Below are 72,089 nucleotides of genomic sequence, written 5' to 3' on the forward strand. Positions count from 1 at the left end.
CAGACTTCCATCTATTCATACCTGAAATCCAGTCTGATGCCAACACAGATTCTTCTGTTATGCAGAAAGCTAGCAGTCCGTACATGTAGTGGGCAACATATCCTCTAAACACGGGGTTAATGCCAGACACCATATAGAAAAGGTCAGTACACACCTTAACCAAAAAAAAATAAAATAAAACCAAGCACCTAGGAGTTCTAGCGAGCTTGGATACATGTGATACGGGGAGATCGGTATGGAGGTATACGGGTACGGTATCCTGCAGCATATCGCTCCACCGTTGCTGTAACTGAGCCTTTAGCTGGTGTTAAATCATGGGCTGTGGAAGTTGGTGTCCCAGATGGTCCTATATATATTCTATTGGTGATTAATCTGGTGACCGGGCAGCCCCAGAAGTGTGACAATGTTGTGGGGGCTGCTGGGACCCCCTTGTGTGTGCGGCCGAGCATTATCCTGCTGGAGGAACACATGTGGCTGCAGGATGTCCTGAACATATCGCTGGGCTGTCATTGTCCCTCGTAGCACTAGTAGGGGGAGACTGACTACCGTATGCAATGGCCCCCCCAGACCATTCCTAGGTCTCCAGCCATCACTGCAAACGGCAGGTATCAAAAGGAAGTACATGTTAGGAGGCGCCACGAGACCAACTGTCCTTTAGACAAATGGCCTGCAAATGGTTCCGACAGACAGGGGTGTAACGATGCCAGCACCTCTCACTGGCTGGCGCACAACGAAAGTTGGAGCTGCCTATTGGACAATCAGATGCTCCTCTCTACTGGTGGGCTGTAGGAGCTATCTTGAGCCCGGTCACCTTGTGTGCCCTCACACATCCACTGGTCCCAACACCCCCTAACAGTCTGGTCAGACGGTCCTCTCTACTGGTGGTCTGTAGGGGGCGTCCTGAGCCCGGTCACCTTGTGTGCCCTCACACATCCACTGGTCCCAACACCCCTTAACAGTCTGGTCAGATGCTCCTCTCTACTGGTGGTCTGTAGGGGGCGTCCTGAGCCCGGTCACCTTGTGTGCCCCCATCCACTGGTCCCAACACCCCTTAACAGTCTGCTCAGACAGTCCTCTCTACTGGTGGTCTGTAGGGGGTCCTGAGCCCGGTCACCTTGTGTGCCCCCATCCACTGGTCCCAACACCCCTTAACAGTCTGCTCAGACAGTCCTCTCTACTGGTGGTCTGTAGGGGGTCCTGAGCCCGGTCACCTTGTGTGCCCCCATCCACTGGTCCCAACACCCCTTAACAGTCTGCTCAGACAGTCCTCTCTACTGGTGGTCTGTAGGGGGTCCTGAGCCCGGTCACCTTGTGTGCCCCCATCCACTGGTCCCAACACCCCCTAACAGTCTGGTCAGACACTCCTCTACTGGTGGTCTGTAGGGGGCGTCCTGAGCCCGATCGCCTTGTGTGTCCTCACACATCCACTGGTCCCAACACCCCTTAACAGTCTGCTCAGACAGTCCTCTCTACTGGTGGTCTGTAGGGGGTCCTGAGCCCGGTCACCTTGTGTGCCCCCATCCACTGGTCCCAACACCCCCTAACAGTCTGGTCAGACACTCCTCTACTGGTGGTCTGTAGGGGGCATCCTGAGCCCGGTCACCTTGTGTGCCCTCACACATCCACTGGTCCCAACACCCCCCTAACAGTCTTGACAGAACGGCTGGTGGGGGACAATTCATTGATACGACCCTCCAGCTTCTCACATCCCAATGCCCTCTCTGGGAACGGGGTGAAATCTCTTCTCTGCATCATAGAGGCGCCTAGTAGCCAACAAGCAGAAGAGGAGGTCACTACACAAGGAGCCTTTTATAGGACAAGGGGGGAACCACTTATAGGGCCTCCGGTGATGGTCTTATCCATCTAATCACCACAACTCTCATCATTTACAGATCTGCCTCCGATGGAACCGCAGGACAGTATGGTAGCAAAACTTCTACAAAATACTACAGTATACAGGGGGTTTTAAAAGTCTGAAAACTCCCACATAAAATGAAAGTTTTTACAGACCACAATCCAGTCCGGCATACGCGCTGCAGGATGGAAAAAGGGAAACGTGTGGGACCATATCACCAATATGATTGCCATTTGGAAAACCGCCATCTAATCACAACTCTCAATTACAGATCAACCTGAGGACGGGGTCTGCAGCAAAATGACAACTTGCTCTCCAGGCTGGATTTTTAATATTTTTTTTTTACTAATTGTAGTAGTAAGTAGAGTATCATCTGCAATTAAAGGGACATTTGCCATTACCTAAAATATTACCTAAAATTGCTCCAAGCCACATTGTAAATATTTAACAGGCTCTATGACTGCTGAAGCCAATCACCACAGCAGCGGACCTTCAATAGTCAGCAGTTAGCTGCAGCAGGCGGTACAATGGAACCATTTTAACAGGAAAACCCCTTTAAAAGGCATCGTAAGATATGAAAGCAGCATGACCTTTTGTTTCCCCAGCACCGCTCTTACCCACGGCTCACGTCTAGCACTGCAGCTTAGCGCCGCACCCCTGAATGCTGTAACACTAGATATGGCCCATAGGCAAGAGTAGCACAACTTCTGGTAAATAGCAGCCATGTCATCCCCAATCCCACACAGACCCTCATTAAATATTGGAGAGAAATAAGAAGAGGAGGAGGGAGGGGGGGGAGGGGTGTAAAGTAAGTCACCCCACCCAGGTTTACCCCACCGGACAGGCCTCCTTGTGAGCGGGGGTGACCAGTAATCAGTTTATTTACCACATACGTTGTATCTTGTGCAATCTGCTGTAAAGAGAAGGAAAAAAACCAAACACATTGTCAAGTAATTGTACAGCGTTTTACAGTCAGTCGTCCAGTGCTCACATCAGATTATATATAGTCGCTGGCATACCATCACAGAAATAGGTCATATAGAAGATACAGATATGTTACAGCGGAGGTAGGTGGCCCTCGGCTGCCCCTCAGCCACTATGGAATTACCAGGTGCAAAACATAATGCTGTCAGCCCAAATCCATCCTGCACTGGAGAACAACAAGTCCACGCATGTTAGGTAGGCAGATCTACAAGACATGGAGACTAGTCAACCTCCGGCTAGGGTCGATGGACACGTAAGGCATGGAGAAACATGCTGTGGCTTGAGGCTAGGACTAGATGACAACGTGTAGCCCACAACAGAGGGTGTAGCTCTAGGAGGGCGCAGAGTCAGTACCGGCTGCTGCGGGACGTGAGGAATAAAAAAAAAAAAAAAATCACTAGGATTTCGTTTTTTGTGACCAGGGATGGCAGCGACACACACCTTGACCCCATTGACCTCAATGCGAGATCACAGGGCTGCACAGCAATCTTTAGTCATACAGTCAAGGACAAGAGTCAGCCCGCAGCTCTGGCTAATGCAGATCTCATACAAACAGAACAGCCTTGGCCGTGCAAACTTAGAAGATGCAGAGACAAAAGAGGATTTATTGTCTAAAATGACATTTCTAAAGTTCTTGTTCCTGAAGTGTCCAGTTCGGAGGAGGGGCATCTAAAGATTAGTCAAGCGCCGATCAGCTGGGATCTGGGAGAGTATGAAAAAAGATAATCAGATAGGACAAAGTCACGGTGAATGTTAAAGGGGTTTCCTGAACTTAAGGCCATTTTACACAGGCATGAACATTGGTTTGCCCCCACCGGCCTGTGTGAATATGCTTACATTCAGCCCACCGCACACTCAGCAGCAGGCAATACACGGTTAGTGACTACAATCTGTACAAGGATGTACAATCACATTAGCGATAGTCCTTCCCCATACCTGCGGTTCTCCCTGTGCTGCAGGCTTTTCCCCTTACCTGAGCAGCCATTCCCTGCCGGACCTGACATCTGGGTCTCATTGCATCAGATTGTATCATACAGTGCTGTATACCCGGTGCACAGAGACGCACAGTGCGCCTCAGCTGCGGCGGGGAACAAATGCACTGCGAGGAGGAGCCGCTGTCCTTACCGTGGGTGGGACACTGGGGACCAAGAAAACCAGCACCGGGCACAGGAGGACCAATATGTTTAAATCAGTGATGCATAAGACTCTTAATAAACCATTACATGGAGCAGCTGTGCCTGTGCTAGAGAACGGTGCAGGCACAACTGGAGCTCCCTGTTCTGCTATGCAGTTGGGTGAAGACTAGAGATGAGCGAGCATACTCGTTAAGGTAAAGTTACTTGAGCAAGTAGTGCCTTTTTCAAGTACCTGCCCGCTTGTTTCTAAAGTTTCGGCTGCCGGCGGGGAGGAACGGAAGGGAGATCTCTTCCCCCCCTGCTCACCGCGACAACTCCCCTCTCACCCCCGCCGGCAGCCGAATCTTTAGAGACGAGAGGGCAGGTACTCGAATAAGGCACTACTCGCTCGAGTAGTTTGCCTTAGCAAGTATGCTCACTCATCTCTAGTGAAGACTGATTTCTCAGCACCTTTTGCACCTACCTGCATAGCAGAAGAGGGGTTTTGTACAAAAAAAAAAAGTACAGAAGAGGCCGATAAAACATGCTGCAAAAATGCTTGGAATACATTATTCTGTACAATAAAAAGTTTTCCCTGCACAACAGATCCCCCCCAGTGATACTGCAACTCCCATGAGCAGTGGGCGGCCAGGAGCACCATTGTACAGCGAGAGACAGTGAAAAGGCTGCAGAGCCATCATTTTAGGAAACGTGGTGGTCCAAGAGGTCAGACTTTCCACCTACCTAGCGATATGCCATCTTTTTAAAAAATAATCGGAATACCCCTTTAAGACATCGGTGCTGCCCTGAAGACTCTTCAGAAAAGCACTTTAAAATAGACATTTCTTGATTTAAACACAAAATAAAGTTCAGCTGCCCACAATAAAGAGAAAAAGTTTGCCGTAAACAGAGAAAAACGACGCGTGGAACAGGACAAAGCAAATTAAGTTCTGAGCCGTCACATAAAACTGTGTATCTCATTTCCCAAAGGGCTGTGTGTGAGGAGCGACTAAGGCCGTGACTGTGATAATCTAGCCATTCACATTGATACCAGGCATTCCTTTTTGACGTTGTACATAAAACACTGTGTTCCTTAAAGCTTTATTACCATCCGAACCTTTCATAAACGCCCGCTAACAAACTTTCTGTAGTAAGATGGATCAAAAAACATCTTTAGACTTGACGAATGGCAACCCTCGAGTTCCATAAATGAGCAGCAACTTGGCAAGAGAAGAAAATCCCCATGAAGGCATTTGGGTAATTAAGCCCCCTTTTTCTCCAGAAGAATTTTGTGCAGCTCGTCAGCGTCCTCTGTGGTTTTTACTCGGATTAACATGGTGACTGGAACGGTTGGGTTCTTCTCATCGGTGGGAGGGTTAGGAACGCAGACGATCACTACGTTGTTCTTTCCTGTCCTTGAGCATGGCATGGAAGGTTGGACCAAAATGTTCAGCAAGATGTTACCTGAAATCATAAAAAAAAAAAGGACATTCACTTAGACAGAATTCAAGACAAAACAGGAGCATTCATTCCCACTGTGACTCCAGAAGTAAATCTAGATGCACCACACAGCCTGTAATGCGGCTCCACAGGAGTCCAGGCTTATAATGTATCTGTCCCTCTGGTGGTGGTGGGACACATTACAAGTATACATGTGTGCTGCAGCCTTAAACAGAATCGCTCACCACATTTGAGCCGCCATAAGTGGGCGATGTGACAACACATGCAAGTACCACTCTTTTCCCAGTTTTCCAGCAGTGTTTGCGGTTACTTGCCACCAGTCTGAGGTTTGATCACCTGCATATGACTGGTTCAGGCTCTCCCCCTTTGTAGGATCCCCGACATCCCCAGCTGGCGGCACTGTGTGCATCACATCCTGGACAAAGTGAATGCGTATGACATCTGTAATGTCACACCTAGCCCAGCATGAGGCGCATGCAGCGACAAGTGGACTGTCTCCAGCAATGAGCTGTCCGTCGTGGAAGAGTTGGGTTTTGACGCAAGGCATGAGAAAGTGTGCACAAGCCAAAGGGCAGAAGAACCCCCACCCCACACCACCATGCACTGCCAGGGCAGCTGGATGGAGAGGAGCAGAGATGCCCTAGCTGGCTTCACTTCCATTGAAATCAACAGGAGATGAAGTGGCTATTACACTTCCACATTTGTCCCCGCTGTCATTGATCTCAATGGGAGTAAAGCCAGTTAGGGCACTTCTGCTCCCATCCTCTATGACGCACAGCTGGCCAGGTGATCAGGATGTTCCCAGCGATTAAGTACTGATGACTTGTCTGAAGTATAGGTCATCAATACCTTTTGCCCAAAAAAAACCTTTTAAAAAAAAGAGGTTAAACACATTCTGCAAAAATGTCAAACGCCAAACAGTAATGTAATGGCAAAAGAAACCACTAAATTGCCGCAGGGCTTACAGTCACGAAGAAGACCCTCCAATGCATTAGGGACTGATGGAAACAAGCCCAGCATAGTATAGTTTCTAGAGACCGTGACAGGATCCTCTACCGCACAGGTGCAGCTCAAAGAATAGGTGTGGGCGTCCTCTGTGTGCGCCGAAAGCTTTCAGCGGCTGCGCTATGGATGCCCCGGCTTGTTTACATTGGTACTCAGGGGTATCTCCATGAGGAATGAGGCGATGAAGCGATTTAGCAGTGTCTCCCCCTATTTCATAGCAGTGTACGGCGTTCCACAGAAGCGTGCAGCCCCCGTACCGGGATGTCAGGACGACGCTCAGACTCATTTGTTTTTAGTGCCTTTTAAGAAGCATTTCCAGGCTGTGGACACCCTCGGCGCCTCCCTTTACACAACACCATTTACAATTTGTTCTGATTCCAGATTTTGGCTTGCCTCCTGCAGCTTCTTCACTGCACTTTATATACACATTACATGCTGTACGGCCTTCGGTGCGCTGCGATAGCAGCCTGGTTTCTCTTCCTCACTCCCTTATCTTATGATCCAATTGCCAAAGATCAAAACCAATTTTCTAAGTAAGATAAGGCAAGAAATACAAATATTCACAGCCCAACGCCGGAACCAAGTCTACACGTGAGCGCAGCACCAGGACGCGCCGCTGTATTATCCTGCACAGAATAAGCTACATGAAAGCAGTCAGCAATAAATTGGGGATGGCGTTTGGGAGGATTGAGTACGAGCCGCTGAGCCCAAATGCAAAAAGCCGTGTGTTCCGGCGGCACTGAGTCGCTAACCAGCAAAAATGTTCCATTTTCAACCTGACTAAAGTCATCTATTATTCCCCTCACAGTGACAAGTGTCAGGAGGAACGCAGCAGAGCTAATACCAGACAAGATGAATACATTTCACAAGCCGCTCTGTCTTTAGATGCCGAACCTCCTCTGGGGAAGGAAGTCAGTGACTACATTAACAATCAGAGCACACGTCTCATACTGGTAGAGGCACACGTGATGGGACACCGTATTCTTAGAGACACCGTGCAGAATGTAAATATAATTAGGGTAATGAAACCCTGACAAAATACAACAAAGGTATATCTCATCACTTGCTGATATACGGGGGTCCAAACACTGGGATTTATACTGATTGCTACAATGACGGGTGCAGCTTCTTCCAACATAGTAGGTTAGGCTGGGGGGGGGGGGGGGGGGGGGGGAGCACACCCCATGTCCATCCACTTCAGCCCCTTTCCTCCCCCCAATGTTGAACCAGAGGAATACAATTTTCCCCATTTAAGAAAAAAAAAAAAAAAAAACATTTTCCTTTGAGGTTTCATTTGCAAGCTCATCCCTCTAAATGGGTGCTTGTTGGCAGCCACAATCTGGAGAGTTTGGTGGGAGTTTAGGCTCACAGTGGGAGATAGACATTGTGTCCAGCGGGGCTGTTTATTTTAAATATTCATCCAGGGATTACTCTGGCTGCCATCATGGAGTCAGGAAGGATTTTTTTCCTCCATGGGAGCCAATTGGCTCGCTGGGCGTTTTTTTTTTTGGCCTTCCTCTGGACCAACAAGGGGAGGTTAAAACAGGCTGAACTGGATGGACATAGTATGTTAGGCTGAATGAAGACAATGTTACTTACATGAGGTGATCTAAAAGCATAAAAAGCCTTGACGGCAGCACAAGAAATCCATTCATGCAATTATGAACATCCCTTTCTGACCATTGCTTTCAATGCCGTTCATCATGGCTACCTCCCGTGAGTTGGTTCATACAGTTCAGAGTTGTGAATATTTGGTCTGTCTTTGTAGCAGTGAGCAAAGACCAGGGAGATATAGCTAAAATGAAGGGCATTAAGAGTTTTCCCAGGGCTCCAATATTGATGACCTATCCTTAGCATAGATTATAAATATTCAATTGGTGTCTGCAGCAGAGGACCCCGCCAGTAAGCTGTGGCCCCTTCACTCAACACCAGCCACTGCAACATACATTTCATAGTGGTCATGCCTGGTAAAGAAAGCTCAACTCCATTCACTGCTCTCAGGTCTTCGTGACGAATGAACAGGACTTTACGGGCCCAAGATGATGATGCAGCAGGGCCCCGCGCAGAGGATAGATATGGATGGCTCATCATCCTGAGGATGGCTCAGCAATATTTTAGCCCCAGAAAACCCCTTTAATATACAACACTAATATGCGATTATGGATAGTCTTTCTACACTGATATATAGTCACAAGTATACGTTTTCTGCTGCTTAGATACTGAAGGCAGAGGTGTATTATAACCACCTTTGCTCTTAAAGTTAGGGCTTCAAAAATATTAAGATTTAATGTCAAATCCTATAATTGCTGCGCGCCCTACCCTGTAAATAAGGATCATAAAGCTGCTATACTGTATGTCCTGTCATACTATGAAGGTGTCTATTGTGCTAAGGATTTGCCACTTACCAAGGTTAGTATCCGCACGGATCAGCAGCTGAGTCTTTTGATCTCCTAAGTTCTTTAAATGCAGGGTGCCGACTCCTTTCTCCTTAAACTCATTATCTTTTTTGTAGAATAGTTTGCACCTGGAAAGGAAAAATGCAAAATCAAGCAAGTTCTACCTCCAGTCCAAGTACAACTTCTCATCACCGCACCCCCCACCCGATTCTCTATCACACTCCTGACTTGGAGAGTTTCCACAGCGGTTTTCACTCTGCTGTTAGATTCCATCTGGGAGTTACATCCCGCATGCTGAAAACAGCACTAATGACAGAAACCCCAAATGGAACCCTTGTAAAAAGGAAACCAAAAGTTGTGTCAGTTTCATTAGAGACATTGAACGTTTCTGTTCGGAAATTCTGTAACAGTGCTGCTTTTGTAACCCACCAGGCGGAATACCACAGCATAGTGAAAAATTATGTGGGAACGAGCCCTTGTATATATAGACTTTACTCACTTTCCTGTAGTGCAGACTCCTGAATTCAGAAAAAAAAACCCACACACGTAGACCCACCCCTCCGGCAGCCCCTTATCACTGTGTGGGAGAGATTGCTCAAATATTTCCAGGAAGAAACAGCAAGACTGCTTGAATAGGGAGAGATGTGCCGAGAGGTTCGCCTGAGAAGCCCCACCCCCTCTTCTGTGTGCATGGGACTTGGGCTCCTGTGTAGTGTGGGGCTACAGCGGTGCATAAGGACAGGAGGGTGCCATAATACACTGCTGTCCCAGTAGTCAGTCCTGTGCTTGTACACAGGAACTTTCATCGCTTAGTGAATAGAGGCAGAGTAGGCTGCAGATCATTCCAGTCACAGCAAACAGCCATCCATAGATGAACAACTGCCCGTTTACACAGGACAATCGGCGTTTGATTGTTATGCCTGCACAATCCAAAAGATGAATGCATTATCGTTGCCTGTTTAAATTGTGCAGGCATTTACACGGAGTTTTCAGGAATTGCCGTGCATGCATTTGCATCATCTTTCTTAAAAAAAAACAAAAACAAATGAAAAAGTCTGCCACGTTCTGGTATTCTTCTAGACTCAGTTGACAGCTGCGTTTTATTGTTTCGTTCAGCTTCATCATAGGAGTCAAACAATGAAAGTAACTGAAGAGACTGACACAAAATTGCCTATAGTTTTAACTAGAGAAAGCTGTAAATTTGCAAAACCCCAGTAAAGGGAAACCGATAGAAGCAGCAAGAAAAAACATGGGTGACAGACTGAAAACGTCTGACTTGTCAGAGCAACCAGGTGCTCAGGCCCCTGCCAACTGCTGGAATGAAGGGGCAGAGTGCTATCCTCCTCCGGCTGTCTTTGCTGCCTGTCAGCTTCTCTCAGCTGAAGACTGATACAAACTTCTATAAGTCAGTCTTCAGCGGCCAAAATGAGCCAGACAACGAAGGCAGTCTAAGGGACACAGCGCTCCTGTAAGCGCTGCAGCCCCTTCATTTCAGCAGTCAACTCCAGGACACCAACTGATCAAAAGTGAGTAACTGCACTTTTCAAAAAAAGTCTATGTTCACAAGTCAGAGGACTTAGGTGTAGATTCGGTTTCTGAGCCTTCAAATGTTTAAAATAAAATAAGTAAAAACTCCACAGAAACACGTAAGCACATTATTTCTGGTCCCTCTGGATAACAATGGGGTCAATCCTTGTGTGGCTCTGCAGCTCATCTGTGGTAGACAGTCAGCCTCCTCTTGGAAAATCCCTTTAAATACAGGTTTTACGACGAGCGAACTTAGGTTAATGGAACTACATTCGATAATTCAAGAAGAATGCTGTGAATGGCTTAAGACAGCTGTAAAATGCCAAACATTTGGCCAGCCACCTACATTTAGAAGAGGACATTCTCCAAACATTCATCAATTATGGAATAGGGTTCTTTACTGTAAGAGCAGTGAGACTATGGAACACTGCCTGAGGACGTGGTGATTGGGAATTCACCATATTCAAAAGAGAACTAAACACCTTTAAATGCAATGACACAGATTATGGCAGATATGTAAATTCAGTAATTTATAGCCGCGATTGCCAGATGTCCGGCACAAGATGAGGAATACTGACACCATCTGCCTTTCACTGGATCATGGTTACGAGAAAAAAAATTAGGTTGAACAAGATGGACTTATTGGACGGATGATATTGCGCATTAGCGAGAGGTAAGTGAGACCTTGCTTGGTTAAATATTAAAAGGAGAGTTGGGCTATACTTTAGTGACTAGATCCTCAACATACTAGAGAATCATGCACTTCATTGTTACCAAAGGACCGGAAGCCATGCCACATTTCATGCAGTGTACCGGTATGACAATGACATTTTGTATTCTGACACTGCTTACACTAAGTGGCCAGTTTTAAGAGCACTGACAGGGGTGCAGGTTTTGTACGTTTTAACTTACTGAAAGCTGATGGCAATTACATTTAATACTAACTTTTTGGAAAAGAAGGCATCGTCTTCTTTTACTTCTTGAATAACTACTTTTGGCGGCTCTTCCACCTCATCAGTATCTCCTCCTGAAATTTAAGGAAAAATAAATTATATAAGAACACACACATTGCTGAGAAATGGTGTCTGAGGTCTATAGGACACCATCAAGGGGTGGAGGAGAATCGCAGCAGTCAGATGTCTATCCCCGTTTTCTCTGGATAAGAAATCAGTTAAAGGGGTTGTCCCGCGGCAGCAAGTGGGTCTATACACTTCTGTATGGCCATATTAATGCGCTTTGTAATATACATCGTGCATTAAATATTGGCCATACAGAAGTTATTCACTTACCCCTCAGGTGCTGGCGTCCCCATCTCCATGGCGCCGACCAAAGCTGCCTTCTCCCTGGATTAGACGCGCTTGCGCTGTCTGTCCTCTTCTGTCCGGCTCCGGCGTGCTCGCGCCGCAGAGGTCTTCTGCGCACGCGCAGAAGACCTGTGCAGCGCGAGCACGCCGGAGCGGCCCCTTCAGCGCAAGCGCGTCTGATCCAGGGAGAAGGCAGCTTTGGTCGGCGCCATGGAGACGGGGACGCCAGCACCTGAGGGGTAAGTGTATAACTTCTGTATGGCCAATATTTAATGCACGATGTATATTACAAAGTGCATTAATATGGCCATACAGAAGTGCTTAACCCCACTTGCTATCGCGGGACAACCCCTTTAAAGGAGTTGTCTCAATTATGAAAGCCCCTCCTCCTTGCCGGGTCCCCTGCAGTGTACTACCCTCTTCACTTGTCCTCCACCACTGGCCCTGGTCTCCCTGCTAACATCTTTAGAGACTGCAGTCTGCCAAAAATACTGCAGCCAATGACAGCGCTCATCACTGAACACTCATTTGCAGCTGCAGGTTTATGGAAAATCGCAGGCAGCTTGTAAATAAAGCACAGTGGAGACCTGCGCCAGCAGCATGGGGCGTGCGGGAAGATGAGTATCAGCTGCTGCTATCTTGTACACTGCGGGGGACCTGGTGAGATGGTCTCCCATAAATTTGATAACTACTTTAATTTGGAGGGAAAACCCCTTTAAGAGGAATATATTTCTAACCATAATGTAGACAGCTGGCTAAAGCCATAGATCATGAAAACTGGAGTTGGGTCAGACAGCCCACATAAATGAGGTGCCAAAACCTGGCTTATTTGTACATTTACTTTCATACTGATGGCCTATCGTAAAGACAAGCTATCAATATTAGACTGGTGGGGTTTCTGCTCCGACACCCCCATCAATTGAAGGGTATGCATGATAACCAATTACCTGCTGCTCAACTCACATCGAAAAACAAGCTACTTTAACATGCTAAGCTGCGAGGTTAAACGTCAGTTACATCTAGCCAAAATCACCTGAGTCTTCGCTCTTGTTGGAGGACGTAGATTGAACAGAAAACGAAGGCGTTCCGATGCTGCTTTTACTTGAATCTTTACCAAATAGACCAGCAGCCCCCGCTGAGAAGGAGAATCCGGCTGCTGTCCCAGAGCCGAATGAACCAGAACTACTAGTCTCTGTCTTTTGACCGAATGAGAACAAGGAAGCCGGCTGAGACTTGTTTTCTGGAAAGGACTTAGCCGGCTGTTCAGATTTACTCTCTTTGCAAGTAAAAGTAAAAGAGGTTTTGGTCTCCAGGTTCGCGGAGACAAATGATGGAATGGTTGGAGTGCCCTTGGAGTTGTCACTCTCGGATCCGCTGTCTGTACTCGATCCATATTTCTGCTCAATGGAGGCTAAATGTATTTCATAGTCTTTAAAGATCGGCGTTAGATCACACAATGGATTGGCATTCACGTGTTTCACAATCCAGTCACGGACAGAGCGGTTCAGGGACGTTAACTGTTTGTTGTAGTCACTTAAGCCAACAGATTTATTTGGAGCAGAACTAGAGGTAGGTGACGGTTTCTCTCCGTTGGTCTTTGCAGTGTTAGAAGCTCCTCCAGTGTCTGAAGACGTTGGACCGTTTGTAAAGAGAGATCCTTGTGAAGAAAAGAAGTGTTACTTGTGAAATACAGAGCAGGTTGTGCATATAAAAAAAAAACTGAGAAAATTTAAAGGGGTCTATAACTTGCTTTTAAGCAAAGTGTCTAATCTTGGGCTTACAGGCATGCTCCGTGGCTGTTAACCCTTCAACAGCCGATGCGCCTTTTGCCGGACTATCAGCGGTCTATGTATGGAGAGATCACTGGGCGACCTCCCTTCATATATCGCGGCTGCCAGCAGACACCTGGCAGAAACAGCTGCAATGAGCCGTGCAGCTCATCGGGGCTGTTAACTCTCTCAATTCTGATAGCGGCACGTAAATACCCCAAATGATGTTCGGGGGTCCTGTACGGCCCACTGCAATGACAAAAGCAGGGAGCCGTACAGGTTACATGGCAGATAGGGGCCTTCTGAAAGGCAGAATACCTATCAAGCCATCCCCTGGGGACTTACAAAAACAAAAAGAAAAGAAAAGAAAAAAATGATAAAGTTTTATCAATTATTAAACAAAATTATAAAAAGTGTTTTTAAAAAAATGTTTTGCCATATTTGTAAAGAATCTAAATAAAACAAAAGTACATTTGGTATTGCTGCGTCCGTAAAAGTCTGATCTATCAAAGTAACGCATTATTTACCCCGCACAATGTACGTAGTCAGAATAAAAAAAAAATCAATAAAGAATGCCAGAAGTGCACTTTTATGGTCACTGTCTCCAAGAAAAAAAATGCATCAAAAAGCGATCAAGAAGTCGTATGTGTTCCAAAATGGTACCAATACAAACTACAGGACGTCACGCAAAAAAAAAGGTCGACGTAAAGGGGAAAAAAAAAAGCTGTTGTGCGCAGAAGATGACGGCAGTAAATTTAAATAGTTAAATATCTGAAAAAAAATACAAGTAGTACAGCAAGAAAAAAAACAAACAAAAACATAAGTTCGGTATCGTAGTTATCGTACTGACCCATAGAATACGATTATGTCATTTTTGTTGGTTTGTGCGCCGTAGAAACAAGACGCCAAAAGATTTTTCAATTTCTCTCCACTTAGAATTTAAGAGTTTTTCCGTGCATTATATGGTACATTGAATACTACCACTGAAAAATACAACTCGTCCTGCAAAAAATCCCCGACACAGCGATGTCGATGGATAAAGGAGTTATGATTTTTTTAAAAGGGGAGAGGGGAAAAAAAAAGCTCCGTCACTAAGGGGTTAATTCTTAAGGTTATGTTTACTTGTAGTTGAAAGGCTGCAGAATTTCTGAGGCAAACTCCGCAGCATGTGCGCATCCAAACAGTCAAAATCGGCTGAGCATCCACAAAGGTTTTCAGAGGATACCTCGCTCCCTCTCACCTGTGAAGTCTTTGAACTTGATGCCTCCTTCAGACACAAGGCGGCCTCTAGTGAACCAATCACCAGAGCAGCAACGCTACGCTCACTAGAGGCCGCCCGGTGGAGATTTTGAAGTCCGCTGCACAGCTTATATTGCACACATGGCGCAGCTTTTTACTTTATTTTGGTTGCGGAATTCGCAGCTGTGGAAATTACACAAAATTTCCGCTACGTGTAAACACACCCTTAGGCCTAATGTCCACGGGGAAAATCAGGTCCGCTACGGATTCTCCATGGACAATCCGCAGTGGGTCCCTCCTGCCCCGCGGACATGAGGGCTGAAAATAAGAATAAACTTACCTGCAGTGGACCGTGCGTGTCTTCTCTTCGCGGCCGGATCTTCTTTCTTCGGCCCGGCGGATGTGTTCGGCACGCCGGCTGCGTGCATGCGCCGGGCACATCCGCCGGGCCGAAGAAAGATCCTGCCGCGAAGGAAGGAAGGAAGATCTGCGTCGCCCAGAGCAGGCGAGTTTAATTCAGGCGCGGGTCTCCTGCGGATCCGGCCGACTTCCATAGAAGCCTGCAGGAGACGTCCCCGCGGGAGACCCGCACCTAAATGGACCATGTCCATTTTTTTTCATGCTCCAGGATTTTTTTAAATTCACTTTTATTGACCATCCGCAGGTATTTATCTACCCGCGGGTGGTCAATGCATCCCTATGGGGTGCGGATCCGCGTGGGTGATCCGCTGCGGATTTAAAATCTGCTTTTCCCTGTAGACATGAGGCCTTAAAGGAAGCCCCTTCTAACATACTTAGGAGAACTGGGCTTATTTGTGTCACAATCTATTGACATCTCTACTAACCAAAATGGAAAGGGGTTACAGTCACTCTGGAGGACCCGGCCAGTCGTTACAGAACACGAGTACAGATTATATAGAGAACGTATTGATTCCTATGCAGACCGGCTAACTTCACTCCTGACCTTCAGATTTTTGCCAAGGGTAACATTAGGAAGACCTACTAACAAGAAGGGGTTTATGGAATATTGGCCACTTCTAAGGGGTTCACTATCCTCACAGAGAAGCCTCTATAAGGGTGCGTTCACACACCAAAACCAACTGTCCAAAAATCTGCATAGCAAACCTGAATTTTGATGTGAATTGCTGCAGATAGCTTCCACATGGAAAAAACCCGGCAGGTGGAGGTACCCGAATACGCCACACATACAGAAACAAATCCCTTGTAAAAGGTGTCCAAACACCAAAAACTATCAGATCTTCGTCTGACAGTTTCCTCTGGACCTGCATAGAGATGAAGGTTTGGCTCAGCTGAGCTCACATGTTTTGGGTGGCACAGCTCAACTAGCAGTTTATCTCTTAGAGAACAAAAGATGGGGCATTGTAATGTCCCTGATCCTCCTTCCGCAGACATTCGTTGGGGGAAGTCAAGCTGCCCCCATACAGATTGGCCAGCCCCGCCACGACCAGCAGGCTTGGATGAATAAACTAATGTGTATTAGGCCGCCTGCACACGGGCGGAAATCCCACGGCGGTATTTCCCGTGGGATATCCGCCGCTCAAAGCCTGCATAGGAGTGCATTACAATACGCACTCCTATGCAGAAGGCCTCGGTTTGGCCGCACGAAATCTCGCGCGGCAAACAAACCGCGGCATGTCCTATTTTTGTGCGGGGCTCGCAGAGCCTCGCACAGAAACGTCACTCACCCGGCCGCCGGCTCCAGTCTGTGCATGCGCCGGCTGCCCGGCAGCCGGCACATGAAAGAGCCGGGGCCGCCGGGCGCGGGTGAGTACGCGCTCGTCTCTGCAGGCGCTCGGGTCGGGTCTCGCCGCCGGATCTGACCCGCTCGCCTGCAGGCGGCCTAAGAGTTGAGTTTTCTGATTTTAACACTGCAATTAATGACTCATCTTCAAACCAGGAATTTATGGGAGTAAGCATAAACTTGTAGGAAACACCCAGCATTGCTCAGACCAATCCTTCCTTTAAAAAGATATATACCAACAATGTTGGGTAATCAAGGCTAGACTAGTTTGCATATTTCTTCACCGGTTGGGATACATCACAGAAGCAAGGGGATTTTTCAAGTATTTAAAGGGACTCTCAAGTTGAAAAAAAAAATAATTCTCTTTATACATTTCTAGGTACTAACTCTGTAAAACAAAGAAAAATTAAAGTTATTCACTCAGCTGTTAAAAAGGACACGTTATGGTGCTATTCTGGAGGTGACAGGGAGAGCTGGGGTGGGGGGTGCATCTTATGTCCTCCCGTAAAGTCTGAAATTTTGAATTTTCCGTGCACCTATAGACTTCTACAGGAGTGTGTGCCTTTATTTTATTGTGCTGTTCGTTGGTGACAATATCCCCATAACACCGTTACTCATACAATGCTTTAAGAAGAGAATCTGTCATGACCTTTGAGCCCTATAAACAACATTATGGGCGCAAAAGGTCAGGGAACAGGAAGTCCAGGGTGTTTTAGAATTACCAGGCACCCAGTTCCTTCACTGTGCGCGCCAGCATCAGGACTCTTCAGTCTGCTGTGTGTGCTCTTCCATAAAGATGAATGTGAGAGTGTGCGCCCTGGGCAGACTGAAAAGGAACTTCTGGCTTACACTGCGCCTAGTATTAAACAGCGTTGCCCAGACTCCCCGTCCCAACCTTTGAGCCCCATAACATAGTCATGGCAGGTTCTCTTTAAACCACTAGTATGGTACCCCTCCCCTCTGTGACTGAATGAGAATGCCCCACTTTCTACAAATTAACAGGTACACAATTATGCAGCTTTCTACACTTATTAAGATTACCAAGTAGAGCTGCAACAAATGCAAAACTCACCAAAAGTCTGTTTGCTTTCCTCCGCAGGCTTTGAGGTGAAGGATGTTGTGCGGCTTCCGTTGGTCAGACCTTGAAATGGTTTAGCAGCAGATTCGCTTCCAAAACCACCAAAACTTGCTCCAGATGTTGGAAATAAACCTTTAAATCCTTTAAAAGCTCCACTACCTTCAGACTAAGTGGGAAGAGATACAAAAACACACGATTAGCCAACAGGATTCCAGATTACAAGTTACATAAAAACTGCAGTTCTTACCTCACTTCCTAGATTTCTCCTCTTTGCCTTCTTAATTTCTCTGTTCTTCAAAACATCTTGACTGGCAACAGAAAACGTTCCTGCCTGCGAGATCATTAGACGGACGGTAAATAAGACCGCCATACACTAAAATGGCTAAATATGGTCATAAATGTAATTATGGTGTTTTTATACAGCTTCTGACAAAAGACAAAGTCTGCATTGTATTGTGCAAGAAACAACCGTATAAAAAAGAGGGATATGACAGCAGGTAGACTACATTTACAACCTTGATAAAGCTATTCAGTTGCAGAAGTTCCACACTGGATAGATACTGGACAAAGCGCTTTGAAAAAGTTGTCCAAAATTATACCTTATCCACAGGATAACTAGCTAATCAGTAGGGCGCCGACCGCTGGAATCCCCGCCAATCATATGTATTTCAATGTGACTGTCAGAAAGCAAAGTGGAAGCAGTGACATTGAAGGTAATAGAGCAGTGGTGCACATACGTGACCATTACTTCATTCATGCGGCGACCTTTGGGATCCAGTTATCGGTAGGCATCCCAGTGGTCAGACCATTCCCACATACCCCTCCCATTAGCTAGTCCTATCCCCCATACTGTTGATAGAGGTTAACTTACATTGATGGGACACAACCTTCAAAGGGGTTGTCTAAAGAGACATTGGTGGCAAATAACTTGTACAGGCTGGATCGAAGCACTGTGCCCCAACCGATTACAGTAACAATGAGCCAGTCTCCTGATGATCTTGCTCAGCGTTCTGTGGAGACTTTATGGCCACCTATCTGGCATCCCTAAGAGGGGGTGCCAGTAAATTGTATCAGCGTTTTACACAATTGGAGCTCTGCAATTCATACCTTGTTACCAGTGTCCAAACAGACAATTCCGTTAATGCAAATCTGTCCCATCTGAGCAAAGCTTAATATAGGGGTAGAGGAGACAACTCCGCTTCGAAATCATGGTCTAGGGGTTTGTTGTGACAGATGTCAGGGTACCACTGCAGCGTCACGTTTCCGGACTCCTGGCATCACTGCACTCAGGATGTGAGCCGCTGCCAGGAGTATGCTGCAGTTTCACCGCAGGGCTGTAGCAATGAATTGTGGCAACAGAGGGGCAAGTATAGCTGTTTATTATTTTACCCCATACAGCCCCATTGAAGCAGGGCTGTCTGGTAACCAAACAATCCCTTTAATATATTCTAATGCATCATTTTAAGGGTTTGGGTTCGGACTCCCTTTCGCATTCAAATGCCAGTTGACAGCTTATTCTGACAAGGCAGAATGTAAACTGTAGAATTGCGTCCATACGGTTGACAAGTGATCCGGCGGATGGTTTCAATGACCACAAGGTACAGATTTTCAACCGGCATACAATGCTAAATGGAAGGATCACACAGTGCTGTAGATTCCAAACTTGCCTTCACATAAATTTATAGATCATACTCAATGTCCTGGAAGAAGCCAATTAGCTACTTAAGAGTTAATGCAGGCAGAGCGGGATACCATCGCGATAGGTCAGAACAAAGCAGCTGTTTTGATTATGCAAACAGCTGCATTGTTCTCAGAGCTTTCAGCTGTGTCCCACTGAGAACTGCCAGCTGACCCAGGGATTTACCGATTGGCTTCTTCCAGGACATGGAGTATAATTTATAAAATTTATGCAAAAGCAAGTTTGGAGTCTACTGCACTGTGTGCGAGCCTTCCATTAAGCATTATAAGTCCTGTGGAGATAGCAAATGATCCAGCCAATAGTTTCAGACAACTGTACGCATTTTCTGCAGATTATGGACTAGGAAGAATCCTTGGATCGGCCTCGTCAGAGCGGTGAAGGATATTGTAATGTGCTGCTAAGAGTTTGCCTCTGTTCTGCTAATCACCTGCTGTGTGGGATTTAAAGATGCTCATTTATTCTGGATCACAGAATCTAACCTGTGCTTTACTCTAAGGGCTCATTCACATGGCGTACGCAGATTGTGGTCCGTGTGAATGAGTGTAATACAGAGCAGATTTACACGTGTGGGAATGAGCTCTAAAACATACAAGACAAACGTAATTGGCCCCAAGATAACACCCTGTACTATGTAATATATAACGAAAAGCCAAAGTGGCCCTAGGGCAGCATGTACTCTTGGGTGGGGTCACTAAAATATAACTATTTAATAAAAACATTCAAAAAGAAAAAAAAAAGTTAATACAGAGCTCATGCCACATCAAAAAAAAAAAAAAATAGCTATATATCCACACTGAGCTGACTATTCTAATGATTCGCTTATTTAGATTGAGCACAAGACCCAACTAAAGGCCCATTTACACTGGATGAGTGTCAGGCAAACGGTGCCCGACACTCGTCCCTGCATCCCCGCGCTCCCATGCTCCTGCACAGGGGCTAACAGCTGGCTCGCAGTGCAGGAGATTTCTCTCCTCTCGCTCCCCCGCCCCTCTCCATTGAGATACACCGCAGCCATTCGCTATTGAACGGCGGCTGTTTAAACTGCGCATTAAGCTTCATCGCTCATCTCTTATGCAGCATTAAAGATGAGCAATGAAGCTCATTGTTAAGTTTAAACAGCCGCCGTTCAATAGCGAATGGCCGCTGTGTATCTCAATGGAGAGGGGCGGGGGAGCGAGAGGAGAGAAATCTCCTGCACTGGCCCGCCCCCCTGCTGGCCGGTCCGTGTGCGAGCCAGCTGTGCTAGCTCCCGTGCAGGAGCGCGGGGATACAGGGGCGAGTGTCGGGCATAGTTTGCCCATCACTCATCCAGTGTAAATGGGCTTTAAGATAGAAAAATCTGCTGCAGAAGGAGAAACCAAAAGGGAGTCTTAAGTCCAATGCCCACAGGCAGATTCTAATTTTAAAATCTGTGTATATCCTGAACGGGAAATCCGCAGCTCTAGCCGCCCGTAGGTATGCATTAGCATCCGCAGGGCAAGTTAAAGCATTCATCCGGCAAGTTACGGGACTTGTACGCTAGCAGTCTGTTAAAAAAAATGAACAAAAAATGGCATCATCAGGAGATCTGGGGCGATAGACTAAAACATGGCATATATAACCTGATGCAGAAAAACTGTTTGGTCATCATCTGCACAAGAGTCTGCAAATAAACCGCATGCTTACATCCTCTGTCTCTTCCTCTTGATCCCAGTTCCGGTCCGTCAGCTCCTTGTCTGCTACTCTCTTTGCCATTTTGCCTGCACTGAAAAGACAGACAAAAGTTAAACATGAAAGTCTGGAAATCAAACAAATCATAGCCAGCGATACATAAATTCACCAATGCAGAACAACAACTCCCAGCATGCCCCGACAGCTGCAGATTGTCTAGTTATGCTGCTGCAGGGCATCTTTCTGGTGGCTCTAAGATTACAGGCATGATATCCGATGAGACGACAGCTTTATAACCCAATGCTCTATCCTCATGTGGAGCGGCTCGGGTCAGTCAGGAGTTCCTTCACATCATCTGAGGTTTGATACTTTTATATTGTAAGGGTTCGTTTACACCAAACGACTTATCGATTGAACGAGCAAACAATGTCAGAGCTCTTACAGCCCATTTATACAGGCAGACACAGCGTTGGCGTGTTCAAGTTGCTCAGTAGTTCAGATATACTGTAAGTGAATGAGAACCATTGGTTTATAAACCGAATGATTAGTGAATGATCCAATGAGGATTTTTATGCCTTTATAAAGGGCTGCGTTTACAATGAACGTTCCGTGTAAAAGAGCCTTAATGCAGTTTTTGGAATATGGGAACGACAGGTGGCCTTTTATTGTGTGGTAGATTACAGGCCGCGCTCCGGCCACGTCCACCTAGGAGAGCAGCGCACATCTGTCAGTGTAGTCTGCGGCTTCCAATTTCACTTACTATGGCAGGAAGCGGATCTAGGAACGACCCGGTGGAGAGATGATGAAAGCCGTGCTGGCCGGGTTCACACCAGCTGGTTTTGCAGAGATGGGACGTGTGGCCTGATAACAGGCAGCACATGCTCTCATTTGTACATGGTCCACCATCAGACACGGGGATTCTGGTCATTACTGTGCAGAGCAGACAAATCACTGCCACCAGCCTTCCAGGACATTAACCCCAAACAGTTCTACAGGGTCCGTTCAGATGGTGGGATCGTGGATTTCTGCCCCAGCTGGACACATGTACACCCACAGATCCGTGTGCGGATTTAACCCCTTTTAGTGGGCAAATCAGTATACGGAAAAATCCAGGCTGCGTAGATTACAACACTGGTTGTCACTGAAAGTGATGGGGAGATCTGCCGTGGGGACACACTCCGAGTCGTCCGGGGACACACTCCGAGTCGTCCGGGGACACACTCCGAGTCGTCCGGGGACACACTCCGAGTCGTCCGGGGACACACTCCGAGTCGTCCGGGGACACACTCCGAGTCGTCCGGGGACACACTCCGAGTCGTCCGGGGACACACTCCGAGTCGTCCGGGGACACACTCCGAGTCGTCCGGGGACACACTCCGAGTCGTCCGGGGACACACTCCGAGTCGTCCGGGGACACACTCCGAGTCGTCCGGGGACACACTCCGAGTCGTCCGGGGACACACTCCTGGTAGGAACTGAGGCAGAACAAAAATCGTACCCTTCGACTTTAGCTCAGATGAACACCTAGACAATCCGGAGCAGCTGCACATCAGAAGTACAACCCGGCTGGGGGGCCCATACATCAGGACAGGAGAGAATAAAGGGCTCAGATCGGAGAGGGGATCCGTGTCTGCAGAACCCCCCCGGTATACAGCACATGCATCTTATAGCGGATAAAGACACTGGAGATTTCAACAGAAACATGTACAACACACTGCAAGAGTTCAAGCAACACGTGATTGGGTAACACAAACTGCAACGGGGTCCCTTTAAAAAAGGCCGAGGCTTAAAAATAGATAAAAAAAACTTAAAGTTGCACAAAATAAGAGAAAAAGGGCCCCAATAGTTCCTCACAGCACAGAAGAAACTGGTAGGCAGTCAGGTGACATTTCAGGTAATTACAGGTTGCTGAAACCAGTGATTGGCTAAGCGGTCACATGTGACCGCCCACCAGCTTTGGTTCTGGACAGACGCACATGTAGGCTGTGTCCCCACGGGCGGGACGGAATATCACAAGCACTAAGGTTCATCACAGAAAAATTGTGGCAATAAACCCAATGATCGGTTCATCAGGCCGCATCACAAGTGATTTTCCGCTCGTGTCCATTGGGCGGCGCTCTCCATAGTTATCCTATTTACCGCCGTAGATCACACTGACAAGTCGCCTGCAGGCAGCCAGCCTTATTCTGCATGGCTGAGAGTCTCACTAAAGTTGTGTGAATATTGACCCTTCTTTTGAATGGAGTCCTATAGATGAGCGACGTGCGGGAGAGAAACAAATAGGACAAGCAGCGATTATCTGTGTGTCTGATGCCTCGCCCATGGTCCTCAATGGGACGGTAAGTCACTCGTTGTGCGATGGGAGGTTTACCACTGAAACAATGGGAATACCTGAAAGCTGCACCGGGGATCGCTGCTTCACAGGAGTGCTGGGAGGCGCTAATGTTGGTGAGCACCATCCTGCACTCACCGTAGGTAGCCCGCCCAATGTGGGGTTTGTTACATCCCAGAATATCCCTTTGAAGCGATTACTGTATAAAACATTGCAGATTTTTTACAAAACTGGTGGATTTCCTGCAATTTAGCAATAATCACGTAAATACATGTAAAAGCAATATGTGATTTCATTAGTGTTACTAATTAGCAAGTGCGAATCCTCCAGAGTAACCTGCCGGGGTTAACTGAGGACTGGATTGCAAAACTCTACTAGATAATAGCTGCTGTAGTAATAGCAGTATATCATCTGTGGGCTGCAGTAATGCCAGGAGCCTGGCAGGCAGCCGGCGAGGACATGGAGAGCTCTCCGAATGGCTCCCTAAAGGGGTAGTTCCCCCAGGGGTACTCGGGGTACACCCCCCCATAGGGGATACGACTGCTGGGACCACTGACCCCACACATGCACCACGGCTCCGCTCACTTCTATCAGCCTCAGATAGCCAAGTGCTTGTACTCCATTCATTTCAATAGGACTTCTGGAGAGATTGCAGGATGTTCGTGACCACCTGTAAGATGCTGAAAACCTCGGCTTATACTCGAGTATATACGGTACATCCTGAAAAACAAATCGTGGCATGTGCCCTCTTTTCACTTTCCTCGGAATGCCTCGCCCAGTGATTTCAATGCCTCGTATGGTTCTTGCGTGCCGTGCGATACAAGGTTTTCCATTGAAATTGACGGGAAACCCTTCCGATCTGTCGGGCGTAAAACTAGGCGAGAGGACCGAAACTTCACCGACGCAAAGCATCTGTACCTGAAAAGAGCCTCCCACCTGCGGGTAAATACCACGTTGGCGAACGCACCCGCCCGACTGTACGTGGCCTTCTAAAAAGAAATGTGCTGCTTCTCTGGTGCCACGGGGAGTTTTAGGAGCATCCAGCCTTCCTGCTTCCCAAGGGCTCCTTCACACAGACTTGTGCAGCTTCATGGATTTACTGCTTATTTGGTCTTTGTGTGCGGACTGCATTATTACTACAACAGCGGTTTGAAGTCGGCAGGCCTGTTCACTGTATTAGGCTGACTGTCCATAGCGCGATCCGCGACGATACGCACGACACTATGGAAATATCAGCATACCGAGATGAGCCCTTCATTAAGACTCATTGTAGAACATGGGTATCATCTTGGGGGCACACGGCTTTTTTGTAGCTTCTTTATGGCAGCCGTGTGAATAAACGATGTTTACCCGGTGAAGGTTTACAGACGAGGCGCCAAATGGGTCTTGTCTGTTCTACGGAATAGAAAGAGGCGGGTTTAGAGCTTTTAGAAGAATGTCTGAATGTCTTCCTTCCATTTGTTTGGCTCCTCGGTGACTCTGCACTATGTCTGCATTGCATCATCCTATTCCAGCGACCGGCACCAGACTTGTGGCCCTCTTAGGGCGGATTCAGAGGAATAACCAATGATTTTCCCATCAGCGAGGTTTGCCCTCATGCGATGTGGCGCACCCTCTATTGTTCTGTGAGGTGTCATTTTTGTATCTCCCTATAAAACCTTTTCATCGCCCCGTAATGCACAAACTTTTGATGGGTATTTAACATCAGAAAGTCCCATCGAGCCGCTCTGAAACCAAATGAAGCGCTCAAAAGTCGCAAGCGGCAGCAATGATTGTGCAAGAAAAAGCAGCGCCGACGCTCAAAAATCGTGGGAGAGGCGATTTAGCCACAATTTTCTCTCGCACTGAAGCGAGCCTAAGGCCTCATGTCCACGGGCAAAATAAGAATTAAAATCTGCAGTGGATTTTAACTCTTCTCCCACCCGCGGATCCGCACCCCATAGGGATGCATTGACCACCCCAGGTAGATAAATACCCACAGATGGTCAATAAAAGGGAATTAAAAAAATCTGGAGCATGAAAAATCTGGACCATGCTCCATTTTCGTGCGGGTCTCCCGCGGGGACGGCTCCCGCAGGCTTCTATGGAAGCCGTCCGGATCCGCAGGAGACCAAAATCGGAATTTAAAAGAATTTACCCATCCGGAGCGGACCGGGAAGGTCTTCTATTCCTCACGGCCGGATCTTTCTTGCTTCGGCTCGGCAGAAGTGCCCGGCGTATGCGCGCGGCACGCCGGCGACGTGCCGAGTTCATCTGCCGGCCGAAAAAGAAGATCCGGCTGTGAGGAAGAGAAGACTTTCCCGAACCGCTCCGGATGGGTAAATTCTTTTAAATTCCTATTTTCAGCGCTCATGTCCGCGGGGCAGGAGGGACCCGCTGCAGATTCTACATGGAGAATCTGTAGCGGGCCTGATTTTCCCCGTGGACATGAGGCCTTAGATGGAGAATCTCACAGCTCTGGCCGAGCGGAGGAGCCGCTGCCGCCATCACCCGGCCCGCCCGGCCAGCCTGCACGCTTCCTGCCGGGCAGGATGAAGTTCTTGCTCACTCAGTGTTTACATTCCCATGTTAGACCCCACGAGCCGCCGCTGATCTTCACGCCCTCTCAGACCTCAGCGTTCTCATCGGCGCACCATTAGCTTTCATTTCCCTTTGTTCGGATGATTTTGTAAGCTCTAACCGTTCCCCCGGACGCACCCCGAGGCCGGAGTCACACGGGACCGAGATACCAAGAGGTGTCCGCTGGGGAAACGCAGCTTCAATACCCGCAGCCTTTCGCCGCCTGCATTCTACTGCGCCGTCTGTCCCCATAGAGAGGAGAGCGGCCGCCGCGGACTCAGGGAAAGAATTGCTGCAGTCTCTGATTTCCACGCGGCTTGTCAGCTTCAGCGCAGTATCCGCGGCTCGGCCGCAGCGTGCCGAGGGGATTTGTGCAGATCTCATCCACATTGCTGCTTTATCCCGGGATAGAGCGCCGCGGGTGGAATGTCAGTGCAATTACACCCAGCGGGAACCAGCCCAAGGCCTCATGTCCACTAGCTAAATGGAGTTGTGGATTTTGCCCACAGGGAATCATTGCCCTCCGCGGTCCATTAAATTGATGTTTGCACCCACGGATGGCATTTTAAAAGAATTGCGTTTTTCACGTGTGGGAGAAAAACTGCGGCATGCCCCATTCTGCCGCGGATTCCGTGCGGTTCGGCAACATTGCTATCCCATTGATAACACTGTGTGCGGATATCTGCATGCAAAAATACCATTTAAAGCAAATCCGCAGCAGATTCTGCGCAGATTGTATTTTTCGAGCGGACATGAGGCCTTCGTTATCCCTAATTGTGTCTAGAGGAAAACTAATCAGTGGAGCGCCAACAGCGGGGGCGGGCCGGGATGCTGGGGGGGGGGGGGGATCCTGCCGCCATCGCCCCTGTAAATACAGCCCAGGGGGAAGGAAGGGTTTTACAGTCCTGAAGATTTGGTCCGATTTTTGTGCGTTTCCGCGATTCTTCTGCGTATAAAAGCCGTATGACGATTCTGCACGTTTTTTAGTCTTACCGCGGATCCACGCCATAAAAGCAGATCGTGGGTGGGCCGTCCCCTCCGCAGACCCAGGGTCCGACACGCCAACGGATTGGTTTTTGCGCTCCAGCTGTTCATCCCATTGAAATAAATAATGTACCGCCGTTGAACGGACAGGCTGCGGCCGGGGAGTCTGCGCCAAAACACCGGCTGCTGCCGCAACAGATTCGCCGCCCCGTGAGGACGAGATCTCTGAGATTCCGCGCACATGGCGGACTGATCCCGGGATTTGCTGCGGCCCATCGGCCCCGTGTGAACCCCGCCTAAATCTGCCACTTCCCCCGTGGTATCCATGGCAGCTCAGTTACAGGATGACCCCCTCCTAGTGTGGCATCAGTCACTAACAGATGACGGGGTCTGCCAGGACCCCGCAGCTCTGCCCTGGCAGGGGGCGCCCGCCGGTCATGTGATCGCTGCTCGCTTTCCGGAATACACAAGTTGTGTCCATGAGTGTGAAGGTCTGCGCCGTCCAACACGTGCGATAGTCTGCGGCTCTTCCCTGCGGAAGCCGTCGTTCATCCCGCGCCGGACGTCTATTACCCGCGGGACCAGGCGCCCGGACATTACCCGCGGGACCAGGCGCCCGGACATTACCCGCGGGACCAGGCGCCCGGACATTACCCGCGGGACCAGGCGCCCGGACATTACCCGCGGGACCAGGCGCCCGGACATTACCCGCGGGACCAGGCGCCCGGACATTACCCGCGGGACCAGGCGCCCGGACATTACCCGCGGGACCAGGCGCCCGGACATTACCCGCGGGACCAGGCGCCCGGACATTACCCGCGGGACCAGGCGCCCGGACATTACCCGCGGGACCAGGCGCCCGGACATTACCCGCGGGACCAGGCGCCCGGACATTACCCGCGGGACCAGGCGCCCGGACATTACCCGCGGGACCAGGCGCCCGGACATTACCCGCGGGACCAGGCGCCCGGACATTACCCGCGGGACCAGGCGCCCGGACATTACCCGCGGGACCAGGCGCCCGGACATTACCCGCGGGACCAGGCGCCCGGACATTACCCGCGGGACCAGGCGCCCGGACATTACCCGCGGGACCAGGCGCCCGGACATTACCCGCGGGACCAGGCGCCCGGACATTACCCGCGGGACCAGGCGCCCGGACATTACCCGCGGGACCAGGCGCCCGGACATTACCCGCGGGACCAGGCGCCCGGACATTACCCGCGGGACCAGGCGCCCGGACATTACCCGCGGGACCAGGCGCCCGGACATTACCCGCGGGACCAGGCGCCCGGACATTACCCGCGGGACCAGGCGCCCGGACATTACCCGCGGGACCAGGCGCCCGGACATTACCCGCGGGACCAGGCGCCCGGACATTACCCGCGGGACCAGGCGCCCGGACATTACCCGCGGGACCAGGCGCCCGGACATTACCCGCGGGACCAGGCGCCCGGACATTACCCGCGGGACCAGGCGCCGGACATTACCCGCGGTCGGGCCTGAAGGATCACAACACGGCGCTTCACTCCTGCCAGACTCCGGCTGATTCAGGGACAGAAAAAAAAATAGCGCATGCGGCGATACGGGCGCCAGAGCCTCGAGCGGAAGATACAGACGGCGGGTCAGTGCTGGGTGCGACCGCGAAGCCGTGCCGCAATATCTGCCCAGGTGTGCCGGTCCCCCGCAGCGCCGCCGCAGGACTCAGGGGGGCTTATACTAGAAATGGAATCTGTGGAATCGTCTGCGGCGGCCGACATCTCCGAGCGAGCGCAGGGCTCAGCGGACGTCACATGGAGCGGCGGGAAATACTACAGAGGGGGGCAGGCGAGAAAACGGACGGCGCAAATATGTGGAAAACCGCCACATCCCACCCCGGGGCCTCGCAGGGTGAGCGCCCCCCCATATCCCACCCCGGGGCCCCCCCCATATCACACCCCAGGGCCCCGCGGGGTGAGCGCCCCCCCATATCACACCCCGGGGCCCCCCTGATGTTCCGGACCATCGGCCCCCGCTGAGGCAAAGTCATCCGGACGCTAAAAAGTCGCACGTAAAATGTGCGCCCCCCCCCCCCCCCCCTACGAATTAACCCTTTCCAGACTTCCTTTCTTCCTAACACCAGAGGTGATGAGGGTCCCCACAAGCCTCCCCCGGGGTGCCGGATCACACGGCCGCCATTGTAACACACAGGATAGACCGGCTGACCGGCCGGCAGCTGCGCCCCGCCGCCTCACCTCCGTCACTTCACATTCACCTCACGCTTCGCCAGCCGCGGCTCCTTTCGCGCCCCTCACGCGCACATTCCACCCGGCAACACGAAGAGGGCGGGAAACGTCTTCAGGCGGCCATTTTGTAAGAGCGCCGACAGGTTAGACGCCAGTGCGCAGACTCGGACTGTAACGGCGGGGAGGAGCTTCAGCGCTCCATTCATGAAAAGGTTGACTTGGACTGCGCAGGCGCTATGGATTTCTTGACTTGTCATTGGTTAGGCAATGCTTGACGTCATCGTTCATTGAGAAAGACCTCGGTGAGGCGAGAGAAGGGGGGTAGGGGCAAAGTGCGCATGCGCGGTAACCTCGGTCACATTCCAGGCTGCGAAGTGATGAAGTTATATTTACTGCTGTGGAACTACAAGTCCCAGCTGTCAGTGCGGTTATTAGGTGTAAGAGCGGAGAACCTTCAGGAAGACAGCAGGAATGTCCTGTGGAAGTGTACTGCACTGCCTTCAGGCGCCACTAAGGGGAGCTCTCTGCATACAGCTTCACACAGCTCCTATTAACCCCCCCCCCCCCCCCCTGTTTTGCGTTGTTTCCCCGCCGCGGTCTGACGCTTCCTTAGTGGGGCTCATTCACAGCAGCATATATCAGCCGGCTCGGTGGATACGCCGTCGGGCGGGGGGGAGGGGGCAGCTTTACTCCCCCTCGCAGGCTCTCTGCAAGGAGATGGGGCGGAGCTAGTGTGCTAAGCTCCCGCCCCCTCTCCGCCCCTTGCCGCTGTTTGCAATGGGAGCTGAAGGATGGCTCCGCCCCTCCCATTGCAAACAGTGTCAAGGGGGAGGGAGTTTAGCATTCGGGCACAGCTTGATAGGCATTCAGCTATGGCCGCCCTGCGATCTCATCACGGAGAGGCCGTACGGGGGCCAAGAACATCGGGTGGGGAATTTTAAGGCTGCTGTCAGAAGCGACAGCGGCATTTAAAGGGTTAACAGCTCAGATGAGCCGCACAGCTTATCGGAGCTGCTGCCAGTGGGTGTCGGCTGCAGGAGGCGGCTGGCGCCGCGCTGCGTGACGAGAGGTTGTCCCGCGTCCCCCTCATACTCCTCAGGCACTCTATGGTCATCCGGCCTCCCGGAAAAAATGCAATAAAAAGCGATCAAAAGGTCGTATGTGATCGAAAACGACAGCAATGTAAACCGCAGGGCGCCGCGCAAAACATGAGCCGCGACTAGAGACGGAAACATGACACCAACGTAAACCGCAGGGCGCCGCGCAAAACATGAGCCGCGACTAGAGACGGAAACATGACACCAACGTAAACCGCAGGGCGCCGCGCAAAACATGAGCCGCGACTAGAGACGGAAACATGACACCAACGTAAACCGCAGGGCGCCGCGCAAAACATGAGCCGCAACTAGAGACGGAAACATGACAGCAACGTAAACCGCAGGGCGCCGCGCAAAACAAGCCGCGACTAGAGACGGAAACATGACACCAACGTAAACCGCAGGGCGCTGCGCAAAACATGAGCCGCAACTAGAGACGGAAACATGACACCAACGTAAACCGCAGGGCGCCGCGCAAAACAAGCCGCGACTAGAGACGGAAACATGACACCAACGTAAACCGCAGGGTGCTGCGCAAAACATGAGCCGCGACTAGAGACGGAAACATGACACCAACGTAAACCGCAGGGCGCCGCGCAAAACATGAGCCGCGACTAGAGACGGAAACATGACACCAACGTAAACCGCAGGGCGCTGCGCAAAACATGAGCCGCGACTAGAGACGGAAACATGACACCAACGTAAACCGCAGGGCGCCGCGCAAAACATGAGCCGCGACTAGAGACGGAAACATGACACCAACGTAAACCGTAGGGCGCCGCGCAAAACATGAGCCGCGACTAGAGACGGGAACATGACACCAACGTAAACCGCAGGGCGCCGCGCAAAACATGAGCCGCGACTAGAGACGGAAACATGACACCAACGTAAACCGCAGGACGCCGCGCAAAACATGAGCCGCGACTAGAGACGGAAACATGACACCAACGTAAACCGCAGGACGCCGCGCAAAACATGAGCCGCGACTAGAGACGGAAACATGACACCAACGTAAACCGCAGGACGCCGCGCAAAACATGAGCCGCGACTAGAGACGGAAACATAAAGAGGTTACTGCGCAGAAAATAACAGAAAAAATGAAAAATAGCGCAGCAAAAAATATCCTCCACAAGTTTGGCGTCGCCGTAACCGTACGACCGCAGAATAAAGGCATCGGGTCGTGTTCGTTGCAGGTTTTGCGCCGTAGAAACAAAACGCACCCAAAGATGGTGGAATGTCGTTTTTTTTATTATTATTAGTATTATTATTTTACTCCACTTGGAATTTTTTTAAAGTTTTTCAGTGCATTAAATAGCACAAAAAATACAACTCGTCCCGCGAAAAACAACCCGCAGACGGCGACGGCGAGGGAGAAATAAAGCAGTCACCATTTTTTAAAGGGGGGAGGAAAAAACGAAAATGGGGAAAAAAACAAAAGCGGGGTCCTCAGGCCTCGTTCAGACCAGCGCGTGTTTTGCGCACATGATGCACGCTTCTAAAAGAACCAATGGGCTCCTACTGAAGCCTTCATACGCACGGGATTTGAAGCGCCAAACAGCGCACAGCTAAAAAGGATCGGACGGGGCGCGCTCTGCAGGGGTTTCCGCTGACTCCTATGGGAGCAGCAGTTCATGGAAACTCCTGCGCAGGGAATAGCTTCTGGCCAGCTGTTAACTCCTTAGTCCCAGTGGGGATGAGGGGACTCCCCGGGGGCTCCGTTAATCCCCGCAGGGAGTCCCCTCATCACTGAACACTGTGACAGCACTGCTGAGTGCTGCAAAAGAATCCCCTGCCACAGCTGTCACAGAGGAACGCTGCTGCCACCCCATTGAAAGCAATTGGATGAAGACAACCCCGCAGCTGTCATTCAATCAATGGCTGAGCACTGCCTCTGATTGGTCACAGTACTCAGCCAATCTGAGGCAGCGCTTTCTGGAGGCGGGGATTTTTCAACCCCTGGCTACCACAATACTGACAGGGACGGGGAGCAGAGCCGGGCAGCGCTTCTAGGTGCCTTAGCTTATTTTTTAAGCAGCTGGGGATGATTTTCGGGGTAGGACTTATATTTCATTCCCTTCACCCGAAAATCCCTGCTGCGGGGGCTGCCTTCATCGCATTGCTTTCATCCCATTGGCCTGCCACATTGAAAGCAATGGGATAGCATCGTGGTCCTCTGACAGCTGCAGCAGGGGATTCCTCCATCCCCGCGGGGAGTCCCATCATCACCGAGCAGTGCTGTCACAGTGTTTTAGTGATGAGGGGACCTTCGTGGAGCAGCTGCGCACATTAAACTTGCCCGTTCACACGTGTTCCGCTCATGCGAGCAGCAGTTTTGTTCCCGCACACATAGGCGCGCAAAAAACACACTTGTCTGAATGAAACCTTAAGGGGTTAAAATAACAGACCTGACATAAGCTTACCCCCCACCGGCAGCCGCCGGGGTCTAACGCTGCCGCTCACTGCCGTCCTGGTGATTGGGACTGATGATGTCATAGAAATCACCTGACCGCTGCAGCTAACAAGAGTAGGGGGCGGAGTCTATGAGTCTATGTGTCCGCAGGATGGGGAGGGGCTTTATATTAACCCTTTAAATGCCACCAATTCTGACCGTGGAATTTAAATGCCCTGATCGGGGTTCAGGGCTCCCGAATGGCCACTCGTGATGAGATTGCTGTGCGGTTGCCATGGCAGCCAAGGGCCTTTTTAAAGCGGCGTGGCTTCATAGATTGCCTGTCAGTATTGCATCATACTGCGGGAGCGACGAAACCACGGCAGGTTCATGTCCCCTTATGGGGGGTAAAAAATATATAAAAATCAGGTTTATAGAAAGTTTTATTAATTATTTTATTTAAAAATAAATAAACGTGAACATTTGTATAAATAATAAAAGAATCTAAATTTTATAATAAACATTTGCTGCATCCATAAGTCCAATCTTTAACCCCTTCATGACGCCGCCCTTTTTTCCCCATTTTCGTTTTTTCCTCCCCGCTTTCTAAAAACCGTAACTCCTCTCTTTCTCCATCGCCGTTGTTTTCTGCGGGACGACTTGTATTTTTCACTGCTGCCATTTAATGGACTGAAAAAAGTGGAGTAAAATGGAAAAAAAACCCAACTTTCCGCCATCTTTCAGTGCGTTTTGTTTCTACGGCGCACAAACAGCAAAAAAGCGAGCTGATAACCTTCTGCGGGTCGGTACGATGACTGCGAGACCAAACTTGTTTAGGTTTTTTTTTTACTATACTATTTTTTTTTTTAGGACATTTAATTTTTTTAAATTATTTTCTGCCGCCATTTTCTGCGCGCAATAACGTTTTTATTTTTCCGTCGCTGTAGTTGTGCGCGGCTCGTTTTTTGCGGGACGTCCTGTAGTTTCCGTTAGTGCCAATTTAAAATCCATACAACTTTTTGATCACTTTTTATTGCGTTTTTTCTGGGAGACAGGGTGACTGAAAAAGTGCATTTGTGGCGTTTTTTGTTTTTTTTTCGGACGACATTCACCGTGCGCAGTGAATAATGCGCTGCTTTGATAGATCGGGCTTTTACGGACGCGGCGATACCAAGTATGTTTTTAATTTAGGTTTTAGATTTTTTAATTACAGATATGGCAAAAGGGGGGGAGTTAAACTTTTATTACTTTTTTTTTAACAATTAATAAAACTTTATTGATCTTTTTTTTTACTTTACATCCAAGTCCCCCTGGGGGAGCACAACCAGCGATGCTTTGATCGCCCCCTGCAGTATGACGTAAGGCTATAGCAATCAATTGATTTCCATGGTTTTGTTTTCACTATTGCGATTATTGCGCGGTATTAGTACGCGTGAGGATAGATATGGCGGCGCCGCTCTGACCGCTTTTTTTCCACACACAACAGTTTGAATAGTAAAAAATAACTTTTCCCCGTCTCTTGCGGTAATCCGCTCGGTAGCGGCGAGTGTATCAGCGTAGGCCCACCTGTATAAGCCCAGCAGCTCATCACACCAGCGTCTTTTCTCTGACCGGCGTTGGAATATTCAAACATCCGTTTTTTATGTGCGTGTGAAATGTGTCGCAGCGCGTCCGATTGTAGTCCGGATGATGGAGCAGGATCGCCCAGGCGGTGGGAGCAGTAAGGATACGCCGGATACGTGAATATTCACCGCGCATTTATGCAGGAAGGACCAAAATACGCAGAATATATACGCTGCGCATTTCACGGACCAAAACTGGTTGCTACGGGCAACAAGGACGTCTTACTGCTGGACTGTATTGATAAATGAGCCCCAACTTCTCCGGAAATGCGAATGGTGCGCCAGCAGAACCCCTGACCAACAATACACCGCGGCGGGAAACCGGACGAATCCTCGATAACGCTTGACTCCGCAAGATGAGCGCAGTAAATTACGGGTCAAAATAATGACTGCGCTGTGAGTGAAAACCCCCCGCAAAACCCCCTGCATAACCCCCGCCCCCTGCCGCAAAACCCCCGCCCCCGCCACCCCTGCATAACCCCCGCCACCCCTGCATAATCCCCGCCACCACCCACAAAACCCCCTGCATAACCCCCGCCACCCCCCGAATAACCCCCCCCACCCCCCGCATAACCCCCGCCCCCGCCACCCCGCATAATCCCCCCCTCCTCCCGCTCCTGGCCCAAAACCAGTAGGTCGCTTTCAAGGACCTATCACGCAGTACGGAGTTGTCCGCAGGACGCAGCGCCGATACGGATTTTGTCAATCAGTGCAGAATGCGTTCTGCGGACGCCGTGTGGAATCTCTTGTGTTGTTTTTCCGCAGACTTTAGTTGCAGAATTAATGGCCTAATTAATTAAACCTCCTTAATTCTGCGGCGTGAAGCTTTTCCGTTGCGGACGTTAAGTCCGGCTTTACACGAGTGCGAGCGCATTTGTGCGTACGAGCGCAGCTCTTTTGTGGAGCGAATGGCTTTTTATGCGTGCGTATCGGCGTATCTTACTGCACTCTATCAGCCAAAAGGCCTGTTCAGTTGTGCGCGGCATTCAATACGCAGAGACGGCTGATGACCCCCAGACGGCTGATGACCCCCAGATGGCTGATGACCCCCAGACGGCTGATGACCCCCAGACGGCTGGTGACCCCCAGACGGCTGATGACCCCAGACGGCTGATGACCCCCAGACGGCTGATGACCCCCAGATGGCTGATGACCCCCAGACGGCCGATGACCCCCAGATGGCCGATGACCCCCAGACGGCTGATGACCCCCAGACGGCTGATGACCCCCAGACGGCTGAGGACCCCCAGACGGCCGATGACCCCCAGATGGCCGATGACCCCCAGACGGCTGATGACCCCCAGACGGCTGATGACCCCCAGATGGCTGATGACCCCCAGACGGCTGATGACCCCCAGACGGCCGATGACCCCCAGACGGCTGATGACCCCCAGACGGCGGCTCTTTCATGCGCAGTTCTGCACACATTGACTTCTATGGGAACCTGGTTCTACTTTTTGCGTATTTGCGGTTTTGAAGTAAAGGCGGCCATATTATAATGGGTGCGAAATTCAAGCCCCATAGAGATGACACACTGACACAGAAGAGTCCGGTCAGACTAATGCCGTCCGTGTCAAAGGTCCCTCAGGGACTCTTACTGCACTACTGCGACCAACATGCCTCATGACACCCCCTGCTGCTCTGTGAGGCTGCACTACTGCGACCCACATGCTTCATGACACCCCCTGCTGCTCTGTGAGGCTGCACTACTGCGACCCACATGCTTCATGACACCCCCTGCTGCTCTGTGAGGCTGCACTACTGCGACCCACATGCCTCATGACACCCCCTCCTGCTCTGTGAGGCTGCACTACTGCGACCCACATGCCTCATGACACCCCCTCCTGCTCTGTGAGGCTGCACTACTGCGACCCACATGCCTCATGACATCCCCCTCCTGTTCTGTGAGGCTGCACTACTGCGACCCACATGCTTCATGACACCCCCTCCTGCTCTGTGAGGCTGCACTACTGCGACCCACATGCTTCATGACATCCCCCTCCTGCTCTGTGAGGCTGCACTACTGCGACCCACATGCTTCATGACACCCCCTGTTGCTCTGTGAGGCTGCACTACTGCGACCCACATGCCTCATGACACCCCCTCCTGCTCTGTGAGGCTGCACTACTGCGACCCACATGCCTCATGACATCCCCCTCCTGCTCTGTGAGGCTGCACTACTGCGACCCACATGCTTCATGACACCCCCTCCTGCTCTGTGAGGCTGCACTACTGCGACCCACATGCTTCATGACATCCCCCTCCTGCTCTGTGAGGCTGCACTACTGCGACCCACATGCCTCATGACAACCCCCTTCTGCTCTGTGAGGCTGCACTACTGCGACCCACATGCTTCATGACACCCCCTCCTGCTCTGTGAGGCTGCACTACTGCGACCCACATGCCTCATGACACCCCCTCCTGCTCTGTGAGGCTGCACTACTGCGACCCACATGCTTCATGACATCCCTCTCCTGCTCTGTGAGGCTGCACTACTGCGACCCACATGCCTCATGACACCCCCTCCTGCTCTGTGAGGCTGCACTACTGCGACCCACATGCCTCATGACATCCCCCTCCTGCTCTGTGAGGCTGCACTACTGCGACCCACATGCTTCATGACACCCCCTCCTGCTCTGTGAGGCTGCACTACTGCGACCCACATGCTTCATGACATCCCCCTCCTGCTCTGTGAGGCTGCACTACTGCGACCCACATGCCTCATGACAACCCCCTTCTGCTCTGTGAGGCTGCACTACTGCGACCCACATGCTTCATGACACCCCCTCCTGCTCTGTGAGGCTGCACTACTGCGACCCACATGCCTCATGACACCCCCTCCTGCTCTGTGAGGCTGCACTACTGCGACCCACATGCCTCATGACACCCCCTCCTGCTCTGTGAGGCTGCACTACTGCGACCCACATGCTTCATGACATCCCGCTCCTGCTCTTTGAGGCTGCACTACTGCGACCCACATGCCTCATGACATCCCCCTCCTGCTCTGTGAGGCTGCACTACTGCGACCCACATGCTTCATGACACCCGCTCCTGCTCTGTGAGGCTGCACTACTGTGACCCACATGCTTCATGACTCCCCCTGCTGCTCTGTGAGGCTGCACTACTGCGACCCACATGCCTCATGACACCCCCTCCTGCTCTGTGAGGCTGCACTACTGCGACCCACATGCCTCATGACATCCCTCTCCTGCTCTGTGAGGCTGCACTACTGCAACCCACATGCTTTATGACATCCCGCTCCTGCTCTTTGAGGCTGCACTACTGCGACCCACATGCCTCATGACATCCCCCTCCTGCTCTGTGAGGCTGCACTACTGCGACCCACATGCCTCATGACACCCCCTCCTGCTCTTTGAGGCTGCACTACTGCGACCCACATGCCTCATGACATCCCTCTCCTGCTCTGTGAGGCTGCACTACTGCGACCCACATGCTTCATGACATCCCTCTCCTGCTCTGTGAGGCTGCACTACTGCGACCCACATGCCTCATGACACCCCCTCCTGCTCTGTGAGGCTGCACTACTGCGACCCACATGCCTCATGACATCCCCCTCCTGCTCTGTGAGGCTGCACTACTGCGACCCACATGCTTCATGACACCCCCTGCTGCTCTGTGAGGCTGCACTACTGCGACCCACATGCTTCATGACATCCCCCTCCTGCTCTGTGAGGCTGCACTACTGTGACCCACATGCCTCATGACAACCCCCTTCTGCTCTGTGAGGCTGCACTACTGCGACCCACATGCTTCATGACACCCCCTGCTGCTCTGTGAGGCTGCACTATTGCGACCCACATGCTTCATGACACCCCCTCCTGCTCTGTGAGGCTGCACTACTGCGACCCACATGCCTCATGACACCCCCTCCTGCTCTGTGAGGCTGCACTACTGCGACCCACATGCTTCATGACACCCCCTCCTGCTCTGTGAGGCTGCACTACTGTCCCCAGCTGACGAGGACCGCCGTGCTACCAGATTGCATCTCCCTTACTTTCCACTCTGTGACCCCATTAGACGGACATTTCGCACCCTGCTATGAGGAACAATGCGGCAGACGGGACTCCGCGGCTCGGGGATGCGAGGAGGAAGATTCTCTCATCATCTCTACAAGAAACAGAAATCTCCAGAAAACGAAATGATTGCGAGGCGCAAACTGTTCGCAGGAAATCCGTTGTATGTGTTATTATATATCAGACGCCAGCAGGGGGCAGAACTATTCATTCTCCCCTCCTTAAAGGGCAACTGCGGTCATATGTGAGCATTCCCCTCTCTGCTCAGATCCGTGTTCCCGTCTGTAGGGGGCAGCGTGGAAATATTCAGCGTATAAATGAAGAAGTATTTCTTGCGCCCATGCCGCTCATTCACACGGGCGGGCAATCACCTACGCCCTGATCTAAATAGCCAATTAGCCTCACGGTGTTCAGCGCAGTCCCATAGGCTCCTATGGAGATCTCTGCTGCGCAAATGTACTCAAAAATAGAGCGCGGCACGTTTTCGCACTACAAAACTGCGCGCAGAGAAGAACCCTGAGGATGAAACCAGCGGGCTCTAATCGCTGCGCCCTGCGTATAGACGTACTGGCATCCGGCCTGTATGCGGCCGCCCCCCGGCCGGGGTCACACACGTGTAAACACTCTACTTTCTTGTGCGCAAATCGTGCACATTTGCGAAGGGGAAAAAAAAGCCCCCAGCACGCCCCATGCATTAAATGTGCCATTAGCGCAATATTTGCACGTTTGCAGGAAAATACAGCGTGATGCGTCATCTTTTGCGCAAAATACGCCTTTGTGAATGAACTAATTGAAATCAAGGGGTTCAGCTTACTGCGTAACGCCTGCACGATACGCTGCGCAGATACGGCCTTAGGGCTCTTTCACACGGCCGTAGGTGTTTATACGTGTGCCCGCCGGCGCAGTAAAAACATGCGAACAAGTGCATGAATCTAACGTTTGTGCGGCCATTCAGACAGCATGGGCCCGGCGCAAATACGCAGAGTACACAACACCGGCTCTCTGCCTCTGCCCCCCCCCCCCCCCCTCCGGCTGTTTGCAATGGGGGCAGAGCTAAACTCCTGCCTCCTCACCACCCCTTGTCCGCCAGCAATGGGATGGGGCGGAGCTTCTGCCCCCTCCCATTGCAAACAGCCAGAGGGGAGGAGGGAATTGGGAGGGAATTAAGTAGTCATGCTGCTAAACTTCTACCCACCTCCCTTCTCCGAGCGCTGTCATTGGCTCCCATAGGAGTTCCTGCTGGGAAGATAGTTCCAGGACTATTTTTCCTGCCCAGCATAAAAGCGGCTGGCACTATATTTGCCGAACGGGCGCTTTTATGCCGCTAGAATACGTCTGTGTGATCTGATGCATTGGAATCCAATGCATCAGATGGCGGCATATATCGGCCGACCGTGAAAACGGCGGCCGACATACATTCGTGTGAAAGAGCCCTAATAGTGTAGGCACAGTGGTTGAATAGGCTTAAAGGGGTTTTCCAGGGTTATAAAAAGTGGCTGCTTTCTTCCAGGTACAGCGCCACCCTTGTCTGTGTTTTTACGTAGCGCTTCATTCCATAAAGGCTTGTGGGCGCCATCTCTGTGAAGGCAGCGTGTCTTTCTAACCCTAGGCAACGCATTTAAAGGGGTTATGTAAACCTTTAAAATTGATGGCCCACCGACCAGATGATTAAAGGGGCCGTGTGGCTGATACGAGCCTCTACAATGTTTATATCTGAGGCCACAATATTTCTGGCCGTCCTGAATACTGCAGGCTCGTCCCATCCAGAACCGGCTCACTGTAACCCTTTAATCCCTTGCAATCCAAATTTGGATTCAGAGTTTCCTAGGGGGGTTCTCTCTTTCTGCCATTAGACAATGGCGCCATCTGCTGGCTAGAGCCAGTACTGCAGTATGTGACATTCTGGAGAAGCCCCCTGACAACAGAGCAGCCAGTAATCTACAGTAACAATACTCTGACAGTGGCATTTAATTGCTCGAATGATGTTCGGGGGTCCCGTACACCTCCCCTTCCCCCCCACAGTGAGATCAGGGGAGCCGTGCAGGTGTCATTGGCAGCCAGGGGCCTTCGGAAAGGCCCTAGGGCTGCCTTAGCAGACTGTCTATCAAGCCATTCCCGTGGGGTGGCTTGATAGGCTGCCTGTCAAATTGCAGTATGACATAATGCTATAGCATCACATCAGACTGCAGGAGCGATCAAAGCATCACATATTGTGGTCCCCCAGGGTAAGTAATAACGTAATAAAAGTTTAAATCACCTCCTTTTGCCATATCTGTAATTAAAAAAATCTTAATCATAAAATAAAAATATGTATTTGGTTTCGCCGCGTCCGTAAAAGTCCGATCTATCAAAGTAGCGCATTATTTATCCCGCATGGTGAACGTCGTCCGGAAAAGAAATGCACTTTTTCAGTTACCCTGTCTCCCAGAGAAAACACAATAAAAAGCAATCAAAAAGTCAGACGTATTCCAAATTGGTACTAATGGAAACTACAGGACATCCCGCAAAAAATGAGCCTCGCTGAACTACGTCGATGGAAAAACAATAAAGTTATCGCACGCAGAAGATGGCCGCAGAAAATACGGGAAAAAAAATGAAATGTCTGAAAAAAAAGAGTAGTACAGTAAAAAAAAAACTCTACAAGTTTGGTATCGTAGTAATCGTACCGACCCGTAGAATAAGGGTATCAGGTCGCTTTTGTTGCAGTTTGTGCGCCGTAGAAACGCAACGAGACGCAATGAAAGATGGCGAAATGTCATTCTTTTTTCATTTTACTCCACTTATAATTCTGTGACAGTTTTTCAGTCCATTATAAGGTACAATAAAGAGCACCAATGAAAAGTACAAGTCGTCCCGCAAAAAACAAGCCCTCATACAGCGACGGCGAGGGAGAAATGAAGGAGTTACCATTTGTTTAAGGGGGGGAGGAAAAAACAAACATGGAGAATCCAAGGATGCAGCAGTGTTTTGGGGATTCCATCTCTACTTTTCAAAAGCAAAAACGTTTTAATTTTTCCATCAACATGGCGGCCAGCCGTTCGCTGCGCGGCGAGCGGTAGTCTTTACTTTGGGTACATGTAATGTATAACCTTTATCAGAGGGTGGAGGGGGGGCAGGGTGATAAAACACCAGTTCTGTCCTTGTTTTGTTGCGGCGCTCAGTGTGCGCTGCAGGTGATACGTTTTTCCTGCCGGCCAGCAGAATGATGATGATGCCATCTTTAGGTTTTCCCACTTTTGCACACTTTGCATTGTGACGAGCTGCACTTTTTACATTTTCTGTTATATTGATCACTTTTATTGCGTTTTTTGGAGGCATTTATCTCAGTGGTTTCTCCATTTTTTCAGCCTCTGCAGTGCAGGATAAGGAATGTGTTCACTTTATTGTCCGGGTTATTATAACAATCCGGAGGCCATCAAAAAAAAAAAAGGTTTTGTTAAGTCATTTTTTTGCCCCCCATTAAATAAGAAAACTGCAATAAAGTTTTTTTTTTAAACTTTTTTATGTGGCTTTTTTTGACAATTGTTAATTTTCCCATCTTTATGTCCCTGTAGGAGACTTGAACCTGTAATCCTACTATCGCTCAGATAATACACTGCAGTCCTTCTGTACCGCAGTGTATTATGTCTTTTCTTTCAATAGACCAGCCTTTTCAACCCAACAGACCTCTGTGGTTGGATAGCGGAGAGCTGAAAACGTCACATAGGAAGCTCAATCCTTCTGTTGACCCCTTATGTGCCAGAATCAATATTGATCGCAGGATGTAAAGGGTTAATAGTGGGATCGGTGTTCTCTGATTGCAGCAAGACCCTGGCATTTTGCATGAACGCCTTCCCTCCTATAATGTACATTATGAAGCTGTAAGGAGTTAACGGGAACTGAGCTGCAATTCCAAACACAACCTCTGGTCAAAAGTGGCGCTGTTACAAGTAAAGCAACCACCTGTAACTGGAAACTGTCTTAGGGAAAAACCCTGATGCAGCCGCTGCAGTTCTCCTACTTCCCCAGTAGAGGTCCTTCTAATAATTGACTATGAATGATAGCAGCCCCAGACGTAGTAGACTGGTACCCACTATGCCTGTCTGAATAGACCAGTGACATTGGCAGACACTGCTGGATACCACGTCCCCGCATGCCACCCCAACTTGGAGTAGAATCTGCATGTTCCACTTAAGGACTCCCTATCTGGGACAGCGGACGGCGGTATTATTCTAACTGTTCTATTATAGCGCTGAGTACATTATCTCGGCCGTATATTAACAGGCGGCAGTAAATAGGAGTAGCGGCATTAGTGCAGCCGCCGAGCTGTCCATCATCACACGTTCAGACGCTTAGACCATAATGAATGATAGACACTGATATCCCAGGCAAATCTATAATAGAATCTGCTATAATAGAGTAAGTGACATCGGGAAATATTCAGGAGCGGCCGATGAATGACAATGAGGGCCTCCGCTACCCACAGAGGACAGAGCGGCACAAGACGTGCAGAGCGGCTGAAGACTCTTACAAGTCATGTCTGTGGAACAAAGGACATCCGTGATCACAGAGCTGCTTAAAGGGGTTGGACCACAAGTTATCCCCTGTCCACAGGATGACCCCACTGGTCAGCCGGTTACCCTCTCTCCGGTGGATAGGGGATAACCTGCCGTTGTGGTACAAGCCCTTTAAAGGAGTTTCCTGGGAGTAAAGTATCCATGGCTATCCTCGGGAAGGGTCATCAATATCTGATCGGTGGGAGTCGGCCGCTCTGTGACTACCAGTGATCAGCTGAATGAAGAAACCGAGGCGCTCGGGTGAGCACTGTTGTCCCTTCTCTGCTCTGTGACATCCTGCGTACCTTGTCACGTGGCCTTAGGGTTGGCACCCTTGTCACTAAAAGGTAAAATGGAGAGTAGTTTAAATTGTGGTTAGTAGCATGGCTCATGTATGTTTTTAGCTGTGTTTTTAAAGTGGTTCCAGTAGCCTTATTAGTAATAGTGCCCTCTTTCAGTAGCCCCAGTAGTAAGAGCGCTCTCTCTCAGTGGCCCCAGTAGTAATAGTGCCGTCTTTAAGTGGCCCCAGTAGTAATAGGGATCTCTCTCAATGGCCCCAGTAGTAATAGTGCCCTCTTTCAGTGGCCCCAGTAGAAAGAGCTCGCTCTGAGTGTCCCCAGTAGTAATAGTGCCTTCTTTAAGTGGCCCCAGTAGTAATAGTGACCTCTCTCAGTGGCACCAGTAGTAATAGTGCTCTCTTTTAGTGGCTCCAGTAGTAATAACGTGCTCTCTCGGTAGTCCTAGTAGTAATAGTGCCCTCTCTCAGTGGCCCCAGTGGCAATAGCGCTCTCTCAGTAGTCCCAGTAGTAATAGTGCCCTCTCCCAGTGGCCTAATTAGTAATAGTGCCCTCTTTCAGTGGCCTCATTAGTAGTAGTGACCTCTTTCAGTGGCCCCAGTAGTAATAGTGCCCACTCTCATTGGCCTGAATAATAATACTGTCCTCTCTCAGTGGCCCCTGTAGTAATAGTGCCCTCTGTCAGTGGCCCCAGTAGTAATAGTGCCCTCTCCCTGTGGCCTAATTAGCAATAGTGCCCTCTTTCAGTGGCCTCAGTAGTAATAGTGCCCTCTGTCAGTGACCCCAGTAGTAATAGTGCCCTCTGTCAGTGGCCCCAGTAGTTATAGTACCCTTTAAGTGTCCCCATTGGGATTTCAATGCTTTCATTCACCCGAGCAGGCGTGTGAAAGAAATTGCGCCGTCAAAATGTCAAATCGCCATGCATTTTTGGTCGCCACTTTTTTCGCTGTGTCTAAAGACGAGTCTTGATCTATCTTTTGACAATAATCGCTGAAGGTTCCATAGACTCCTATGGGAGCTGAAAAAAAAGGGAGGGGCGGAGTTTACCTGCATCTGGCGCTCGGAAAACAAGACAGCTGGCTTTTTTTAATCTAATAGAAGTCATAGTGGTGACGGCAAAATCCATGGAGGAGGTTAAGAGGGACTTGATGTCTTTCTGGAGAAGAAGGATATTATAGGTTATAAATCTTAGGTTAAGTGTCAATCCTGGTATACAGGCAGGTAGGAACTATTAGGGGTTGGTCCAGGGAACAGTCTGATTGCCATTAGGGAGTCGGGAAGGAATTTTCCCCCAAAAGGGCTAATTGGCTTCTGCATTTGGGGTTTTTGCCTTCCTCTGGATCAACACAGTAGGATAGACAGGCTGGACTAGATGGACATTGTCTTCATTCAGCCTTACATACTATGTTACTCTGTTACTCTTCTGCTGACTGACAGATTTCCGCGCTGCAGCATAATTTTATACACGATACGCTTGTGTGAATGGGGTGAAAAAACGCTAATTAAGTGCAGGTCTCAATCGTGGCTATACTTCATTATTGTGATTATACGGAGCGTGCGGCCAGCGTGAAAATGCACACGCTTGTGTGAATGAGGCCTTAGAGAGTGTAGGGACACGTCCCCCTGTGCTTGTTAACTTATTCATAAATTTCCAGGAGTAATAACAGAGGAACGGCACAAAGTAGAGCTAAGAAAAGCTGATCCAAAATTGCTATATTGTGCCCATCTGCACACACCGCCGCGCTCCATTCAATGAGATAGGCAATTAGTGTAATTAGTTCACTATCTGCTATTGTCGTGACCGAATCTGCTGGAAAATAGAGCATGTTGTATATATTTTTGCACAAACGTCATGTATATTGTGCACATAGTTTGCATGTGTAATACACTGCTCACACACGCTCCTGTGAATCCTGCCGGGGGCTGCATTCCCACGAACGTATATCGGCTCGGTTTTCACACCGAGCCAATATACGTCGTCCTCATCTGCAGGGGGGGGGGGAGGATGGAAGAGCCAGGAGCAGGAACTGAGCTCCCGCCCCCTCTCTGCAGAGGGGGCGGAGAGGAGGCAGAGAGGGGGCGGGAGCTCAGTTCCTGCTCCTGGCTCTTCTATCCCCCCCCCCCCCTGCACATGAGGACGACGTATATCGGCTCGGCGTGAAAACCGAGCCGATATACGTTCGTGGGAATGCAGTCTTAGGATAGATTCACACCACATTATTTTTTTTCAGACTGATTTTTCTTGAGATTTTTATGATTTTTATTCATTTTGCATCCATTTTTTTACACACATACAAAACCACATGATCGCTTCTGCACAGTTCCTGGTTCTGCAGACTTTGTTTAAATAAGGTTACCATGGTTACATGCGATGCTCTAAAAAAGGATCGCATTTGCATCGAACGAGTGCAATCTGTTTCTTTAATTGCATCCGCAGACTTGAATGGGCGATTTTTGCCAGAAAATTGGTAAAAATTTGGACAACAAAAAATTGCACGTGTGACTATACCCATCCACAAGAATGTGTTCTTCTTCCTCCTGATTTAAGACGGTCCGGAAATAGAATGGAAAAATGATTCGTGTGGATATACCCTTAGGCTACCTACACCTGGGTGAGCCTCCCATCACTTCTGTAAACAGCAATCCTCCGCTGCAGCATGTAGGTACATTAAGAGGTTTGGCAAGTGATTCCCATTGATTTCAGTGGGGGACCTCGTGTATTGGCCCAGACTGTCTATTCCTGGCCCCTCTATAAATATTATACATGTCATGTCTTTTGTGTAGATGCGCTGTGCAAACTATCCAGTCTCTTGTTATGTGTATTGCACAGCTGCAGCAAGTGAGAGGTTAAAGGGGTTGTCCCGCGCCGAAACGGGTTTTTTTTTTTTTCAACCCCCCCCCCCCCCCCGTTTGGCGCGAGACAACCCCGATGCAGGGACTTAAAAAAAAACCCGCTCAGTGCTTACCTGAATCCCCGCGCTCCGGTGACTTCTATACTTACCGGTGAAGATGGCCACCGGGATCTTCTTCCTCCGTGGACCGCAGCTCTTCTGTGCGGTCCATTGCCGATTCCAGCCTCCTGATTGGCTGGAATCGGCACGTGACGGGGCGGAGCTACACGGAGCTACACGGAGCCCCATTCAGAAAAGCAGAAGACCCGGACTGCGCAAGCGCGGCTAATTTGGCCATTCGACCATTTTAGACGGCGAAAATTAGACGGCAACCATGGAGACGAGGACGCCAGCAGCGGAGCAGGTAAGTGAAAAACTTTTTATAACTTCTGTATGGCTCATAATTAATGCACAATGTACATTACAAAGTGCATTAATATGGCCATACAGAAGTGTATAGACCCACTTGCTGCCGCGGGACAACCCCTTTAATGTCTGCATGTGGCTGGGAGATGTCTGCAAATGTATCAATTTATGTCCTGTCATGTGGTATGTGAGAGATTATAAGTATGAGTGTCTGAGAGCAGGAAGAGGTCTTCTATTCTTCTGGGTTGCTGAGAGAGAGCGCCGGCCACATGGGGGTACCTTCAACCCTCATGTGGTGAAGAATGGAAGAAAAAGGGCGGTTATCTGAGTACCTCAATGCCAGGAGCCAACAGTGAGTGAGGACAAGTAGGAGAAAGATTGAGAGTGAGCGAGAAGAGACAGCCAAGACCACCATGCAGAGGTACTATTCTGTGAGAGTGTCTGTGACCCTACCCCCATCCTCCTCTGGAGAGTTCCCTGCCAGCAGCAGTTCTTGTCAGATAACTGAGACTGCAGGGCCGGTGTCAGCCTGGGTTTCCCTGCTGACCTCATATCTGCTGTTTTGCCTGCGCAGCCGTCTTTTGCATTTGTGCCTTGTACCAGGTTTTCTGCAAGTATAGCTTTGCCAGGCCCTGACTATTCCCAGGGACCGAGGTACTTTAATACTGTCTGCGGCTCCTTTATTTCTTTACTGCCGAGGGTCAATCCCGTGACAACGTTATCTCCTGTTCTTATGTTTATTGGCCCTCTCCTAGGGGTGTCCGGGAGGGGCCAGGCGCTGCTCTGGCCGAGGCGACGTGTGGCCCTCTGGGAGGAAGCCTGGTAAGTGCCACCGTGACAAGTGCCCACTCCACCCTGCCAGCTCCTCAACGTGTGCCCTGTGTCCGGAGTCACCCTATGGGCCGCTGCACTCGCATCGCATTCGCTTGTACATCGTACGCCGTATGATGTGTTTTACTGTCTCATTGAAAACAATGGGCGATGCGTTCCGAGGAGCACGAAAAGATAGGACCTGCCATGACTTCTTCCCGCTCCGCATCACACATGTATATGGCTACATTCAAAAGAAGGGGTTCATATTTGCACAAGTTTTGTGAGTCTCGCAACGCATCAAACTCACGCAGGATTCTCGGCTGTGTGGCATCGGCCTTACGGTATAGTCACACAGAAGTTTTTTTGTAGTCCTGACACTTCAGGCCATCCAAGGAATCTGTTCTATTTTCATCTGATTTCAAACCAATTTTATAGGGTCCGAAAACTGGACAAATAATCATTTATGAGTATAACCTTACTGTGTGACTCGTGGACGGGAGCAGCGGGCACGGACTCCTGAAAGACCTCATAGGCAGCGGTGTGGTCGACCTCTGTAAGAGTTTATCCTGACTTTTGCTATGTGGCCCCTGTGGCCCTGATTGAACTCAGCGTGCCCACTGAGAAGTATACACTTTATTTAAGGTGGACTGTTTTAAACTTCACAGAACTTCCTTAAATCCCTTCAGACAATGAAAAATAAAAATGGCTTTCGTCTTGGGGTCTAACCGGAGTATATTTTGCTTTGATTACACCATTGAAGGCCTGGTGGTTGAGGAGCAGTCATTAACTGTCATGTTTATAACCCAATAATAGCCCGTAAACAGCGCCGTACTGCAGTGCGCTCCCCCATAATGACTCTCTGATGGTTATCACCCCCACTCACTGCAGCTTTTATGGAACAGACATGAAGTCTCACACCGCTGAAACGTCTTGGCGTCCGATCAAATGATGCTTGAAAGATTAAGGGCATATGTGGAGAAAGGTCTTACTGCCTTCAGAGTGACGAGCAAGGTGTATACTGCCCACAGCATTGTCTTCTGTAATGTGTACAGCTGGAAGAAAAAGTAAGTGAACCCTTTATAATCATGGATGACTAATAATATGTGTCGTGGTTGTAAGTCGGAATTATAGACAAACACAATCTAACTAATAGGTCATACGCACTTCTACTGTTCGTGTCTTTTATTGGGCACATTGAGTAATCACCCACAGTGTCGGGAGAAAAAGTAAGTGAACTCTTAATTTTATACCCCTGTTAGCAGCAATCACCTCCACCAAATCTCTCCTATGGCTGTTAAGCAAATGTACACAATATTTCAGAGGGGTTTTGGACCATTCCACCGTGCAAATGTGTTTCAGTGTAATAAATATTTCTAGGATGCCTTGTGCGGACAGCCCTCTTCATGGTCTTGCAACAGCATCCTCATAGGGTTAAGGTCAGGACTCTGACATGGCCATTCAAAAAGCGTAAATCTTTTTTCCCTCATTCTTTAGTTCGTACTTGTGTGTTTTTTAGTGATTGTCTTGTTGCATCACCCAACATGTGTTCAGCTTGTGGTCATGCACGGCTGCCCTTACATCCTCCTGTAAGATGGTGTCCAGGCCATGAGGAGCAAAGCTGCCCCAAACCATGATGCCGTGCCCCCATACTTCAGAGTTGGGTGAGGCTTGGTGTAGGTGTGCAGTGCTCTCTTTCCTCCATGTTGGGCATTTGTGCTAAAAATTTTCACTTTTGACTCATCTGTCCAAAAGTGAAACATTCCGGGGGGTCATAGGCAAACATTGGATTTGCTGCAGTGGCTTCCTTCATGTGTCCTTCCATGATCAGCATTCTTCTCTAATAGCGGGCACATGAACATTAATGAAGACGTAGTAAAGTTTTAGGTGCTAAGGGGCCCTCCAATCACTGTATCTGCCCTTGGTTGTGTGTCCAATTTCCTTTAGGACCCACAAACCAACTACAGAACAAACGTATGTAAACTATGTGGAAAAAAAGTATTGGCCCCCCCACCAATCCTGTGCTGTGCAAAGAGAAAAAGCATTAGGTATAAAGGAGAGGATCATACAGGAGATCCCAGTACAGAAACCAGATGCCAAACCAGATGCCACCAGGTGTAGAGCTGACAACGGGGTGTGGTGGGGGGATGTCACCAGGTGTAGAGCTGACAATGGGGTCTAGTGGTTGGATGTCACCAGGTGTAGAGCTGTCAATGGGGTCTGGTGGGGGATGTCAGCAGGTGTAGAGATGACAACGGGGTCTGGTGGGGGGATGTCACCAGATATAGAGCTGACAACGGGGTCTAGTGGTTGGATGTCACCAGGTGTAGAGCTGTCAATGGGGTCTGGTGGTGGGATGTCAGCAGGTGTAGAGCTGACAACAGGGTCTGGTGGGGGGATGTCACCAGATATAGAGCTGACAACGGGGTCTGGTGGGGGATGTCAGCAGGTGTAGAGCTGACAACGGGGTCTGGTGGTGGGATGTTACCAGGTGTAGAGCTGACAACAGGGTCTGGTGGTGGGATGTCACCAGGTGTAGAGCTGACAACGGGGTCTGGTGGGGGGATGTCATCAGATATAGAGCTGACAACGGGGTCTAGTGGTTGGATGTCACCAGGTGTAGAGCCGACAACGGGGTCTGGTGGGGGATGTCAGCAGGTGTAGAGCTGACAACGGGGTCTGGTGGTGGGATGTTACCAGGTGTAGAGCTGACAACAGGGTCTGGTGTGGGGATGTCACCAGGTGTAGAGCTGACAACGGGGTCTGGTGGGGGGATGTCATCAGATATAGAGCTGACAACGGGGTCTAGTGGTTGGATGTCACCAGGTGTAGAGCCGACAACGGGGTCTGGTGGGGGGATGTCACCAGGTGTAGAGCTGACAATGGGGTCTGGTGGGGGGATGTCACCAGGTATAGAGCTGACAACGGGGTCTGGTGGGGGGATGTCAGCAGGTGTAGAGCTGACAACAGGGTCTGGTAGGGGGATGTCACCAGATATAGAGCTTACAACGGGGTCTGGTGGGGGGATGTCACCAGGTGTAGAGCCGACAACGGGGTCTGGTGGGGGGATGTCACCAGGTGTAGAGCCGACAACGGGGTCTGGTGGTGGGATGTCACCAGGTGTAGAGCCGACAACGGGGTCTGGTGGGGGGATGTCACCAGGTGTAGAGCTGACAACAGGGTCTGGTGGTGGGATGTCATCAGGTGTAAAAGCTTAAAATGGATAAGCGGCTGTACACATGCTCTACATCAGAGCCGTAAATGCATAGAAGCAATGGTACTTGGAATGTTGTTCTTGGACTGTAAATGAGTGGAAGCAAGTGTTGTGGACAGATGAATCACAAATCACCGTCTTGCTAGCGGGTGGCCGCACCATCATCCAAACAATGAAGTTGGGGGAATGTTTTGTTATAGTGGGGGGTGTTTCTGCTGGTAAGGATTAGGGCCATTGGTTATAGTGAAGTCCACCCTCAATGCCAATGGGTGCAGATACATTCTGGACAATGAGGCATCACCTACCCTGTGGCAATACTCTGGTACAGCGCCGTACCTCCACCAACATGACCGAGCGCCATGTCATACGGCACGCTGTGTGGAGGTCTGAGGTGCAGGATATCTGCAAACTTCACTGGCGGCCCAAAGTCCGGATCTCAATCCCATCGAGCATCTTTGGGACAAACTAGAATGCCGTATCCGTACGCCCAACACGCCCATCATCACCCACATCACTATCTGAAGCTCCTCAAGCAATGGAGGCCAATCCCTCCACATATTTATGGGAATTTCATGGTAAGCCTGTTGAGGAGGGTTATTACAGTCATTAAGGCTGAAGGCGGCTCAACATTGTATCGAAAGATGTGAATAAAATCAAATGTCATCCCCTTTTATGTGCGTCCCAATGCATCCGTCACCATAGTGGAAGTAGAACTGAGGTCTGATGTGCAGAGGTCCGTCCTATACAGGTAGTAGAACTCTAACACTCTTGGTTGTGAATAGAGAAGCAATCTGATGCCATTGTGAAGGATAAGTAACAGCGAGTATACAGCCCCTGGATTGTAAACCCTGCTGAGAGCGGAGCGGTAACGACGTCCGGGTGGGGGATACGCTTTATTTTACAAGGAGGTGTGAATTTCACGCACTTCTCATTCTGTGTTCTTTATGCACCTATCACAAATAAAACTTTTCAAGTGTTAAAGCTGCCGTTCCCGAGGTTCTCCGAGAAGAGATTCACCTTCTCCTTCCGTATTAGGAGCAGATAAATATAATTTTATGGATGGCCGACATAAAATAAGAGGCAGTATCTTCTCTGAGAACCTCGGCTGGCATCATAAACCATAAGAGGGAGATGTGCCGTCTTAAATGTCACTGCCAGACAGATAGAAACGTTTCATTTTTATCGCTGCCTTTCATATCGGTCACATTATGTACTGAAAATTTCCTAAAGAAGGAAGAAACTGATAAGAAAAACAGAGATATGCAGAAATGATGGGACGTCTGGCGAGACAACGAGGAGAAAATGCTCATTCTGTTGTGTGGAGTCCTCGAAGGATTCTATTACAGATACACATACCCTTAAAGGGAGAATAGCTCTGCTTCTAATGATCCTGACTGGAGGACCCATTATACCTGCATTACACAGGCAAGACTGCAATATAAATGCACACTGTGTGCAGCGGCCCGTAGGGTGACCCCGGGCACATGGCATACGCTGAGGAGCGGGGAGGGTAAGACGCTGGCTTGTCACGGCAGCACTTACCACGCTCCCTCTAGGAGGGACGCACGTAGGCTTGGCTAGGGCAGCACTGGACCTCTTCCGAACACCCCTAGGATGGGGATGCCCAATAAACTGCAGAACAGGGATAACAGATGTCACGGGTGACGCCACTGTTCCAATATCCACCAGCAGACAGGAATAGAGTACCTCAGATCCCTGGGAATGGTCTGAGCCTGGGATACCTTTACTGTATAACAACTCCAACAATACAAGGCAATAGTAGACAGTATTCCGAGTGCAGGTAGTGCGACAGATACATATATATATATATATATATATATATATATATATGTATGTAAATAGAAAGACTTGAAGATGAGTACCTCCACACAGCGATCTGAGACTTCTGGTCGCCTGAATGTGTGGCAATTGTAGACGTGTACCTCCACCCAGTGGTCCCAAACTTTAGGACGTTTGGGCGTGAACAATTGAAGACAGAAAGAGTACCTCTGCGCTGGGCCTTGAGTAAGAAAAGTTAGGATTGGCTCATGCTCTCTCTCTAGGGTGGGCTCACTCACTGCTCATGCTGATCCTGGCACTCAGGAATTCTCTCCTCCTCTTCCATCTTTAACACATGAGGGCTGAAGGTGCCCTCATGTGCCTCTGCGCTTTACTTTCTCTCAGCTCCAGAAGATGGAAGACCCTTTTCCCGCTCTCAGGCACTCACATTTATAGCCTCTCTCACACCACGTGACAGGACATCAATTGATACATTTACAGACGGTCTCCGGGCTTTGCAAACACTTACCCTCTCACTTGCTGCAGCTGTGCAATACATATACCAGAATGACAAGACAGTTTTTGCACAGAGCATCTACAAGACATGATATGTTTGACATTATGGAGGGGGCCAGGAAAGCATGTACTGGACCACTACATGTGTAATCCCTAATTTCCCCTTTAGAGGCACTGCAGGAAGATTGAAAAGTTACTATCAATTTTCTTAAGGGGATTGTCTGGAAATTTTTCAACTTGATGACCTTTCCACAGGAAAGTTCATCAATTGTCGATCAACGTGGTCCACTGCAAGAGATCCCTGCTGATTAGCTGTTTCTCAGGCTGCGGACAGCGCTAGAAGCAGACGCCGCTGTTAACATTGTAGTGGCCCAGGTTGGTATTTTATTGAACTTATCCTCAGCATAGGCCATCAATAGTTGATTGTTGGGAGTCTGCTGCTCAGGATCCCCAACGATCAGCTAATTAAAGTGACAGTGGCGCTTAAGTGAGCGCCACAGTCACTTCATTCCATACCAGGCACAGCGCCATACATTGTGGCTGTCCCTGGTACTGCAGCTCAGTCCCATTCACTTGAAAGGGACTAGCTGCTTTCAGGCCATTTGACTGATGAACTTGATGTCACCGGTGTGAGAAGAGGCCGCAGTGCTCACCAGTGGCTGTGGTCCATTTAATGCTTTGAACCAATGCCAACCCTACATTAGATGGCATCCTGTGCTGAAATTCTTTTGTGACACCCCTCATCATAAAAAAAAATATATATATATATTGCACTGATAGGCAGTATCTATTTGTGCAAAATGCTGCAAGATAGCAGCATTCCCATACCAGGAGAGCTAAGTGAATAAATGCTGTACCAGAAACAAGCTCATATCATATAGTACCAGAGCTAAGCTCATAACATTAATACAGCCCCCAAATCAAGCTCACAATATAAACACTGTACAACAACTAAGCTCAGTAAATAGATACAATACCAGAAGCAACCTCCTATCATAAACACAGCAGCACAACTCTTTGTATAAATACAGCACCAGAACCAAACTCAGTATATAAATACAGCACCAGAACCAAACTCAGTATATAAATACAGCACCAGAACCAACCGTAGTACATAAATACAGCACCAGAACCAAACTCAGTATATACATACAGCACCAGAACCAAACTCAGTACATACATACAGCACCAGAACCAAACTCAGTACATGCATACAGCACCAGAACCAAACTCAGTACATACATACAGCACCAGAACCAAACTCAGTACATACATATAGCACCAGAACCAAACTCAGTACATACATACAGCACCAGAACCAAACTCAGTATATACATACAGCACCAGAACCAACCTCATAACAAAGACTGCACTAAAATCAAGCTGATAACATAAACCATACATACAGCACAAACCAATCCCCAACTCCATAATGGCAGTAGGAATAATCCCTGCTCCTAATTTACCATGCTGCGTGGAACCTATTGGAGAATTAGGCGCACCTGAAGCATAAATATAGTCAAAAAGACACAAAAAAATAACCACAACTCTACTGCACCTATAACCAAATTAACCTTAAAATAAAGATTTTGCTTATTTTTTGCCGCCAACATCTACCGACTAACAAGTCCTGCCACCACCTTCCCAACATTTCATGACATGGCACTGCCTGCCGACATCCCCACCATGACCATGAGCAACGTCAGCAACCAAACTCCTAGCGTTGGTCACCCATGGTGCCCGGCACACGCAGTAGACTTCATCTTCACCCGCCTCGTCTCCAAGCGTTCTCTCATATGTCACCTGGACTCCGGACCTCGCTACCCCAACACATCAGCCGCCCATCATGGAATCCTATCACTACCACCATAACATCGCTCCCTCGTGTTCAGAGCCGTGAATTAATGGTTGGCTTGGCTGGATGCATCCATAGAGTAAGAATCCCCCTCGTTTACAAAATCCACAGAGCTGCGAGCGAGCGCCGCACGTCCCAAAGTCATTTGTAAATCCTCCCGATAACTGGCAAGCTGACTTCCATATGGCTGGGAACAGCCGCTGTTAGCGACGGGGTGCCGGGATCACGCAGGCAGGCGACATGACAATTATTCCAACCTCTACTTCAGGGTGTGTGACAAATGAAACAAATTAGATGTGAGCTTCGCTGCGTCTCGTGGAAGTTTCTTTCTGTAATTAACATCTAAGACTTTAATGCCGCCACTTGCTCTTTTCCCAGCAGCAGATAATCAGACGCCTTTCCTGGGGTGCTAAACCTGACCCGGTGCTCATGTATTACAAGATGCTGGTGTCTGCGCCGAAAACTAGGACACCATGAATACAGATGAGAAACACGCGGGGGATACGAGCGCCGTCTCTCCAGGAGGCTGCAACGCTCACCTTAAATTGTAAGCTCTTGGGTCAAGTGGTAAGGTGACATGGCTCTTGGGTTTTGGTTGCAGAGGGGACAAAGGAAAACAAAGTAGTTTCAGTACGAAGGATCCCACAAAGCTGCTTGTCGTTGGCGGCCCCATTTGGGATCATCCAGTAATACATTAGGGAACAAGAACCTCCGTAGAGGGGTTCTTCCAAGATGGCATCACCCGCTAATATGAACGCATAGGGTGGTCTCACCCACAGGAGGCGCCCTACAGGGCCAAAATGGGGAGCTGCTGCGTGAAAGAGGCTGCTATCCGGCGGACTGTGTGTTGTCTCTGTAAGTACAGGATGTCATCCATGTGAATGGCCATCCTGTAATACTACATTTCCCCTGCAGTGTCTCGCTGGCCGTGGCTTCCCCTGGCTAAGGCCTCCTGCACACGACCGGGTCAGATCACGCATCCCCATCCCCATCCCCATCCCCATCCCCATCCAGTGATCCCTGCGTACTTGACCACAATCTTCTTTTCTGTACTGCGGATGTGCCGGGCGGCGACCTTTCTGCAATAATGATTGGACGGCTTCTATTGACTTCAATGGAGACGTCCACGCGGAATCTGCATTAGAATGAGCAATTGCTTTCTGCTCGTGGGCAGGAAAAAGTGGTTTTACATCGCATGCTACGGCAGGTATTGGCTGCGAAATCTGGAGGCGGACGCCCGTTCCACAATGCAAATCCGGCCGTGTGCAGGCGGCCAAAATCAGCTGATAGCCGCACAATTTGAAAAGAGTTGCACTATTTGGCACAACCCCTTTAATCCCTTTCAGTCCCAGGATGTAAATGTACGACCTGCCTGAGAAGCAGTTACCGCGAATGGACATACATTTACGTCCTATGGATGGCACTTACTCAGAAGCTGAGCCCGCACCATCTGCAGCGGGAGCTGGCTATGACTGATAGCTGGCCTCCTGCTGCAACAGCAGGGATCAGTGAGAACACTGATCCCCACTGCTAAGCCCTTATATGCCATGATTAATGTTGATTTTGGCATGTGAAGGGTTCACAGAGGCAGCGCGCTGCATCCGCGACATCCTTGACCCTCTGCCATGTAATCGTGGAGGGCTGATGGGTTGCTATAGTACCCAGACACCAGATAATGGGTTGCCATGGCCTGTGATCGCTATCATTACCAATAATGCGTTATCGTACAGAAGTACTGCAATGTATTATCGATGCAATCACAAGTTCAAGACCCCTACAGGGAATACAAAACGTAAGAAAAAGAGAAAAAATAAAAAAGCCCTTTGCGTGTTTTTTTTACCTTTTTGTTTAATTTTTTTTTAAATTAAAAACCCACATATTTGGTATTTTCACATCGGTAACAACCTGTACAATGAATTGAACACACTTGTTATTGTACATGGTAATTGCTATTAAAAAAGAGCCAAAATGCTTTTTTTTGTTTATTTTGCCTTCCAAAAAACGCAATGAAAGTGATCAAAAAAGCCATATGGACCCCAAAATGCTACAAGTAAAAATGACGCCTCATAGCATAAAAAACACAGAACTCCATCCATTCAAAAAAAAAAATGATGAGACTTTAAATGCAAAAAAGAAAATATTTTTTTTTACAAAAAAGAGGTTTTGACGTGCAAAAGTGGAAAAACCTAAAAGAATGTATATAACTTTATAGATTATCATGTCATCATTAACTAGCGCTGTAAAAAAAAAGTGGCTGAATTGATGTTTTTTCTTTTTCTGCCGTTCAAAAAAGTTTCTAAAAGTTATACAATACATTCTATGTCCCCCAAAAATAATACCAAAGAAACCTACAGCTCGCCTCACAAAAAACAGGTTGTCCAAAATACACCTCCTCACTGAGGGGTTAAAGATTCTTCTTCTTGTCTAAAGACGTTAATAAAGGGAGGAGCGTTTGCTTTAAAGGAAAAATTAATTTTGAAAACACAGCAATAAATCCCCGCTATTCCTTCTCCAATCTCCGTCACTCCTTTGTTCCCGTCTTATAATGTAATCTAAACTGTGAGAAGTGAAGAATCCCTTATATATTTCCAAGCAGATCAGCTTCCACCCTCCTCCTTCTCACAAACCAATCTAGCTGCCCCATTGTTAGGAGACCTGAGCTCCACCCCCTCAGTGAAGCCCCTCCCCTCTGCTACCCGCCAGCCAATAATCGAACAGATCGGCAGTAAATTCACCCACCGTATTATATACAAAATGTTTACAAGACAGACTGTTTGTCTTTTAGGAACTTGTCACATTTGAGCCGGACACAATTGACACGTCCGAGTCTAACCCAAGCTTCATGTCCCCCATGATGAAGTAGAAATGCATCGCATCAGCAGATCCAGGGGAACTTGGCGAGTTTTGCTAACAATGTGATGTCTGAGGCGGTCATACAAAACTTTTTATTCCTCCACCAGTAAAAATGGCTGCAACGTTTCAACCGGTTATAGGTCTTTGTCGAGCATGCAGCAGTATGGCATGAACACACACACACATATATATATATATATACACAATATACATACACCAACGGTAGACAAACAGAGAAAACACCCCCCCCCCCATACCTTAGACATTTCATAGGTCAGGACGTGGATGGCACTGGTGCAAGGCCCCAACCACGATCAGGCAGTCACACACTAATAGTAGATGGTCGCTCCGTTTCTTGTAGCGTCCCACTATGTCTTCAGCGCATGCACAGCCCTTCATCCAATCATATACAGATATCTGCCCTTAGTGACACTTATTAGATCTCAACTGCGCGAGAGACGTACCTATCACGAGAACTAGCCACTTCCTGTTCGCCAAACATCTACAGACCCGCAGCGCCTGTGTGAAAGAGCCCTAAAACGTACCTAATGTTTCAGGAGTCTTTTCAGAAGAAGCTGCCATTTGTGTGTATGAGAAATAGCACCATATCTGACCATTATGGGACTTGTATTCTGCATTTATCACCATTTTCATCCCTGTGCAGGCTGTATTTCTAATTCTCAGTTTTCTCTGAGCTGGTAGGTGTAGCCAAGCTGCTATGATGTACCCCACAGACTACCCACAGAGCATAGGGGAGATCCTGCTCTCCTATCACTACCTCTCAGCATTAGCAGCAACATGGAGAATATTACACTGCAATACTGAGAAGTGCGAATATGAATCCCCAGCAAGAGTAGATGTGAATCCCCAGCTATAACCCGAGGGATGGCTTTACATGGGACAACTACTGTGCGAAGACTCGCTCCAAATAATCCCTGTAGAGAGTTGTTGTACAAATGATTTGTTTGCGCACTTTTACATGGAAAAAATGTTGTTCAATTTTTGGAGTGAGAAAGTCGTTAAAAGACAAAAACTGACAGTTTACACCCGATGATCATGGATCATTAGAGATGAGCGAGCATACTCGCTAAGGGCAATTACTCGAGCGAGCATTGTCCTTAGCGAGTACCTGCCCGCTCGGAAGAAAAGATTCGGGTGCCGGCGGGGGAGAGCGGGGGGAACGGAGGGGAGATCTTTTTCTCTCTCTCCCCCCCCCCTCCCGCTCCCCTCAGCTCACTGCCGCAACTCACCGCTCCCCCGCGCCGGCAGCCAAACCTTTTCTTCCGAGTGGGCAGGTACTCGCTAAGGACAATGCTCGCTCGAGTAATTGCCCTTAGTGAGTATGCTCGCTCATCTCTATTGATTATCCATTGGCTATTTTTTAAGTTTGCTCAGATGAAGCGACTAGTGATTAGTGATTAGTGATTAGTGACTAGTGATTAGTGACTAGTGATTAGTGATTAGTGATTAGTGACTAGTGATTAGTGATTAGTGACTAGTGATTAGTGATTAGTGACTAGTGATTAGTGATTAGTGATTAGTGACTAGTGATTAGTGACTAGTGATTAGTGACTAGTGATTAGTGATTAGTGACTAGTGATTAGTGATTAGTGACTAGTGACTAGTGATTAGTGATTAGTGACTAGTGACTAGTGATTAGTGATTAGTGATTAGTGACTAGTGATTAGTGACTAGTGATTAGTGATTAGTGATTAGTGACTAGTGATTAGTGACTAGTGATTAGTGATTAGTGATTAGTGAGTCTTGCTCGTCACCCTGTTGATAGCCATGTCTACACAGAACAGCTGCCACTTATATCCGCTCTACCGAGTGACTCCTTGGATGATAGTTGACCCATGTAAAGTCTCTGACCGCCCGCTGAGGTATTAAAATGGCCCTGCCAATGTAATAATAGTAATAACCATAATATAATCATAAAAACAGAGGGGGGGACTTATTACAGAGGTGGTCCGAGTTATTGGTGGTAGCGGGGGTATTAGTGGTAATGGGGGGACGCAGTGGACATACTCACCCACATTGCTCCCCCCCCCCGTCACAAACCAATGCTCCGGTTTACAAGCGCTGCCGCGGTCACATGGGTTGTGCTGCCACTTCATATACCAGGCGCATCTCAGCTGCTTTGTTTGCCTACACAGAAATCTACGGCGGCGAGGAGCGGCGTCGCTTTCTGGTATAATTTACCCTAGTATCTGGTGTAAATTATACATAAATGCGTTGGCCCAAGGCAGCCATGCCCCTCCCAGCAAGCTGCGCCATCTTTTCGAGAAAGTGGCACAGTGCAATGTACCGCTGAAAAAGTTGTACATTTTTGTGCAAGTGGGAGTTGTGCCAAATTGTGCGCCTTTCTTACATCAAAAAGCCCGGCTCATACTGGCGGACCGGATTCTGGCTGTGAGCCTGGTCGGCGACCCTGCATTTCTATAATGCAGATGCCCGTGGGGATCCGCTGTCGCTCATGTGCAGTAGTTTTCTTTTTCAAATCTTTGTATTTCCTGTGCCGTCACTTGGCGATGCCTTGGGTACCCGCAGCCCATATGCAATGTCAATATGTATGGGCTGCGGGATGGACGGCCTCCATTGACTTCAACGGAGGCCATCTGAGCGGGTTCTGAGGCAAAACAGAGCATGTTGCGATTTTTCTTCCATTCACGGAATACGCAATTCATATCAGCGAGTGGGAACGAAAAAGCGAAAGTCCATGTTGTTCAGTTGTTGCGTCGTGCCGCGGATCCTCCATGTGGACGTCGATCGCAGGTTCTGCAACCGGAATCGGCCTGTGAGAGCCCAGCCTAAGGGCTTATTCAGACGACCGGGTATTCATGCTGGTCGATATACGGCGTCTCTCTCTGCAGGGGGGGATGGAAGAGCCGGGAGCAGCGGACTGAGCTGATGATAAATCTCCCCTATAAACATAAAAAAATAGTAATACTAATAACAACAATAAGAAGAGCCTCAATACTGATAGTAACAATAGCCTTTGTAATAAATGAGATGATTGTAACAATAGTAACAACAACATAATAATAATTGTAATACATAACATGACAGTAACAATAACAGTAATAATAAGGGCAGTGCTGCGCGGCCCATGCAGTCACTAATTCCATCGGCTCTGGCATCACCCCGACTTCATGATGAAATTGCTGATTTATTGCGGCTTCTAACAATATAAAAACTCCTGCAAATTACCTGCCAAGCGCCCCCCATCCCACCTGCTTCAGGTAAACAACCAATAATCAGATTTCGTGATTTATATTCGTCTTGTATGTCCCTCGTTTTTGTGTTTTTTTACGCCTATCGCCGCAATACTGTGGAAATCTCCAGATTCCAGAATGGAGCCCGTCTAGGTGTTATAAAAGTCTGACAGAGCCCCGTGAATTTACATACGAGGGAGAGGAATGGGAGAACCAAGCCTGTTCTGACTTGTAAAAAACAAGAAGATGCCCGGTAACAGCTTGCTGAGCAGATGAGCAGAGAGATTTATCTATTCTGCACCAAGGAAGACCGCGCTGCTTCATGCTGTTACTTTACTGCCAGCACAAGGAGCCTGTATACAGGAGGCGCAGTCCAAGTCTGACCGAGCCTGAACCTCTCACTTTGCAGAATTTGATGTGACTTTTGAATTCCTATGGCTGTAACCAGATCATTACTGCGGGTGTGTGTTTGAAGAATAAGGAATGATTTTAGAATTTTTTGAAACTTTTACATTTGGCCTCTAGGTGTCACTGTTTCCTACTGCTACATATGCAGAGGAGTAGGCATCGACTAATTTTTGCAAGTGCAATTAGGAAAGCTAATGCATTGTGTGCTACCTAGTACAGAGCCTGAGGGGCGGAGCATGACACTGAGATTCAGAGGAAACCAAAGAGGGAAGCGGTCTCATGCTCCGCCCCCTGAAGCGGTTGCACTATGAATATCCTGGTATTATGGAGAGTTCCTTGAACTGAATACTATGTCCAGGTCCAGTTGTATAGAAAATGGGTCAGTGGACAACAAGTGATGTAGGACCCCTTTCCACATAACCCTTTCAGGGTGTGTTCCCACATAGCGAAGAATAGTGTGAATTTTCCACAATTATAGACATTCTGCACCAAATTCTGCATCAAAAGCTTCTACAGAATTCACACCGATGGTGCAGATATTGCCTAATTTTCAGTCATGGTTTTGAATCTGAATTTTGGGCGGATTGACCTTTGCAGCCAATTCGCAACATTTTCCGATAATTGGGAACATAAAGAGTTTTTTTCTCATCATTTAAAGAGAATCAATCATCAACTATAAGGAGCATAAACTTAGTTGTGGTGCTTAAAGTTATGGCGGCATGTAGTCCGGACAGCCTCTCTTCACGCTCACACGGTCCACCATTCTGCAGTGACCCCCGCACGCACACAGCCAGCTTGACTTGTTTTTAGAAGCAATCCCGTACAGATGAATTGGGGATGTGTGCGCACTTCCTTCTGAAAAGTGTCACACTTCCCATGCATGCGCTGACTTTGTCGAGGAACATTGCAAGAACAGGGGAGCAGGTGAGTATGAAAAGAGGCTCCCCGCACCACACACCACCTAGGCGATAAGCACCATAACTTAGGTCATGGTGCGTTCAGTTGATAGGCTCCTTTAAAAAAGCTGCATATATAGAATAATACCGGCATAAATGCCCAAGTAATATCTCCATAGAGTATCTAAATAATAGAACCATATAGTGTCTTCATAATATGCCTTACATTGCCATTACAATACCGCCATTCAATGCCAAAAAACTGCCATACATAGTCCAAATAGCACCACCACATAATATTTCCAGAGTGTTTAAATAATACTGCTGTAGAATACCTAAATAGTTCTCCCATACAGTGCCCAAATAATACTACTATACAGTGCCCAAATAATACTACTATACAGTGCCCAAATAATACTACTACACAGTGCACAAATAATACTACTATACAGTGCACAAATAATACTACTATACAGTGCCCAAATAATACTACTATACAGTGCCCAAATAATACTACTATACACTGCCCAAATAATACTACTATACAGTGCCCAAATAATACTACTATACAGTGCCTAAGTAATACTACTATACACTGCCCAAATAATACTACTATTACACTGCCTAAATAATACTACTATACAGTGCCCAAATAATACTACTATACAGTGCCCAAATAATACTACTATACAGTGCACAAATAATACTACTATACACTGCCCAAATAATACTACTATACAGTGCCCAAATAATACTACTATACAGTGCCTAAATAATACTACTATACAGTGCCCAAATAATACTACTATACAGTGCCTAAATAATACTACTATACAGTGCCCAAATAATACTACTATACAGTGCCTAAATAATACTACTATACAGTGCCTAAATAATACTACGATACAGTGCCCAAATAATACTACTATACAGTGCCCAAATAATACTACTATACACTGCCCAAATAATACTACTATACACTGCCCAAATAATACTACTATACACTGCCCAAATAATACTACTATACAGTGCCCAAATAATACTACTATACAGTGCCCAAATAATACTACTATACAGTGCCCAAATAATACTACTATACAGTGCCCAAATAATACTACTATACACTGCCCAAATAATACTACTATACAGTGCCCAAATAATACTACTATACAGTGCCTAAGTAATACTACTATACAGTGCCCAAATAATACTACTATACAGTGCCCAAATAATACTACTATACAGTGCACAAATAATACTACTATACAGTGCCCAAATAATACTACTATACAGTGCCCAAATAATACTACTATACAGTGCCTAAATAATACTACTATACAGTGCCCAAATAATACTACTATACAGTGCCTAAATAATACTACTATACAGTGCCCAAATAATACTACTATACAGTGCCTAAATAATACTACTATACAGTGCCCAAATAATACTACTATACAGTGACTAAATAATACTACTATACAGTGCCCAAATAATACTACTATACAGTGACTAAATAATACTACTATACAGTGCCCAAATAATACTACTATACAGTGCACAAATAATACTTCTATACAGTGCCCAAATAATACTACTATACAGTGCCCAAATAATACTACTATACAGTGCCTAAGTAATACTACTATACAGTGCCCAAATAATACTACTATACAGTGCCCAAATAATACTACTATACAGTGCCCAAATAATACTACTATACAGTGCCTAAGTAATACTACTATACAGTGCCCAAATAATACTACTATACACTGCCCAAATAATACTACTATACAGTGCCTAAGTAATACTACTATACACTGCCCAAATTATACTACTATTACACTGCCTAAATAATACTACTATACAGTGCACAAATAATACTACTATACAGTGCCCAAATAATACTACTATACAGTGCACAAATAATACTACTATACACTGCCCAAATAATACTACTATACAGTGCCCAAATAATACTACTATACAGTGCCTAAATAATACTACTATACAGTGCCCAAATAATACTACTATACAGTGCCTAAATAATACTACTATACAGTGCCCAAATAATACTACTATACAGTGCCTAAATAATACTACTATACAGTGCCCAAATAATACTACTATACAGTGCCTAAATAATACTACTATACAGTGCCTAAATAATACTACTATACAGTGCCCAAATAATACTACTATACAGTGCCCAAATAATACTACTATACACTGCCCAAATAATACTACTATACACTGCCCAAATAATACTACTATACAGTGCCTAAGTAATACTACTATACAGTGCCCAAATAATACTACTATACAGTGCACAAATAATACTACTATACACTGCCCAAATAATACTACTATACAGTGCCCAAATAATACTACTATACAGTGCCCAAATAATACTACTATACAGTGCCTAAATAATACTACTATACAGTGCCCAAATAATACTACTATACACTGCCCAAATAATACTACTATACAGTGCCCAAATAATACTACTATACAGTGCCTAAGTAATACTACTATACACTGCCCAAATAATACTACTATACAGTGCCCAAATAATGCTACTATACAGTGACCAAATAATACTACTATACAGTGCCCAAATAATACTACTATACAGTGCCCAAATAATACTACTATACAGTGCCTAAATAATACTACTATACAGTGCCCAAATAATACTACTATACAGTGCCTAAATAATACTACTATACAGTGCCCAAATAATACTACTATACAGTGCCTAAATAATACTACTATACAGTGCCCAAATAATACTACTATACAGTGCCTAAATAATACTACTATACAGTGCCCAAATAATACTACTATACAGTGCACAAATAATACTACTATACAGTGCCCAAATAATACTACTATACAGTGCCCAAATAATACTACTATACAGTGCCTAAGTAATACTACTATACAGTGCACAAATAATACTACTATACACTGCCCAAATAATACTACTATACAGTGCCCAAATAATACTACTATACAGTGCCTAAGTAATACTACTATACAGTGCCCAAATAATACTACTATACAGTGCACAAATAATACTACTATACACTGCCCAAATAATACTACTATACAGTGCCCAAATAATACTACTATACAGTGCCCAAATAATACTACTATACACTGCCCAAATAATACTACTATACACTGCCCAAATAATACTACTATACAGTGCCTAAGTAATACTACTATACAGTGCCCAAATAATACTACTATACAGTGCACAAATAATACTACTATACACTGCCCAAATAATACTACTATACAGTGCCCAAATAATACTACTATACAGTGCCCAAATAATACTACTATACAGTGCCTAAATAATACTACTATACAGTGCCCAAATAATACTACTATACACTGCCCAAATAATACTACTATACAGTGCCCAAATAATACTACTATACAGTGCCTAAATAATACTACTATACAGTGCACAAATAATACTACTATACACTGCCCAAATAATACTACTATACAGTGCCCAAATAATACTACTATACAGTGCCCAAATAATACTACTATACAGTGCCTAAATAATACTACTATACACTGCCCAAATAATACTACTATACAGTGCCTAAGTAATACTACTATACAGTGCCCAAATAATACTACTATACAGTGCACAAATAATACTACTATACACTGCCCAAATAATACTACTATACAGTGCCCAAATAATACTACTATACAGTGCCCAAATAATACTACTATACACTGCCCAAATAATACTACTATACACTGCCCAAATAATACTACTATACACTGCCCAAATAATACTACTATACAGTGCCCAAATAATACTACTATACAGTGCCTAAGTAATACTACTATACACTGCCCAAATAATACTACTATACAGTGCCCAAATAATACTACTATACAGTGCCCAAATAATACTACTATACAGTGCACAAATAATACTACTATACAGTGCCCAAATAATACTACTATACAGTGCCTAAATAATACTACTATACAGTGCCCAAATAATACTACTATACAGTGCCTAAATAATACTACTATACAGTGCCCAAATAATACTACTATACAGTGCCTAAATAATACTACTATACAGTGCCCAAATAATACTACTATACAGTGCCTAAGTAATACTACTTTACAGTGCACAAATAATACTACTATACACTGCCCAAATAATACTACTATACAGTGCCCAAATAATACTACTATACAGTGCCCAAATAATACTACTATACAGTGCCCAAATAATACTACTATACAGTGCCTAAGTAATACTACTATAGAGTGCACAAATAATACTACTATACACTGCCCAAATAATACTACTATACAGTGCCCAAATAATACTACTATACAGTGCCTAAGTAATACTACTATACAGTGCCCAAATAATACTACTATACAGTGCACAAATAATACTACTATACACTGCCCAAATAATACTACTATACAGTGCCCAAATAATACTACTATACAGTGCCCAAATAACACTACTATACAGTGCCCAAATAATACTACTATACAGTGCCTAAATAATACTACTATACACTGCCCAAATAATACTACTACACAGTGCCCAAATAATACTACTATACAGTGCCCAAATAATACTACTACACAGTGCCCAAATAATACTACTATACAGTGCCCAAATAACACTACTATACAGTGCCCAAATAATACTACTATACAGTGCCTAAGTAATACTACTATACAGTGCCTAAATAATACTACTATACACTGCCCAAATAATACTACTATACAGTGCCTAAGTAATACTACTATACAGTGCCTAAATAATACTACTATACACTGCCCAAATAATACTACTATACAGTGCCTAAGTAATACTACTATACAGTGCACAAATAATACTACTATACACTGCCCAAATAATACTACTATACACTGCCCAAATAACACTTATATGCAATGCCTATACAATACTCCTATACAGTGTCCAATTAATACTTATATACAAAGCTTATGTAATACTCCCATAGAGTATCCAGATAGTACCTCTATACAGTGCTTAAAGGGAACCTGTCACCTGCCCAAAGCACTATAAACTAACTTTCGGTGCTGTTAGGTGATTTCGGGGAGCTGTGTGATGTGTTTTTCACACTCGCCTGTTACCTGCGCTGCCTTTACTGAAGTCCACACTCTGGTCGACAATCTGACTCTTTTCAGAGTCCTGTGCACGCACTGTCCCATAGACTTGTATAGGAGAGCGCACGCATAGGACAATAAAAAGAATGGAGATTTCAGTAGGGGGGTGGGACTTAAGTGGCAGACACCATGGAAGTAGGTGAGAATGAAAAATACAGCTCCGTGTCACTCCGCCTAGGTTAGTTTATGGTGCTTTAGGCTCCCTTTAATTAATATTCCCAAAGAGTGTCCAGTTAATGACTTTATACAATGCCTTAATAATACTCCCATACAATCTCCAAATAATACCCCGCCGTAGTGTTTAAATAAAGCACTTGTGTGAAGGCCTACATTTGAGTTCTGTTGTTTAGCTACAGTGCTGAGGCGAACATCAAAAATATCGAAAACATCTGCTGGACCTGAACGGCCCCAGATGGACCTCATTGACTATGATGCGGCCCGTCCAGCTTTAGGAATGCTAGACGACATTTTCCAGGACTATATACTACTAATTTGTTGGGGATTTTGTAATGGATTTGTGCTGGAAGCTCCAAATGAAGCCTCTGGTGAGAGCAGAGCCTAAAGGTCCACATCATGCTGCATATATGGCATTTATCGTGAGAGTCAAATATAATTGGTCATTATAAGAGGGCCCCCTTGTACACGTGAGCCATAGACATCAGAAAAAAGACTTGCCGCTCACAGACTATCTGGACAAGAGGTCTTTTAGTGGATATCCCCAAGACCAGCTTTAGGTAAGCTCAAGTACAGTATCAGTGTTCATCAGTATTGGTGGAGATCATTGATTATGAACTGGTAAGAGTGATGGATAAAGGAGCCCCTTGTAGCTGGTGAAGTGCCATCATATCAAGTCCATCAAGACTGTTCTTCACGTCTTCAATTCTGCAATCACTGAACAAATTGTTGGGAACATTTACATTGACTGGTTCATGGGCGTGAGGTTTTTGGTGGGAGTATATTCGAGCCTAGAGATTGGTTGCCGAGTCCTCTGAATGCACATAAATACATGTGAGTTGTCTTAGAGTGAACACTCACAGATGATCCAAAATAATACAATCCTTGCAGGAACAACAGGAGGCTGCAGCACCAACTCTTCTGTCGAAGGCCAAACCAGTGAGAGATTGCAGCAACAAGTATATCTTCGAAGACCATAACCAGCGAGCAGCGAGTGTTCTTTCGAAGAACAGCGGACACTATTCAGTTGAGGATCACCAGTATATATGCAGTGACCGAGACACAAGGCCCATGCTGAGGAGCTGGCGGGGGTAGAGATGGCACGTGTCACAGGGGTCTGCTAAACTCCTCTTCAGAGGGACACATGCTACCTCAGCCAAGGCACCGCTAGGCCTCTTCCAAGCAACACTGGGACAGTGGTTAGCTGTACATGTCTAGTGGACTGTAAAAGTTGTCACTCGTGACGCCACCGTTCCATCACACCGTTGATTCTCCAGCGGTAGAAATAATAAAGTCCACATACTGTTAACGTTGAAAACTCCATCGCTGGGAACGGGCAGTGACGGGAAACTTTACTTCGTGTTTGCAAGATACAGCTTTACACACCAGTGCAGGAAAGGCAGTTTAGAAGACGTCAGGGAGGAGGACATGGGCTGAAACCGGGCCTACAGTGGAGCTTTCTGTATGACTCCACTCCTGGCCACACACACTCCTGGATGCAGAATAACATCGGAGGGGGACACAACATTCTGGGATATAGGAGAACACCGGAGGGGGACACAACACTCTGGGATATAGGAGAACACCGGAGGGGGACACAACACTCCGCAGGCACTCACTTGAGATGACTAGATTAAGTACTGCGCAGCAGACTGCTCTCTCTCTCACCCCTTAGATGGTGATCCTGGAATTGGGGACATCAGGATGCCTCTCTTCAGCTTCCATTCTCTTCACCACATGAGGGTTGAAGGTACCCCCATGTGGCCGGCACTCTCTCTCAAGACACCCAGAAGAACAGAACAGAATCCCCATACTCACTCCTTGCAATCATATATATAGGGCAACATCACATGACTAGACAAACTTGTTACATTTTCCAGACATATCCCAGCCACTTTCAGACATTAACCTCTCACATGCTGCAGCTGTGCAATACACATAACTAGAGACAAGACACTTTGCACAGTACATGCAATACTTAAAACATGACATGTATGACTATTATGTAGGGGCCAGGTATATAGACTTCGGGCCACTACATATACTGTATGTGTTTTCAAGAAAAATTAGCATGAAGTGGTAGGGCAAAATATTTTTTAAAAAGACGGGAACCAGCCAGCCTTCGCTGGGACGTGCCTTCATGCAAAGTTGTTGGCTAGTCGTTGCAAGACAATGATTACCGATTGACATCAAACAATAATTAGTTAGGCTGTGACTATTTTCAGGTGAAGTGAAGTAAATAGACTAGTCAGCAAATTGTCGCTCGTCACCCGGTTGGTGGTCGTGTTTACACTGAACTGCCGCTTACAATCACTTCATCGAGTGACCATATGGATTATAGTTTGCCCATGTAAAGCCACCATAAGTCTCTCTGCGTGTCTCTTCCCAGCAGCTCCCTACTACTGCCCGCTCTCCTCTCCATAGACGTCTATGGGCAGCATGTGACAGCAGCAAGCAAAGACCTTCCCTCCTCCTGTAATCTGTCTTGATGTCTGTTACCAGAGACGGACATCACATGACCACAGGCAAGTTAGAAGGAAGGGAGACCCCTAGTGGCTGGCAACAGAAAAATGTTATTTTAGGTAAATAAAGTGATTTGCACTTTTGATAATTATCGCATTAGCACAAGTTTGTTGAAAAATTAATGGGAGTCAATTAACGATCGTCATGAGGTGCCCAATGAATAGGCGCAAAACATCCGCAAAGTTGTCGGCTGGTCATTGAAAGTCAACGACTACTTTTGTACAGCAGATGATAATTTATGAACCAACGACTATTTTTAGGTGAGCTGAAACAAAGCGACTAGTGAACGTATCCTCGCGGTTGGCGGCCGTGATTACACAGAACAACGCTGCTTACACTCGCTCTATCCAGTGATTATCCCAATTGCCTTGTGTGACGCCATGCCCAACCAACATGCCACAAGGCTCGCTGGGAGAAGGCGCGGTGCCGGAGCCGGAAAAGTTAAGAATTGCCAAGAAGGATTTTCTTACGATTAGACAGATGAGGAGGATTTGAGGATTTCTGTACCCCATCGGATCTCATACATTTCTCGCAGGTTCATTTGAGATTTCTCGTGGCGCTCCAAGGACCATAAATTGCGCTGTTTTACATTGATTGCAGGGAGGATTCTCTCTCGGCCCGCTTTACCTGGATTTCTTTGGTGAGTTATTTCCCCCACTGCGCCGCAGACAACAACACTGCAATCGTCTCGCAGTGGGGACTAATTGTGCCGTTTGTGTTGTACTATGTAGGGCTCAGCATGGGTGCCGGGAGTGAAGCTGCAGATTGTATGGGGGGTGGGGGGTGTTTAGGGAATAGCTTTGTTCTTGCCTGAGACACGCGGGTGGATATTAGTTAAAACCCAGACGACTCCGACTTTCTATTCATGTTCTTCGTGGAGTATTCCTGGTGATATCTGAATGCATACATTAACGCTGCTGCACAATCTGGGACTATATATATAGATTTTCTTACTGCAGTCAGACGCTTCCACTCTCATGAGCCTCAGGGGGCGCTGCTTTCAACACGGACGCCTCCTGCGGTGCCCGCTGCCACAAATGATTGCTAGAAAAAGTCCTATTTGTCAGAATCTCTCCTGACAGGTCTAGTAAATACTTGAATTCCCCATGAAATAACAATTCTGGAGCTTCTCTTCTTAGAATTCGGCATTATGTTGTCCCCCTGTTATTCCTCCTGGAAATGTATGAATAAATTGACAACTGCTTGTTACCACTCCCCCTGTCAAAAGGGCGTTTTTACACAGTTTGACTTGGTCAGCACTGATATGACCCTGTATGTAGGGACACACCCCATGGCCACACCCAGTTGTCAATGTGTTCATACATTTCCAGAAGGAATAAGAGAGGGATTTCAGAACACATAACTATGTATATTTCCCATTAAAAGCGTTTGCTTGGACTTACATACTGTTGACCTACCAATAGTTTATTGGCAGAGGTCCTGGGGGTACTGGGCCCACCGTCAGTGTGGACAGAGCAGGAATCACACAGCTCTGTCCATATTGCAGTGGCCCAGGCTGGTATTGTACGTATAGCTTCCATTGCATTCAATTCCCGCATTACCAACCCGGTCTGTCTTCGGCTCTGTCGGCACTGACCGTGGACCGGGCAAACAGCTGATCGGCGGAGATAAATTGTGCCAGCTACACCCATTGTTTGCCGCCAGGCTGTCCCCATAAACAGTGCCTGTCAGCTGCCAGGATGAAATGTGCATCCCATCTACCCCATAATCAGTAAGGGGTCAATGGGGTTTTCCAGGGAGTTGCTAACTTTTTCTATTAATGACCGACGGAGGTGTTTTTTCAGGCGATGGTGAGTGAGCCCAGACCGCAGACATAGGTGGACCGCCATTGGATGATCTGGGGTTAATTTGCATATGGCTCAACACCATTATTAATAAAGTACTCTGTACAATGGATAAACAATGCTTGTGTAGAAAGTACTAATCCTAAAACAATGGATTGCTGCACTCACTCTATATGTAACAGAGCAATTGGTGGAGGGTTTTGGTCACAATAGATGAGCAGATAAGGCTGGAACATACAAGTTGTATAAAGGTTCTGACTTGTCTCCGATTAGGTGTGGGCACACTCCGTACATGCCCAACCAATGGATATGCTAATGTTCAGCTGTATCGAGTGGGGCGTCTCTTTCACTGTTCCTGTATTGCAGGCCTGCTCAAAGTTGGACATAAAATACTCTTGCTTTTTCTGAGGTCCTTCCTCACTTACAACTTCTGGCTTCCCCGGTCTTGTGTCTGCAGTGACTGGTCTCCCAGAGTTAGCTGGCACCTTCCAATCCAATAAGCTGCGGGATGATATATTACTTTGATATGTGACTCTCTATTGTGGTCTTAACAGCAGTAATGTTACAGCAGTCTGTATGATTCTGCAGCATGTCTTCCTGCAGCCTTGCACCTCTAGAAGTCATCCGTGAGCACAGTGTTTGCCCAGAGAGCCTGGCACAGTACA

The 72,089-nt window shown here is 47.8% G+C and overlaps 1 protein-coding gene across 2 annotated transcripts; it reads right to left on the bottom strand.

The window, feature by feature from the left end:
• Nucleotides 1–5,041: 5,041 nt before the first annotated feature.
• Nucleotides 5,042–29,110, bottom strand: NUP50 (nucleoporin 50). 2 transcript variants are annotated; one of them, XM_066590183.1, is made up of 8 exons: nt 28,974–29,110; nt 20,860–20,938; nt 17,743–17,826; nt 17,490–17,661; nt 12,681–13,304; nt 11,289–11,370; nt 8,826–8,944; nt 5,042–5,418 (listed from the first exon to the last, which is right to left on the bottom strand). In XM_066590183.1, the coding sequence occupies exons 2-8, from the start codon at nt 20,926–20,928 to the stop codon at nt 5,216–5,218; spliced, it is 1,353 nt and encodes a 450-aa protein (XP_066446280.1). In that variant the 5' UTR covers nt 20,929–20,938; nt 28,974–29,110; the 3' UTR covers nt 5,042–5,215. The 2 variants fall into 2 exon arrangements, with proteins under 2 accessions (XP_066446280.1, XP_066446279.1); XM_066590182.1 differs by having other exon boundaries at nt 28,954–29,110.
• Between the last annotated feature and the right edge of the window lie 42,979 nt (nt 29,111–72,089).

The sequence above is a fragment of the Eleutherodactylus coqui genome, chromosome 2 (genome assembly GCF_035609145.1).
Source record: "Eleutherodactylus coqui strain aEleCoq1 chromosome 2, aEleCoq1.hap1, whole genome shotgun sequence".
Lineage (NCBI taxonomy): Eukaryota > Metazoa > Chordata > Amphibia > Anura > Eleutherodactylidae > Eleutherodactylus > Eleutherodactylus coqui.

Bases quoted from the DNA above. Each gene is read 5' to 3' on its own strand.
- NUP50 (XM_066590183.1), bottom strand. From the start codon at position 20,928: ATGGCAAAGAGAGTAGCAGACAAGGAGCTGACGGACCGGAACTGGGAT. The intron at 17,827-20,859 runs GTAAGCATGCGG...ATGATCTCGCAG, and splicing joins AAGAGGAAGAGACAGAGGAT to GCAGGAACGTTTTCTGTTGC. The intron at 17,662-17,742 runs GTAAGAACTGCA...CTTCCCACTTAG, and splicing joins GGAGAAATCTAGGAAGTGAG to TCTGAAGGTAGTGGAGCTTT.